We start from the raw sequence: 54853 nt of genomic DNA on the forward strand, positions 1-54853 counted from the left end.
CCACAGGAAAATCTTGCCCAGGAGCAGCGCCAGGAGGCCGGTCTTGGGGAGGCGCTGCTCTTCGGTCACCCCATCCCAGGTGAGGCCCAGGGTGGGGACCAGGACATAGGAGTGGCTGCTGGGATCTACTTCCTTTACATCAATGCCGTAGGTCAGCTCCAAGGACAAGGAGGCACGGCTGAGGATGTCAGGGAAGTGGTCCTGGTGATCCTGGGCGACCAGCTCCAGCATCTCTGCCTTCGTGGTCGGCTCCTTGGTGCGGTACTTGTGGAGCAGGAAGGTCACCAGTTGGATCTCCTTCCTGCGCAGCGCATCTTGGAGAGAGGCCCTGGCATACCCTGCGGCCTCGTCCCCATGGCTGCTGGAGCTATGGGCGTGGGGCTCACTTCCCAGGGTGGCTGGCCCATCCTGAGGCGAGGGCTGGGCCCCCTCCAGGCCTTGGTCTTCGCTCGCCTCCTGCTGGGCCTCCTCCAACGGGCACTGCACGCTCCACGCACCCAGAGGCATGCTGACGCTGCTCAGGGGAATGGCAACCTGCAGGGGTGACGGGGGGAAGTGGGCACCGGGGACCCTGGGGCTCTGCTTTGGGGGTGGGCTCCTGCCTCCCAGGGGTCTCCCCTGCTGGGCGGGCAGTCTGTCCATGCACAACCCAAAGGATGAAATGATGGGGCCCTGGTAGTGTGCCAGCCGAGCCCAAGGATCAGTGACTGGAGGCTGAGGGGACCCGTCCCGTATGGAAGAGCCCTGGGGACACATACAGGTCGGGCACCCACCTTGTCTCCTGGCTCAGCCTGGTCCTCCATGGCTCTGTGACCTCAGGACAGGTGCCTCAGGACTTCAGTTGCCGATTCCTGGAGTCCCTGCCAGAGGACACGAGCAGGCATCTCAGGGTGAGGTCCGCCAGCCCAGCCCAGGGCGCCCCGTGTTGACAGGAGGGGTGGGCCTGCCTCTGTGAGGTCTCTGCCTGGCCAGGGAGGGTTGCCCCCTCCAGGCTCGCTCAGGGTGCGCACCTCCCAGGGACGCTGGCGTGAGCAAAGCTCTTGGAACTGGGCACCCACACCCAGAAAGCATCAGAAGGAAGTGTGGGGACCACGCGTACCCAGGCCCGGCCCAGGCTGGCGATGCTCCTGGCATGGAGAAGCCTGTCGGGGCCTGGGGTGCTGTCTCAGCTGGCCTGGGTCCAGGCGTCACTTACAGGCCCTCCGCTCCCTGAGAGCATCGACCCAGACATGAGGTGGGACTCAGCCTGACAGGCACTGCCGGGGATTCCCAGGCCACACAGCAGGGCCGGCCCTATCTAGGTTCTGGGAATCGGGGTACACTCCCTGCTCCCTCAGGGTCCTCACCGTGATATTGGCAGGACCCCGGACTCCTGCCTCTGTGGCCCCGCTGACCCTCTTTAGACCTCCTGACCCGGGGCACTCAGACCAAGGTCCTCACCTCCCTGAGAACTCAGAGACATGTGTCATGAGGCCCCACATGCACACTCCGTGAACCCCAGCAGGATCCCAAAGGCTGCCATTAGGGAAGGCTCCTGTCCTGGTTGGGGAGCTCTCGGCCTCTCGTAGGTCATCCCTTCACCCCTGCCGGGGCCTGCGCTTCCTTCCAGCCCCCACCGGGAATACTGGGCATCTCCTGCTTAGACTCAGACCTCACGACCCGGGGGACTCTCCCCCTTCCCGCCCATGCGACGAAGGAGCATGTGACTTAGGCCTTCCGCTCACTATTCATTCCAGGGCTGAGGAAAGAGGACAGCTGGACTCTCCGGAGTCCTTTCCTTTCTGAGTTGGGGATGGGGGTATGGCCGGTCCTCAGGAATGTCCTCACACTGACACGCGGCACAGCCTGGGACTCCTCCCTCTGCTGACATGACGGATCCCAGACCACCAGGGTACTCACCGTCCCCGCCCATGCGGCGGAAGGGGGAGCCTGCCTCAGACAGCCAGCCCTGCCCGGTCTCTGCACAGTCCCTCCTCCTTTCCGGGGAGCCAACCTTCATGCCCTCCCTCCTGCCAAGGCTACTCTTCCTGAGTCCCGGCAGATGCCGGGACTCCTCTCTGGCGGGACCTGGCTCAGCTCCCTCTGCCCCCTCACGTCGCCCCTCAGAACAGGGCCCACCTCCCTCAGAGGCAGAGACAGAGGTGCCAGCGCACCCCTTTAGGCCACCCCTGTCCCGGGTCTTCAGGGATCATGCCGGCAGGGCCGATTTCACGGTCCAACCCCTCTGGCTGGAGTGGGAGTCCCCTCAGCGTCTTCAAGGGTTTCCTATTTACCCCTGGCAGGGCCTGCAAAGATCCCTTCTGCTAACGTGAGGACGCATCCTGCAGGCCAAGGCCACCTTCCTGCTGACACCCGTCAGGAGCAAGTGTGGACGCCATCACTCCTCCTGACACCTGGCCTGGCCTCCCAGGATGGACCTCAGGGGCAGATACGCTTGGGGTCCCCCGTTTCCTAGACAAGGTCTGTTCAGTCCTCCCCACGTTGCTGGGCACCCCTCTGTCCACCTGAAGCCACACTCCTCACACCACGGCCCTCACCTCTGTAAAGTCCCCGCGGCAGGGGACAGGGAACACCTCATGTGCCTATAGTGCTCTGGGGCCTTCCAACACCCCGCCCAGGGGCCCTGCCGTCCTACCTGTTTGGGGTCTATGGTCCTTAGGTGTGCCTCAGGGTCCTCACCTTGCCTCTCATTTGGATCCGGTCCTCCCCTCTGCCGACCCCAGGACCTGCTCCTTATGCAAGTCCCCAGTCCCGTGATACCCGGATGAGGAAGTCAGGGCCACCTGCATAGGTTCTGAGCACCCTGGAGCTTCCCAGGCAGGCTCTTTTCGGGGGCCCAGGATCCCTCAGTCCTGCCGCGGCCTCCTCATCATGACTTCCCAGCAGGGCCTGGGCCCTCCTGTCCGATGACCCGAGGGCCTGCTCCTTAAAGCCAGTCCCAGTCCCTCTGAGGCCCGGAGGAGGAAGTCAGGGCACACCGCGTGTAATCACTCCACCCAGGGGCCTCCCATGGCTGACAGGCAGGGGCGGCTCCTCTGGGGCCCCTTCCCCTCCTCCCTCAGGGTCCTCACCACAACACGGGCACGGCCTGTGATCCTGTGAATGTTGATGGGGGCCCGTCCCCTCAGACCAAGGCCCTCCCTGCCCTGAGACACTCCTGGGTGACGTCTGCGGCCGTCCCAACAGGTCACTAGGCCCAGGAGTTCCCAGGGCGATAGAAGGCAGGGCCTGAGGTGGGCTCCAGGGGCGCCCTCGGCCCTCCCTCCTGGCCTCCCGTTGACCCCTGGTGCGTCTGTGCCCCCGCCCTCAGCCCACCTGGGTTCCCTCCTCAGACCAAGGCCTTCACGCTCACGATTCAAAATGGCGGGAGGGGACATGGGTGTGGCATGCCGTGGCAGTGCCCAGCCTGAGGACCCTCCCGGGGCCTCCTTAGGGCAACACCACGGGCCCCCTGAGTTCTTGGGCGGGGGCCCTCAGGCCTCCCGTGCGGTTCTACCTGGAGTCCTTGTACGTGACCTGAATCCGTCCCGTGACACCGATGCCGTCCCGTCCCTCAGGCCTCCCAGTCGGAAGACTAATGACATCACATCCGGAAGCTGGGTCGGAGCGCCCCCTGGAGGCTGCCGGGAGGAACGCACAAGGATTCCGGGGGAGGGGGTTCCTCGCGCCTCCCTCTGGGCATCCCTTAAACCCCGCCTTCTCCCACCTGCTGCGGCTCACAAGGCCCAGGGCTCTGCCTCCGCAGGTCCTTAGTGGATGTGGTGTGGTGGGGGGATACAGAGATGTGGGGCAGTGGGGGGAGAAAGGGGGGATGTGGCAGGTCGGATATTGGGTGTATGGGGGGACGTGTGGGGGTGGGTGTCGGGATTTGGGGGAGTGGGGGTTTAGGGGAGCTGGGGGGCAGGGTGAAGTATATCAGGGCAAGCTGCATAGGTTCTTAGCACCCTGGAGTTCCCAAACTGCATTTGGATGAAGGTTTGTGAGAACAGGGTGTTGGGAAGTCAGTGGATGGGGGAGTTGGGGGCCAGTGCGGGGGCACAGTGGTGAGAGGTGTGGGTAAGTGGCGGTCCAGAGATATAGTAGTGAGGTGGTGTGGGGGTGGGGTGGTGACAGTTGGGGGAGTGGGAGAGGGGTGCAGGAAGATAGGGGTTGCGAAGTTGGGGGGCAGCAGGTGCGGTGGTGTGCAGCAGGGGGAGGGTTTTAGGGAATGGGGATTTTGGTGGATGCGGGGAGGTGGGGGTGGACGGAGGGGGAGAAGAGGCAGTGGAGAGGGGTAGTAGTGAGGTGGAGTGATGGGGTGTGGGGAGGTGCAGCAGTGGAGGGAAAGGTGGGGGTATATATGGGGTGGGATGTTGGTCCGTGGGGAGAGTTGTGGGGGGGTGTCGGCAAGTGCGTGGGTTGGAGAGAGCTGCGGGTAGGGGTGAGGTTGGATGGAAGGGGCCGTGGGAGGTGTAGTAGTGGGGGTGGAGTGAGGAGAGGTGGGGCAGGGGGGAGGATGTGGGAATGGAGGCGGTGTGAATTTGAGGGTGCAGGAGGTGGGGTGGTGGGGGACAGGGGGAGAGCTGTGTGGGGTGGGAAGTTAAGTGGAAGGGGGTATTTGGGGTCTGGTGGCAGGGCGTGCTGGTGGGAGGTGGGGCGGAAGGGACGGTGCAGAGGGTTAGTAGTGAGGTGGAGTGAGTTGCCTCGGTGCCCAGCATGACGACTGCATCCAGAGGACCATCCTGGACTGTCAGGGCTGCCGGCACGTCGGAGCAGCTTCCATGAACACCGGCGTCCAGTGGCTCCAGGAATCGGCAGCTGAAGTCCTGAGGCACCTGTTCTGAGGTCGCAGAGCCACGGAGGACCAGGCTGAGCCAGGAGACAAGGTGTGACGCCCGACCTAGATGTGTCCCCAGGGCTGTCGCATACGGGACGGGTCCCCTCAGCCTCCATTCCCAGACCCTCGGGCTCGGCTGGCACACCACCAGGGCCCCATCATTTCATCCTTTGGGTTCTGCATGGACAGACTGCCCGCCCAGCAGGGGAGACCCTTGGGAGGCAGGAGCCAACCCCCAAATCAGAGCCCCAGGGACCCCGATGCCCACTTCCCCCACCACCCCTGCAGGCTGTCATTCCCGAGCAGTGTCAGTATGCCTCTGTGCGCCAGGGGAGTGCAATGCCCCGTTGGAGGAGGCCCAGGAGGAGGCGAGCGAAGCCCAGGGCCTGGAGGGGGCCCAGCCCTCACCTCAGGATGGGCCAGCCACCCTGGGAAGTGAGCCCCACACCCATAGCTCCAGCAGCGATGGGGACAAGGCCGCAGGGGATGCCAGGGCTCTCTCCAAGATGCGCTGCACAGGAAGAGTCTGCAGCTGGTGGCCTTCCTGCTCCTCAAGTACCGAGCCAAGGAGCTGACCACGAAGGCAGAGATGCTGGAGCTGGTCGCCCAGGATCAACAGGACCCCTTCCCTGTGACCTTCAGCCAAGCCTCCAAGGATTTGCAGCTGGTCTTTGGCATGGATGTGAAGGAAGTGGACCCCAGTGGCCACTCCTATGTCCTGGTCCCCACCCTGGGCCTCACCTGGGATGGGGTGAACGAAGAGCAGCGCCTGCCCAAGACCGGCCTCCTGGCGCTGCTCCTGGGCATGATCCTCCTGTGGGGAGGCTGGGTCCCTGAGGAGGAAGTGTGGCAGTTGCTAAGTGCTGGGAAGGTGTACCCCGGGAGGGAGCACTTCATCTATGGGGACCCCAGGGAGCTCATAACTGGGGTCTGGGTGCAGGAGCAGTACTTGGAGTATCAGCAGGTGCCCGACAGCGATCCCGCTCGCTGTGAGCTGCTCTGGGGCCCCAGGGCCCACGCAGAGGCCGGTGAGGTGCAGGTCCAGCAGTTTTAGCTCAGGCTCCTTAGCAGGGCTGCAGGCTCTTCCCAATCCCCATCCGAGGAGGCTAGAAGCAATGAGGAACAGGGTCCCCAAGTAGAGGGGCGGCCACGCCCAGGCCAAGCCCCCATCAGGCAGGCGCTTCTGCTGGGCATGCAGTCAGGCCCCTTCTCCCTCTGGCCTAGGAGAGAGAGCAGCCAGCGCTCTAAGGTGTGCTGGTTCTGTGCCATGTGGGCTAGAGCCTCTGGGCTCCTGTTCTTCCCGACCCCATGGAAGTGGGTCTTTGTTTCCTCTGGCACGTCTTCCTGTTGCTCCTTTTCATAGAAAGCGGGATTAGCTTCAGCGCCTATTTCTGAATGACATCCACCCCCCATGTGTGCGTTCTTGAGCCATTTCACCAGTCAGTGCTACGTTGCTGTTTTGTAGACCCATGGGGACACCTTCCATCTGCGTTTGTGATCCGCAGCCAGGTCACATGGCACCGGCCTCGCCATTCCCTCAGAAATGTGATGCAAACTAGCAGTAAAATGGATGGTGCCCAGAAATGGAGAAATAAAAGTATAGTTGGTTAATTCTTGCTCCTGATTCCTTCTGGTGTGTCATTTTACAGAACTAAAATACATACACATACCTGAACGTGCTTCCTGTATTCAAGAAACGAGGAGAAATGTAAGGCCGGTAGCTAAGACCCCTGCACCCTGGCTCAGGATTCCCAGGCCCTCCCTGGGCCTCTGCTCACTTGCAGGCCCTGTGTTAGCAGTGCGGTAAGGACGTCCCGGAACCCTGGCTGAGGAAGACCCCATGGCACCCTCTGTCTCCCACCCTACAAAACCAACCGCAGGGCCACGCATGGGGCCCGGGGGAGAGGGCCCAGCAAGGGGGCTGTTCCTGTGGGCACCGAGGGCACCAGGACGGAGGGATCGAAAGAGGGGGTGGTAGGCAAGGCCAGCCGGCCAGGCAGGCCCCGAGGCTGGCCCCAGGCCGTGGGGCCCGCCGCCCGGGGCTGGGCGCTTTCTCGATGGCTGCAGGGCTGTGCAGAAGCTGTGGCAGGCCAAGACCGACATCGCTTTCCCCTCAGGGGGTTGTCCTCGGAGCCCAGTCGGCAGTGCTCTGCGGGAGTCACCTGGCTGGGGGTTGGGGACCATGCGGTGGTAGTACACACGGAGGGTCATCTCTGGGACCTCTGCAGCACTGAAGTGCAAACCAGTGTCCTCTCTCAAAGGGCCCTGCGTTCGGCAGGTACCTAATAAGGACCATCTGACTGGCGCCCACAGGCCCCAGGGTGGAATTCTGGGACTGAGGAGGCTTGGTCGAAGGAGGCTGAGACTACATACCACCTTGCTTCAACTAGACGGAAGACAGTGCCGTGGACAGACACACTTCCTCTTGGGAGGACGAGAGGAGCCTGATGTCCTGAATTCTCAACCCCATCGGACATACGGTAACTCTGGAAACAAATAGCATCAGCCAATGGCCCTGCAGAAGACTTAGGCCATCAGTGGGCCTAAACCACCTCAAACCAATTCCTGCTCTCTGCGGAACACGGGGCTGTGGTTTCCCAGGGCGTCCCCCTCTCTCTCGTTTCCCTCCCGCCAAGTGGTCAAATCCCTTTGTGTTTGTTATCAGCTGAGCTCATGAACTAGCAGAGGCCCCAGCAGAGGAAGCACGCATTGCAGTCCTGACAGACCTCGCTGGGGAACACAGAAACTGCCTGGGGAACACATCCTTGGTATGCAACGGAAAGCAGCTGGCCTTTTAGCCAGAGACTCTAGGAGCCCCTTCTGAGAAGCCAGGAAAGGCCTCTGTTCAAGTTCTGAGCCTCCCCGGGCATGTCCCTACAGCATAAAGCCACTTCTTGGATGACTGCTTTGTGGACGTTTTAGAAGCACAAACATCAGGACAGAACCAGCATGCAGGCCTGGGGGCTCCCTCAAGGTCTACGGGCCTTAGTCTCCAAGGCCCCTGCAGAGGGTCTCTTCAAACCCTCAACTCTGCACTCCCCTCTTAGAAACAGAGGGCAGATGACCCTACTTTGTGGCAGAGCTGGAACAAGGACCAGGGATCCTTGCAGGCGGGGCCTCCCCACCGGACCGCCCTGGCTCCCTGGACAGGGTTCGTGTGAACAAAGCCGTCCATGCCGTCAGTGAGAGAATGCATGATCCCCAAAATGTAACCGCTGTTGTGTCCACTCAATCCATGGTGAAGATGACTTGGATTTGGGTTTCGTCCCATCCTGTGGCCAGACTCTCGTCGACGTGTAAATGCACGACGGGTGCCTTCATATTGGCTTCCTGGAGTCACGTCTAGCTAAACGCGTGGGCACGTTCCTTAGGAGTGCTTCTGCGTGCAGGGCGCCCTCTGGAAAGGAACCCAACAGCAAACAAGGTGGTGTGACGCACCTAGCATCCGGGTAATTGCAGGAGAGGGACACACGAGGGGTGGGGGTGGGCTTGGGGCACGGAGACCAGGCCTGGTGTGGAGTGGATGAGGAACATGTGTACCGTTTCTGCAGAACAATATATGCCAAAGCCCAGAATCCAGTGATCAAAAGGGAAGGTGCCAGAGCAGACCGAATCAGGAGCGGGAGGTCAGAAACCCGAGGGAGCAGAAGCCAGACTACCCCGCCACAGGGAGGAAACTAGGCTCCGGGATGGAGGCAGGCCGCCAAGGAGGGGGGCTGGAGCCGAGTGTCTGGGGCAGCTGATTGGAAAGGGCCAACCCTGGTGGTCCCCAAGCAAGCACGTCTTGGGCAGTAACAAGAGTTTCTACGGGGAGGAAATGGCAACTAAAGACAAGTACGTTGTGATCTGCAGAGGGACGAGATCTGGAGGCAAGCAGAGCTCAAGGGGATTGTGCCAAGCGCAGAAGAGGCTAGGGGCCACCCGAGCACACGTCGGCACTGGGGCCCACCGTGGGTCTGAGGGGCTGGGGCCAGTACCGAGGTCGAGGAGCGGCAGGAGCTCTCCCGCCCTGCTCGGCACAGCCGGACTCTGCGGACAACGTGACTGCACGGGCAAGACTACAGGACTCTCTGTTTGGACCCTACAGGACTCTCTGTTTGGGCCCAACTCTGGTGTGAGCAGCACCGACCAAGCAGCAGGAGCAGATGAGCCGATGGAAGAGACCAAGCGGGGTGGCTTGGCAGGGGAGGGCAACGCGGAGAGAACGGGCGAGACTAGGAGGACCCACCCGTTGGGACCGCCACCCCCGGGAGGCACAGGCCCTCAGGGACCTAGGACTAAACAGGGCCTGGCTCTTGAGCAAAGCAGAGAAGCCAGCAATAGGCCTCCCCTGCCTCTAGGGGTGGGAGTGGGCACGGGATCATGGATTCCCAGCCCAGCTGGGGCCCGGCCTGTGAATAAAACTGGGTGCCTGGCAGCACATGGGAGCCCCCTCTGGGAATGCCAACCACACCGCCCCAGGCTTCTCCCAAAGACTGAAGTGGGGCGCCCCACACCCATCCCCTCCCCCACTCAGGGCCAGGGCTCCTCTACAGGCCGGCCGGGAGCCACCTTTGTGACATCACGTGGCAGCCAGAGGATGATGACCTAAGCAGCGGGTTTCCCCCCTACCAAGACCTCTTCCAGAGGGAGATCCTTCACCCGACTGGCTCGGACAGAATTTTTGAAACGGACAGCCTGAAGACTTTCATCCGCCAAATGAACCTGTATGGATTCAGCAAAATACGCCCCGACGACCCTTGCACGTGCTCTCCAGGGAACAAGAGGATGATGGTAAAGTAGAAAGTCCTTCCGTTTCCCGTGTTGTGTCACTCCCACCCCTCCCGAGTAGATCCGGGGGACCGTCACGCTGGGAGCGTTTAGCTCCCGAGGGTGACTTTTTTCCTCGTGAGATGTTAGTTACCGAGAGATGAGACGGTATGGATGGATCCTTAGGTTACACTACAGCCCCTTAGAGACGACCTGCAGGTGTGACCACAGGCTGAGGCCAGTTAACCCCAACTGGTGACAGTAACACCTTAACCGCTGCATTGCCGATCTTTAGTGCACTCAGCCGTAAAGCCTAATCCAACTTGCCAGCAGTTTAAAAAAGATGTCCTCCTCAGCCCTGGCAGAACAGCCCTGCGGCCCCAGGACAGAGGCGAGCTGGGAATCCGCAGGGCCCCTGGCCATGGGGAGGGTCTGGGAGGAAGCACCCCTTCCCTTGGGGTGGGTGTCTTCACAGCCAGCCAGACTTCAGGCACATGTAGTACTTAGGGGGGTGTAGTAGTGAGGTGGTGTGGGTGTCGTAAGCGGGAGGGGGTAGCCCAAGGTGGCTGGAAATCCTGGCCCGAGATGAGCCTTGGCTTCCACTGTCCTCTTAGACGCGGAGCACCATGTGCACACCATGTCCTCAGCCGAGGACTGGGCTGGGGCGCACTGAGGCAAGCTCACGCAGACCCTGTCCCTTGAGCCTGGGCTGCTGCTCAGGAGACACAACAGCCTCGCTCCTGACCTCGGGGACATCTCCTTACTTTAGTCCCATATCCAGACACACGAGGGTCTCTCTCCCCACGGCTGCCCCTAAGATGTGCCAGGGTGCTCCTGAACAGCAGCTGAGCATCTCCAGCCCACGATCCAGGAGCCTGGCAGAGAGGCCCGCCTAAAAGCAGGGCCACCCCTTCTGCCAAGGGCTGTTCAACCCCCGCGGTCTGGCTCAGAAGAGACGGGCTGTGCCCCAGCCAGCACCGGGGGCAAAGCCCATCGTCTTCATGGGTGACGCACCCTACCAACTTTGCTAAGAAACCACCCAAAAGAAAAGACAAAAAGGTTCCCCACAACACAAAAACCATCATCACCGAACACTTTTTCGTCAGAGCTGTACTTAGGGCCCCTTCCTTGGACATCAAGTAGCTGGGGGGACAGGTCCAGCACGCATGCTTCATGAGCCAGCAGACACTGTCACAATGCGGCGAGAGTCACAAGCAAGGACGGACAGGTGCTCGATCCACTTCTAAGCCTGATGTCCTCTTGTTCGTGAACGAGGCTGTCCACGGCTGGCCTCTCTCGGGCCATCATTCGGCGCCCACTTGTCCCCCGGGTGCTGGTCGAGCCTTCCACGAATTTTGACCAGAGAGGGGAGCGCACGAAGCAGGTCGCTTAAAACACACTTCTTTGTACGCTCCAGGAATCAGCCGGACCAAAATTGGTGGCAGCACAAAGCCATTCACTGGCAGCTTTCCCTCTGCCCTAAAGGTCAGAGTCCCTGAGCCTCTGTCGCCAGCCCAGGGGGTGTCCCACAAGGACAGTCCCGCTCCCCCATCCCCTGCAGCCGAGTGGGGACCTGCTTAGGGCAGCAGCACACTCTGGGCAGCGCTGTCCATGGCGCTGCCGATACACCTCGCAGCCGACTCGAGCATGCGCGGTGCGGGGCCGGCTGACGGGTCCTGATCGGCCTGCTCTCTTGGCAACCTTCCTCTGAGGCGCCCATGCTCGTCAGGCCTCCCGCCTGAGGGGATCAGGTGCTCTGGGATGTCTACCTGGAAGACGTCCTTCCCGCCTCTCCTGGGGATGGGCTCCAGTAGCCACCTGGGGTTGGCCAGGGTGGTCAGGTACTTGTGCTTCAGGTCCGCCAGCACGGCTTGGCTTTCTAGGTGTGCAGCCTCGTCAGGAGCTAGTAGTTCTGGGCACCGCACAGTGTCCCCAATGTCCACGAGCCCTGTGCACAAAGGGAGAGGCACCTGGATGATTTTCCTCGGTAAGCCCAGGGCTACCTGGGGGAGAACGTGCTCACTCAACTCACGCTACCCCCGCCAGGAGACTGACGCAGTATCGCCAAGCGGGCACAGAGGAGCCAACAGGCTGCCTCCCAGTCAGCGCTTCCCACGAGCCAAACGCTGCTCGGGAACTCTGGGCGAGGCTGCAGGAGGCAGAGAAGCCGAGAGCAGAGGGCCTCGTCCTGCACGACCCCACCCAAGTCACGGGCAGGCCCCAGCGACACTGCTGAGGGAGGGTGGCAGGTACCGAGGGGCCCCTGCGGGGGACAGGCACTCAGGTCCCTGAGCACTTCCCCAGGTGACATGGAATCTCGGGGGGGCAGGGGACATGGTGCGGCAGGCTGTGGAGCTGGGGAAGTCATGTGGAGCCAGGCAGGGGGCAGCCTGGGCCCAGAGGCACCCGGACCCCCTTTGTGCCATGCTGCTGCACGTGCACACACACAGAGATGGAGGCAAACGCCACGTGCACACTCGGACCTGGCCCTGCTTCTCAGAGCTGCACTGAGTCCCAGAGCGGAGAAAGGGCTAACCCGAGCTCCCCAGCTCATGGAAGCCCAGCTGCACCACCCGCAGCCCGGGGCCAGGTGCATCGCCACTTGCCAGCTACCACTCCACGGCCGTACTTCTCCCCTTCCCGAAGCAAGGCCTCGAGCTGAGCGGGGGTCACCCCCAGCCTGTCCACCAGCAGCTTCCTCCAGGTGGCATCTTCCCAGTCCCGGACAGCAATGTGGATGGCGATGGTACAGCTGCGGTAGCCGCTCAGCAGCGGATGCCAGCGCGTCTCCACCGTCTTGACCCCGTTTAATACGAAACCTGCATAAGGCTGCCGGAAGGACAGGCAGCCGAACGTCATCTTCCCAGAGCTCCTCGGACCTTCCACGGCCTGCGGAAGCACAGAACTGTGGATGTCAACGAGCATCATCCAGCAGCCCTCCAAGCTCACGTCCCATGGGCCTGACCTCTCCCCAACGTCCCCTGGGTGCCGAAACCCCAGTGACCAGGATGCTGGGCGAGTGGAGATGGTTGCCTCCTCTCTTCCAGTGCCACGCAGTCAGATGACAGGAAGGGAGGGGGTGCGTCACTGGGGGGGACTCATCCAGCAGATGGAGTCTCTGGGGAGCTCGTGAAGGTGGGTGGGGACAGTGACAGAAAGGCACGGGCCCCAGAAGGCATGTGTTCTCTTCGAGGACCAAGTTCACTGAGCTCCAGGGCAGCTCAGAGGATGGAAGGAGCGCCCCTTGTTTTCACAGCTCAGCGCAATGGCTCTAGCCCTCTCCCAGCACAGAGAGCCACAGTCCTGAGGTTCACATGTTCTCCCGTCACCATCGGTACCCCAAACTCCTTGGCTCCCTGGGCCTGCCACCGCCGAGGTCCTGCAGACCCGAATCTCCCCAGCCACTACCCCCAAGGCTGACGAGCACACATCCTCAGGGTGTGACCTCAGCTCAGGCCTGGGGTCACCCTGTGATCTCAGATGGCCTCTGTCACCTCACCTGTCTCCTCCCCAGCCCTCTGGGTGCCACCCTCCTTCAACTGCCTCCCACAGCACTGTTCTAGCAGATGTCCCACCCCACGCGAGCCTACAAGGAGAAGTTGAAAGAGAGCAGGGCCAGGTGACACCAGTGCACATGCACCCTCTCCGGGCCAGGTGCTGGAATGGGCACGACCCACAGGTCACAGAGTTTGATCCTCACATAACCCGGTAGGGGCAGTGCTGCTGTCACCCACTCCAGTGCTGAGAAGCAGCTGCCGAGGAAAAGAGAGACGGCCCACGATTCCAGGGCACTTGAGTGCACGCCCTGTCCTCCCCTCCTGTCCTGGTGCCTGGAGCAGGGGTGGTGGGGTTCCGCCTCCTGACTGGAGGACAGAGCTGTGCAGTGGGAGGAGCGGGGCCCCAGGCCTGAGCCTCAGCTGGGTGGTGGCACCTCTCGGAGCCTCTGTCTCCACGTGACTGTGAGGACGGGAGGCAACGTGCTGAGGGCACCTAACAGGACAGTCACAAATGGTGACCTCCCATCGTCGTCATGGCGCCCCACCCACGAGCACCCGCACCCTGCCTCCTCCGTCCTCCCTATCTTTCTATAGGCCAACCTGACCTCAACCACATCCTCTTGTTTAGGAAAACTCGCACACTCCTCAGGGCCAGCTCCAGGTGCACCAAAGCTGCCTCGTGTTCACCTCTTTGCCATCCCAATGTCTTGCCTGTCCCTGCACCCAGGTCCTCTGCTTTCCCTCCGCTTCTCACGCCAAGCAGCCCTGTGAGCTGCCGTGTGATGTGCTCTGGACCCCACCCCTCTCACTTGCTCAAGGACCTTGCTCTGGCCATTGTCTGCCCCCGCTCTGGCAGCCTCACTCCCCCTACCCTACCAGTAGATTCTGATTCCATCTTTAGAGGGCCACGCCCGCACCCCCTTCACCACGGGGACAGAGACATCCACCCCCTGAGCCTGTGCCTCCAGAGGCCTCCAGCGTCTGCCTCATTGTCTAAACCTCCATGCAGCAGTCCTCAGCAGAACTGTCTATGCTTGCAGCCTCTCCCTCCCCTCCACGCACTGTCAACCCTCAACTCCGCTAGTACACCCGTCACCACAGGCACCAGTGACCCGCCCCACACCTGCTGCCTCCTCCTCTCACTCACCGCTCTGCAGCCCCAACACGGCTGACTGCCCCTCCCGCCCTTCCTCCCAGGCTTCCATGTCGCACGCTTGCCTGCTCTGCCTACCTCCACATGGGCCACAGCTGCTCGGCCTCAACTTCCATGGCCAGCACAGACTCAGGTCCCCAAATCCACTTCCCCTCCACCTCCATAAATGGCTTTGCCACCAACCTGATTGTTCTTGTCCCCGACCTGGCGGCCGCCCGTGCTCCCTTTCCTGCACCCACCACTCACGTCACATGGCTGCTATCTCCACAGCCTATCCTGAACCTGACCCCTTTCCCTCGTCCGCACAGTCCCACTGCCCTCTTCTGCAGTATCCCCGATGACCCCTGCCTGGCAGTGCCCCCACTGTGGCCAGAGTGGTTCTGCTCCAGGGGCGATGTGATCACGTCGCTCCCTTGCTGAAAGCTTCCAGGGGCTCCGTCCCCAACCAGCACGGACGCACGTCTCACCAGGGCCCACCGGGCCCCACGAAATCTGCTCCCCCCCCACAACAGCAGCCTGCTCTCCTCTCTCCCTTATTCACCACCCCTCAGCCACCAAGGCCTTCCGTCCACCCCCAGAACATCTAGAGTTTGTTCCTATCTCAGGGGCCCTGTAGGTTGTGCTGCGTTGCACTGTACTCATGTTCTGCCCCCACATACACCCCAGCCCCGCCATCCATGTATTGAAGTCTCATTCCCCAGTATGTCCGAACATGACCATATATGGAAAGGAAAGGAATTTCCAGAGGTAATCAAGTTAAAATGAGACCATGAGGGAGGACCTAAAGGTGCCCTCCTGTCTCTGGAGGCACAGAGTACCTGTTCTGTGGACTTGGGATGACGCGCTTTCCCACTTGTCTTGGCTTCTTCACCTGCACAAAGACAAGAGGGATCGTGAGAACAGGTGGTTAGGTACAAGTCAGCAATGTTGGCTAATGACCAGAACAGTCTGGTACTCAGCGGGGATTGCAGACCACCAGGACCCAGGAGAGTCCATCTGATGGGAAACACCTCACTTGGCGCACGGTTTGATCCTGCTGATCATGGCAGTGGGTATCCCCCCACCCTCACTGGGCCAGGGTCCACAGGGCTGCCAACCAGCAGGCACAGAAAATCATTTCTTGTAATTTCAAGTGGAGGGAGTCCTTACAGCCCAGCAGACCCGGAGTCCAATAGGAGAAAACTGTCAAGTCCCCCTGCACTGTCCCACGGGCAGGATTCGGGGACCCTACGAACAATCCCGTTCCCCTCAACATCCTGGGTGTGCCCAGCCGGGAGGGGTGCCACGGGCAACCAGCTGAACACCGCACAGCCAGGGGCCTCTGTGAGGCCACAGACCAAGGGCCATGCGGGTGGCGCTGAGCACAGGAACGGCGGCGCACCGGTGCGCGTGGACCTGCACACTGGCGCTTCTAGGCCCAGACGAACGTCGCTGCTCCACGCCCGTGGAAGGATGGTGGGTGCGTGACGGTGGCGGAGTCGGGGCCGGGGCCGAGAAGGGTGGCCTCCGCCACTCTGCTGGTGCTCCCAGGCACAGGGTCCGGGAAACCCCAGCCCAGAGGTAACCTTGCGCGCCGAGGGCAGAGCTGCTGGCATGCGCCTGACGGGTTCCGACTTCCTTCGGACTGGCGGAGCGGGTCCCGCCGAGCGAGTCAAGGGCCCGCTCGGCTGACCAGGCGGCGGCCACATGGCAGGACAGTCCTCCGCCTCCCCGTGGTCTCGTGAGGACACCCGCGGCAGGACCACCGCCTCCCACGCCCAGGCTACGAGACGACGCGCTCCGCGGAGAGAGGACAGAGCGCCCGGCCCGCGTCGTGGCTGCCTCAGCGCCGTCGACACTCACTCCGCCGCCCGGGCACCGAGCACAGGGCGCAGCCGACAGCTGTCCTTCACCCGGATGAGCTGGCAGAGATGCTGACGCCCCTCTTGTGCGCAGACTCGTACCCTCGTACGCACGTACGCACGAATGAGCAGGTGCGCAACCCTCCCTTACGCAGCCACGCAGGCTCGCAGCCGGGCAATTAATAGCCACGCGCCCACGTACACGCGCCCGTACGCTCGCAGGCCCCATTGCTAACCGGCGTTGTTGGGCTCACTAGGCCCTGAGGCGCGCGTGATGACCCAGCTGGGTCCGGGGCCCGCGATCGGCGGGCGAGAGCGGAGCGGGAAGGAGGAAAAGGAACGGGGGCGGGCAGGGCAGGAAGGGGAGTGGAGAGGCCATCGTGTGGGTGGAGCTGGGCTCCGGGAAGCTGGACGGGGGTGGAGCCGCGGGAGGAGCTGGGCCGAGTAGGGGGAGGAGCGAAGCTCCGAAACGAGTCGGGCAGAGCCGCAGCAAAGTAGGTGAGCGAGGAGTGGAGCGTGGGTGGCACAAAGCTGAGGACAAGGATGTAGGGGAGGAGCAGGGTGTGAGTGGGGAAGGTGAGGGAGAGTCGGGGCTGGAACAGGAGCGGGGTGCAGGTTGGGTAGGATTAGGGTGGAGCTTGTGAATAGCTGGGGAGGAGCTGGGGGAGGCGGTGCCAGGGGAAATCGCGGAAAGATAAGATAAGGAAGAGTGTGGTATAGCAGGACAGGAGCAGCTTGAAACGGGGAGAAAGTAGGGTAGCGAGAGCTCAGGGAGGAGTGGGGCGGAGCTGCGAGAAAGAGCTGTGGTAGAGGGAGGAGCCGAGTCGAGCCAGGGAAACGCAGGTGAGGTGGAGCTGACTGTGGGGTGGGCTGGGCTGGAGTACGCGTGTCGCCGCTGAGGAGGAGCTGGTTCGGGGTTGGCCCATGGGAGGAACGGGGTGGGGCTTGGGGCGGAGCTTTGGGGGACGGTCTGGGCAGGGGTGGAACCAATGGGCGTGCTGGGTCGGGCTAGGGAGGGGCTGGTCTGGGTAGGACGTTCGCCTAGAGCCTAGTGGTGCTTGGGAGCGTGAGCTGGGGGAAAGCCGCCTGGAGCTGTGGAAAAGCGTTGGTCGGATGAGCTGGCGGAGTGCTTTGGGGCTCGACAGGATTTGAGTGGGTGTGGAGCCAAGGGAGGAGCAGGGTGAGGCTTGGAGTGGCTGGGCGGCGGTGGAGGCACTGGAGGAGCCGGGCGGGGCTTGGGAAGCGGGCTGGGGCGAGCTTAGGGGACAGCGGGTCGGGTCGGAGGGGGAGGGCCAGGGAGGAGCTGCGCGGCGGGAGGCGGGGGCTGGAGCCCTGGAGCCTGGGACCTGCGCAGCGGGTTGGCTAGACCCGCCCAAGGACTGAGGCCCGCAAGTGCCCTTTTTCCTCCTAGGATGTAGGCGTCCCGCTCGCTCCGCACCGGTAGGCAGCGAAGTGGCAGCCCCGTGGTCCTCAGAGACCTAAACCGACCCTCGGGATGGAGCCCGGAGGACACGCATGCGGGGAGAGGGCGGGATCTCTAGGCTGAGTCCTGCACCTCCGGGCTGGGCGCCCAGGCCTCTCCTTCCTCCAAACCACCCTGGGACGGCCGGCGGGGTCCCGAGGGATGGTCTTTAGATGACCATTTTTGCAGGGGGGAAGGCAAACCTCCACTCCTGTTTCCTGCTGCCCCTGAGACCTGACACGTCCCACACGAAGCCAGCTCCCCATCAGAGCGGTTTCCTGGCCTCTGCCTCTGTTAGGGGCTCAACCCCCTCACTGCGGCCACGCTTAGCTCTTTGGGCTCCCTTCCCTCCGCATTTCCTTGATGACCACGTCCTGTGTCCCTGCCTCCCAAATGCCTGATGAGAAGAAATGCTGCCCTTCCTCGTCCCCACTGCTGCTTGCTGAGTTCAGGCCTCAGGGTCTGGGCTGGTGCTGTTACCTGAGCCTCTCCCCTGGCTCTGATACCTCTTGTCTTTCCTCTTTCACCGCAGTCACCTACCCAAAGTACTCAGTTCACCACAGGTACATCTGACGTCCTGTGAGTGAGATACCACCATAGGTATCTTTTACGAAGCACAGGAATCTCTTCTGTCCCACTTATTTCCTCACCCTTTGCCCCAAGTGAAATCAGCAGTTGTTACAGAAAACCGGAAAATCTGGACTGATTTGCAGATGGAAGAGCCAATTGGCACTCCGAGGTCTTGGATGGTGGAGGTTTATTTTACACCGGTGGGCTCAGAGGAGAGTGATATCCAAAGGTCTGAGCCCCGAGTACAGAAGGGTCATGTCTTTTATACATTTACTACAAAGCTAAGGGGGAAGTCAGCACCCAGAAACTGTTGCAGTAGGAGCTATTAGGTCACTATAGGTATATTCAGGATGCTAGTTATATTTTAATTTATTTCTGTAAAGGTTACCCAGGTACTGTATTGTAAACTAATGGTCTTCCATGAGTATGATTAACAAGCTGCTCCATACCAATCCTAGTGGGGGGATGCATTGTTACAGTGTTTTCATCCCAAGCACCTAAGCACCTTTGTGATTCCTTTACATTCTTGAAGTCTTGACAGAAACTTTGTCTCCTTGGCTTCCTACCAAACCCAGAGAGGGGGAGGGACTAGAGAACTTTCTGAATATTTCCTCATCACAATGAGAAGTATAAGGACCACAGAATCCTTAAGGAAAACAGGTTTGTGGACAATATTCTATTTGGGTATTTCCTCAAAGCTGGAGCCTTTCTCACATGAGACAAGCAGATTTCTAATCCCTGACCAGCACTGTGATCACAGCCTCCCCTGTGGCATAACCATGATCTTAAAACACAACTGCCCTGGGGTTGCCCTGGCTCCTAATGGTTGGCATTCAAGTGTCTGAACCTCCTCTGGCTTGAGTTTGCCCATGTGTCAAACATAGATAATAAAAACAGTCCTGGCCTCATGGGGTTACTAGGAGCACTGTATAGACCTGGGCTCAGCCATTACTAAGCTTCCTGAGGCTGTATTCAGTCCATGGCTTTGCCCAAGGTTGTCTTCTCCTGCTTTCTTCGTTGTAGGCACCCTTCTATTCTCACAGCCTGGACTCTTCCCCAGTCTACAGTGGTCTCAAGGCAGATGCTGTCCCTCCTCACTTCCTGTGTCCTCATGAAGCCTCCCATGTGAACATGGCTTCAGGGCCCACTCCTTCCTGACAACCTTTTGAAATCTTGTCTATAGTATTCTTTTTGTATAAGCTTCTCTTGGGCAGTTTCTGTTTTCTGTGTGTATGTGTGTTCCCTGTTACCCCAGCTAGACTGGAATCCTGAGGATAAGGACCCTGCCCAGTTCACCTTCTCATATTGTCCCCAGAGCCTGCTTCAGCCGGGGGAGACACTGGTTACTGCTGATGGTTATAAACTGTTCAGTTTGAGTCATCCAGCATTCATCAGCTGACTTCCATGACAGTGACTCTATCATGTTGGATTTGGCAGATGGGTGAGATGGGCCCTGCCCTGCTGTCAGTGTGTGCTAGTTGGAAAAGAAAGGCAAGTATGTCAGCAACTCTCATTTGAGGCAGGACTAGACACAGTCCACAGAAAGAACTATCTGTGCAGTGCTATGAGACTTTAGAAGAGACCAGCTAGGATGCATCTCACTGGAGATCAGAGGGAGACTTGCTCTGAACTGTGCAAAGAAGAATAGGCAGGGTTTTTTTATGTATCATTAATATAAAATCACATGAGCAACATTGTGGTTACTAGATTCCCCCCATTATCAAGTCCCCACCATGTACCCCATTACAGTCACTGTCCATCAGCATAGTAAGATACTATAGAGTCACTACTTGTCTTCTCTGTGCTATACTGCCTTCCCTGTGCACCCCCCCTATGTTATGTCTGCTAATTGTAATGCCCCTTATTCCCCTTATCCCTCCCTTCCGACCCACCCTCCCCAGTCCCTTTCCCTTTGGTAACTGTTAGTCCATTCTTGAGTTCTGTGAGTCTTCTGCTGTTTTGTTCCTTCAGTTTTTGCTTTGTTCTACTCCACAGATGAGTGAAATCATTTGGTACTTGTCTTTCTCTGCCTGGCTTATTTCACTGAGCATAATACCCTCTAGCTCCATCCATGTTGCTGCAAATGGTAGGATTTGTTTTCTTCTTACGGCTGAATAGTATTCCATTGTGTGTTTGTACCACATCTTCATCCATTCATCTACTGACGGACATTGAGGTTGCTTCCATTTCTTGGCTATTGTAAATAGTGCTGCAATAAACATAGGGGTGCATATGTCTTTTTGAAACTGGGCTCCTGCATTCTTAGGGTAAATTCCTAGAAGTGGAATTCCTGGGTCAAATGGTATGTCTATTTTGAGCATTCTGAGGAAACTCCATACTGCTTTCCACAATGGTTGACCTAATTTACATTCCCACCAGCAGTGTAGGAGGGTTCCCATTTCTCGGCATCCTCGCCAGCATTTGTTGTTCCTAGTCTTTTCTGTGTTGGCCATCCTAACGGATGTGAGGTGATATCTTATTGTGGTTTTAACTTGCATATCCTTGATGATTAGCGATGTGGAGCATCTTTTCATATGCCTGTTGGCCATCTAAATATCTTCTTTGGAGAGGTGTCTGTTCATTCTTCCACCCTTTTTTTAATAGAGCTACTGCTTTTTGGGTGTTGAGGCATGTGAGTTCTTTATATATTTTGGATGTTAACCCCTTGTTGGATATGTCATTTACAAATATGCTCTCCCATACAGTAGGATGCCTTTTTGTTCTGCTGATGGTGTCCTTTGCTGTACAGAAGCTTTTCAGGATGATGTCCCATTTATTCATTTTTTATTTTGTTTCCCTGGCCCGAGGAGATGCATTCAGGAAAAATTGCTCATGTTTATATTCAGGAGATTTTTGCCTATGTTGCCTTCTAAGAGTTTTATGGTTTCATGACTTACATTCAGGTCTTTGATCCATTTTGAGTTTACTTTTGTATATGGGGTTAGACAATAATCCAGTTTCATTCTCTTGCATGTAGCTGTCCGGTTTTGCCAACACCAGCTGTTGAAGAGGCTGTCATTTCCCCATTGTATATCCATGGCTCCTTCATCATATATTAATTGACCATATATGCTTGGATTTATATCTGGAGAATAGGCAGGGTTTTGCACATGGTGATAATAGGAGTCCACTCTTGAGAGGTCACTTTAGGCTGGGAGGACAGGAGATCAAAGGTGACAAGGAAGAATAACCTAGGCAAAGGATGTGGATCAAGGTGCTTCCCACCACTTATCTCTTTTGGTCCTTGAATCAACCTGGTGATGTAGGTGCTGTTAGATACACTTCACAGTTGAGGAAACCAAGAACACAGAGGCTGAGGGAGACTAGACTAACCTCACTTGGCCAGGGGGAGAGTTGAGACTCAAACTTCGGATTGGCCAAGCCAGAGTCTGTTCGGCTGCCAAACATGTTGGGAACACAGGGCATCCATTCCAAGCCTGCTGCCAAGGCTGTGGGCCTGCTGCCCTGAGTTATGTTCTGAGGTGGGCTGGCCCTGGGCCCAGTGTGTGTTCTTGCATCCTATCTGCCAAGCCAGACACTATCCTCAGGGACCACTTCGGCTCCTTCCAGCTTCAGTGAAGTGTGATTCAAGGACTTGGAGTTGTGTTGCTCCTGTGAGCTGGTCCACATTTCCTTCAGATTGCAGGAGGGACTGTTACACTTGAACCAAAAGAGTGTGCATTCCCACAATATACTTTATGATGGCAACCAAAGGGTCAACTCCATTTACTCAGCCGTGGTGGGTGCTCTCTCAGGTAAAGGAGAGGCTGCATCAGAGTGAGATTAAGGGCCTGCTGTGCTGCACAGCTCTCCAAAGGCACCATCCTTAAATTTTCATCCCTAATACCGTAGTTGAGGACTGCCAAGTCCAGCATATACATTTTACCCCCACACTTGAGAGTCCTGCTGGTAGATTCTCCAGAATGACCCAGGGTGCAAGAATCCCAGTCAAGTCTGTCACTTGCTTCTGGGGATCTGTGTGGTCCAGGGCCATGTGACCTCTGTGCTGCCAATCCCTTCCATATACATCCTCCTACTAGGACAGAACAAGGCTTAGGTAGGGGTCAGTGGGGAGGGGGGAGTGCAAGTGTCATCTGTAGCCACAGCAGGTCTGCTCTGGGTTTCTTCCCCCTTTTAGACATTTCAGTGCTTACTTGTGTCCACTTATCCCTTCGTAGCGAAACTACTCAGAGTACATCCTATTTGTAAATGACTGCTATTCATATCAAATTCATTCTGAAGTAGTACAGTTTCCCTCTACAATACCAACAAGACCACAGCTTTAAGCTGCCTGTACACTAGCGAGTGAGAAGAGGTGACAGTCGGTGTGTAAGGCGTGTTCCTGCTGTATGCAAGGTACTTCCACATGGCTCCAGGGCTCATCTCTGCCACGGGAAAGCAAAGGGAACATTCCTACAAGGATTTGCAGTTCACAGCATGCTCACCCACAGGTCCCTGTGCTGTGGTCTGGTGTAGGAAGAATGCCTTTCAAAGTCCTTTTCCTCATCCTGGTACCACACTGGACTCTCCCAGGTTCCTGGAAGACGTGATCATTCTCTTTACGTAGGTGAGGCAGCTGAGAGAGCAGAAGTGATTTACCTCAGCCCACACAGTGATTAACTGAAGCAGGACTTGACCGGTCCTTCTGACTCCCAACTATGGTTTCCGCTCCCTGTATCCAGAGTAGAGGGTGGAACGTGCTCCCTAGAAGGCCGTTTCAAACTGGGGACACATTTGATGTTGTCACTGTACTGGTTGAGAATTAATTCAGTCTTGGCCAATTCAGGAGGTTGTCTTTCTTAGCTGTCTCTGGTTCCTGGAGTGCTCAGATCGATTCTGTGCCTGCCCAGTACAGTTCTCTTTGCCTGTGCTTGAAGAAGCCCGGCTCCTCTGCACTAGCCCCTCCTGTCCATTCAGTGTCTACCAAAGCTCATGCTGCCTTCTCACCTCAACCTTTCCTGTTGGGAATATTCTCAGTATGCAGTGTGTGCTGCTATAAACACAGCCGTAGGAGAAAGACAGCTCTGTCATTTGGGTACTTTTGTTGTATCGCAGCTCAGGCTGTCCTTGAATTCCTAGGTTACATGCTGGTCACTCATTTCCAGGTACTCGGGGAAGCTAGAATCCATCCTCATTTCCTTACCTTCTGGTTATGCATTCTCTCTTTTACCTCATTATCTGGGTCCCAAGCCTTTTGTCAGCGGTTTCTCTTCTGTAACTCTCCATTCTACTGTCTCTATCGCCCTTGTTCATACGTTGGATGGCATTGCAGTGGCCACGAGCATATTGGGAATCTGTCTAAGGAGATGTTAAATTGGGATACATTTTGGTTGGATTTGGAGAGACATATTTAAGGGGCTCATGACCAGTGGTGCCTGTTTGAGTCACTGTTAGCTGCCCTCTATTGAAATAGCATCCAGGAATACTCCTTACTGTGCCAGTGCATCCAGGGCCAGGACAATTGGTGTGAGGCTAGAGAGTACGTCGTGATGTCTGTAGCGCTTGGTGCTTGAAATTTGTTGGCAGTGGAGGGGAATCAAGGTTCACAATGTACAGTGCCAGAAGCAAGTTTCCAGAAAAGTCTTCTGGTCATGAATCAGATATGTACAATCAACAATCATGAGCTCTTTCCTGTTGGGAATATTCTCAGTATGCAGTGTGTGCTGCTATAAACACAGGGTTAACATTTGGATGGGGTTGTGGGAAATGGCATTTTTCAGAAATCCTGTGATTGTGGTGTACTGACCTGTATCAAAACTGCAAACATTGAGTAGTGTGCAAAAAAGAGTTAATGGAAAAGACCTGAGACTACCGCCCTTTAGAAAGGCCTGCTTGTAAGGTTGGCCCGTCAGGGACATCTGGGAAGTTGACTCTCAAGAGTGTTGCCAGTCAACACAAAGCTGAAAAGGGTACTGACTGTGCATATGCTGTTTATATATAAACGTAAACTATGTGGTTTATACTGAACACCTGCTGCCATTCTGGGAGTCTGAGATTTTGGTGCGTTGCTAGGCAGGGGGTGGCTTATGTGACCAATGCTGAATAAAAAACCACGGACACTGGGTCTGGGATTCTCTGGACAGAAACATCATACCCATGTCATTGCATTTTCATTGCTGAGGGAGGAAGAGTGGTCTGTGTGGCCCTTCATGGGAGGGAGAGAGCAGAGGAGTCTGCACGTGGATTCCTCCAGGCTCTGCCCATTTCTTTTCCTGTTGTGATCTGCCGGTGTGTATTTACTGCATTGCTATAATAAATCTCAGCTGTAAGTACAGCTATATATATATTGAGTTCTGTGAGTCTGCAAGTATAACAGACAAAAAAAGTAGGATTAAGATATTACAGAGGTGTACCAAGCAGTTAATAAAAAATGCTTTTATTTGTTGTCACTTTTTTTTCTGAATTTTGAGTTGTGTTTAACATTTGTCAACTTTTTTAAAAGTCTTCTGGTCATGAGTCAGATATGTACAATCAGCAATCATGAGTTCTTTCCTGTTGGGAATATTCTCAGCATGCAGAATATTTTACATACTCACTTACACATTTTACACATTCACATTTGTTACCAATTTTTGATTGGTAATTATGTATTCTTATCCTTTAAGAGGGTCTCGAGTGTTAAGCATCAAGTCCCACAAAACCTGGGTCTGCCTCTGTCATGGCTCCAAGACTTGACCTTTTGTTGATTTTGTTATTGTCACCCCATATTTTACCAGGGGAACTTAAAATCCAAAGAGGGAAGTCAAGCATACTTGGCAAAACCAAGACAGAATCTAGGTCTTTCAATTCCCCATTTAATGCTCTTTTCTCTCCATTGCATAAAGTGTTCTTATGATTTGTAAACAGTGGTCATCGTGCATTAGACATAGACTGGATGGCCCTCAGGAGACTGCATTTGGAGTCCCTTCTTTCAGTGGATGGTAATCTTGAATGAGTTCTTTCTCTTATGGGACACATTTTCCCCTTTTGCAAAACAAAGGGGCTGGACTGTATACTCTTTAGAGCCCTTTCTCTGATGTTCCCTGAGTTTGTCGTTCTAGAAATGCTGGAATCACACAGTCATTGAAACCATCCATCTTCTTGTCCTTGGGTCTTCCCCATCTCTAAAATGGAAATGAAATACCTCCCTGCTGGTTGTTGTGAAGCCCCTGGCACCATTCATGATATAGCATATGATCAAAAGTTGCTTCCATCCTTCTGTCCAATCAGGAGCAAAGAATTTCATGCATAATTCTCACTTCTCCCCTTTGGAATCAGAAGCTTTAATCGGCAAACCTAAATTTTTAAAAGGAAAGAAATGAAATATAGATATATACTGTGCTTTTAAAACATTTTAAATGGAAACATAATTTGCAAACAGAAAAAAATGCATTTTAAGTGAATAAACTAATGGGTATTCAACAAAGGTAACACACCAGTAACCAGCACTTACATTATGAAATAGAACTTTGCGAGAATTCCTTTGTGTTCCCTCCAAATCACTATTATTGTCCTAAGGTAACCATTCTTTTGGCTTGTAACATCTATGATTACATAAAGGGAATCCCATATTATGTACTTTTTTTTTTCCTGGATAATTATTTTTTATTGAAGGGTAGTTGACACACAGTATTACATTAGTTTCAGGTGTACAACACAGTGATTCAACATTCATATACATGATAATTCTAGGTACCAGCTATCACCATACCAAGTTGTTACAATATTTTGACTATATTCCTTATGCTTTACATTACATCCCAGTTACTTGTTTATTTTACAATTGGAAGTGTGTTTATATATATATATATTTTTTTGAGGGCATCTCTCATATTTATTGATCAAATGGTTGTTAACAACAATAAAATTCTGTATAGGGGGGTCAATGCTCAATTCACAATCATTAATCCACCCCAAGCCTAATTTTCGTCAGTCTCCCATCTTCTGATGCATAATGAGCAAGTTCTTAAATGGAATACAAATTCTTACATAGTGAATAAGTTACATGGTGAACATTACAAGGGCAGTCATCACAGAAGCTTTCGGTTTTGTTCATGCATTATGAACTATAAACAGTTCAAATATGAATATTCATTTGATTTTTATACTTGATTTATATGTGGATACCACATTTCTCTCTTTATTATTATTTTTAATAAAATGCTGAAGTGGTAGGTAGATAGGAGAAAAAGGTAGAAAACATAGTTTAGTGTTGTAAGAGAGCAAATGTAGATGATCAGGTGTGTGCCTGTAGCCTATGTGTTAATCCAACGTAGATAAGGGCAATAGAACATCCACGTATGCAGAGGATTTCTCTCAGAACAGGAGGGGGTAGGTTCTAAGCCTCACCTCTGTTGATCCCCATTTTCTCACCTGATGGTCCCCCTGTGATTGTGCCTGTCTTAGGTTGTTCCTCCCTTGAGGAATCTTACCCGTCTCTGGCTAACCAGTCATCTTCCGGGGCCATACAGGGAAATGTTAAGTTGGTAAGTGAGAGAGAAGCCTTACTGTTTGAAAAGGTTAGCTTTTTACTTCTTTGCATATTTATGCCCTGTGGCTTCTATGCCCAGCATTTGTCTTGAAGTGTCTTTACCACTTGGAAGAATTATGATACTCGGTAAATTCGACATGTGGCATGAATTCTATTTAAGGGTTGTAATTAGGTAGGAAGAAGAAAAGCTATAGAAGTAGCAGGCAGAAGAAAACCTGGGAAGATTGATTATTTCTTTGACATATCTTCTTGTAGAGTAACTTCTGCATGGATAGGTTTTAAACTACTAATTAAATTGTGCGCACACATTAACATAATAGGAGTACAGTTACGTAACCAAAGCATACCTGTAATTACCAGCCATCTCCAGTGAAACCAAGAAAACCAGTTAGGCACCTTAGGCATTTGTGAAAACTTATGTATGATATGGTGGATATTGTCCAACTGAACTTGAACAGTCTGAGAGAATTCAGATAAATTAAAACAACCCATTACTGGGAACTATTCACATCCCATATGTTCTTTTAACAGTAAATAGTCTGTGGTTGTAAGATTTTGGAGTGCTACAATTTGCACTTCTCCTAATTCTTGGTTGAGTTCCAACAGTATAGATCCAGTCAAATTTATTGTTTTACTGTATGCACAGGCCAGCATAGATATCTCCTTCTTCATTCCCATGGCAAGTCCAGGAATTGGTGGGATGAGTGCATCTACACCTGTGGCAGTGCGTGGATATTTGTTGGGGTTTCTTTTGCTGATCATCTTCTGGCATGAGTCTTCCCAAGAGTGCTGATGTTGGGAGTTCTTTTTCATATCGTATCTTAGTTCATTTTCAGGGTAGCCAAATTAGGCTTTGATCCTCTGTATAAACACAAACAGACCCTTTGCCTACACTTTTATATGCCCTTTATATCATTGTGTAGAACTCATTGGAGGTCACCACACAGGAACTGCTTTTTTTTTTTATCATTAATCTACCCTTACATGATGAATACTTTGTTTACTAGGCTCTCCCCTATACCAGGTCCCCCCTATATACTCCTTTACAGTCACTGTCCATCAGCATAGCAAAATATTGTAGAATCACTACTTGTCTTCTGTGTTGTACAGCCCTCCCCTTTCTCCCACCCCCCTATGGATGCTAATCTTAATACCCCTCTTTTTCTCCCCCCCCTTATCCCTCCCTTCCCACCCATCCTCCCCAGTCCCTTTCCCTTTGGTACCTGTTAGTCCATTCTTGAGTTCTGTGATTCTGCTGCTGTTTTGTTCCTTCAGTTTTTCCTTTGTTCTTATATTCCACAGATAAGTGAAATCATTTGGTATTTCTCTTTCTCCGCTTGGCTTGTTTCACTGAGCATAATACCCTCCAGCTCCATCCATGTTGCTGCAAATGATTGGATTTGCCCTTTTCTTATGGCTGAGTAGTATTCCATTGTGTATATGTACCACATCTTCTTTATCCATTCATCTATCGATGGACATTTAGGTTGCTTCCAATTCTTGGCTATTGTAAATAGTGCTGCGATAAACATACGGGTGCATTGGTCTTTCTCATAATTGATTGCTGCATTCTTAGGGTAAATTCCTAGGAGTGGAATTCCTGGGTCAAATGGTATATCTGTTTTGAGCATGTTGATGTACCTCCATACTGCTTTCCACAATGGTTGAACTAATTTACATTCCCACCAGCAGTGTAGGAGGGTTCCCCTTTCTCCACAGCCTCGCCAACATTTGTTGTTGTTTGTCTTTTGGATGGCAGCCATCCTTACTGGTGTGAGGTGATACCTCATTGTAGTTTTAATTTGCATTTCTCTGATAATTAGCGATGTGGAGCATCTTTTCATGTGTCTGTTGGCCATCTGTATTTCTTTTTTGGAGAACCGTCTGTTCACTTCCTCTGCCCATTTTTTAATTGGGTTATTTGTTTTTTGTTTGTTGAGGTGTGTGAGCTTTTTATATATTCTGGACGTTAAGCCTTTATCGGATGTGCCATTTTCAAATATATTCTCCCATACTGTAGGGTTCCTTTTTTTTCTATTGATGGTGTCTTTTGCTGTACAGAAGCTTTTCAGCTTAATATAGTCCCACTTGTTCATTTTTGCTGTTGTTTTCCTTGCCCAGGGAGATATGTTCAAGAAGAGGTCACTCATGTTTATGTCTAAGAGGTTTTTGCCTATGTTTTCTTCCAAGATTTTAATGGTTTCATGGCTTACATTCAGGTCTTTGATCCATTTTGAGTGTACTTTTGTATATGGGGTTAGACAATGGTCCAGTTTCATTCTCCTACATGTAGCTGTCCAGTTTTGCCAGCACCACCTGTTGAAGAGACTGTCATTTCGCCATTGTATGTCCATGGCTCCTTTATCAAATATTAATTGACCATATATGTCTGGGTTAATGTCTGGATTGTCTAGTCTGTTCCATTGGTCTGTGGCTCTGTTCTTGTGCCAGTACCAAATTGTCTTGATTACTATGGCTTTATAGTAGAGCTTGAAGTTGGGGAGTGAGATCCCCCCTACTTTATTCTTCTTTCTCAGGATTGCTTTGGCTATTCGGGGTTTTTGGTGTTTCCATATGAATTTTTGAATTATTTGTTCCAGTTCATTGAAGAATGTTGCTGGTAGTTTCATAGGGATTGCATCAAATCTGTATATTGCTTTGGGCAGGATGGCCATTTTGACGATATTAATTCTTCCTAGCCACGAGCATGGGATGAGATTCCATCTGTTAGTGTCCCCTTTAATTTCTCTTAAGAGTGACTTGTAGTTTTCAGAGTATAAGTCTTTCACTTCTTTGGTTAGGTTTATTCCTAAGTATTTTATTTTTTTTCATGCAATTGTGAATGGAGTTGTTTTCCTGATTTCTCTTTCTGTTGGTTCATTGTTAGTGTATAGGAAAGCTACAGATTTCTGTGTGTTGATTTTGTATCCTGCAACTTTGCTGTATTCCGATATCAGTTCTAGTAGTTTTGGGGTGGAGTCTTTAGGGTCTTTTATGTACAGTATCATGTCATCTGCAAATAGTGACAGTTTAACTTCTTCTTTACCAATCTGGATTCCTTGTATTTCTTTGTTTTGTCTAGTTGCCGTGCCTAGGACCTCCAGTACTCTGTTAAATAACAGTGGGGAGAGTGGGCATCCCTGTCTTGTGCCGAATCTCAGAGGAAAAGCTTTCAGCTTCTCGCTGTTCAGTATGATGTTGGCTGCGGGTTTGTCATATATGGCCTTTATTATGTTGAGGTACTTGCCCTCTATTCCCATTTTGCTGAGAGTTTTTATCATGAATGGATGTTGAACTTTGTCAAATGCTTTTTCAGCATCTATGGAGATGATCATGTGGTTTTTATCTTTCTTTTTGTTGATGTGGTGGATGATGTTGATGGACTTTTGAATGTTGTGCCATCCTTTCATCCCTGGGATGAATCCCACTTGGTCATGGTGTACGTTCCTTTTGATGTATTTTTGAATTCGGTTTGTTAAAATTTTGTTGAGTATTTTTGCATCTATGTTCATCAGGGATATTGGTCTGTAGTTTTCTTTTTTGGTGGTGTCTTTGCCTGGTTTTGGTATTAGGGTGATGTTAGCTTCATAGAATGAGTTTGGGAGTATCCCCTCCTCTTCTATTTTTTGGAAAACTTTAAGGACAATGGCTATTATGTCTTCCCTGTATGTCTGATAAAATTCCGAGGTAAATCCATCTGTCCCGGGGGTTTTGTTCTTTGGTAGTTTTTTGATTACCACTTCAGTTTCGTTGCTGGTAATTGGTCTGTTTAGATTTTCTGTTTCTTTTTGGGTCAGTCTTGGAAGGTTGTATTTTTCTAGGAAGTTGTCCATTTCTCCTAGGTTTCCCAGCTTGTTAGCATACAGGTTTTTATAGTATTCTCTAATAATTCTTTGTATTTCTGTGGGGTCCGTCGTGATTTTTCCTTTCTCGTTTCTGATACTGTTGATTCGTGTTGACCTCTTTTCCTCTTAATAAGTCTGGCTAGAGGCTTATCTATTTTGTTTATTTTCTCGAGGAACCAGCTCTTGGTTTCATTGATTTTTGCTATTGTTTTATTCTTCTCAATTTTATTTATTTCTTCTCTGATCTTTATTATGTCCCTCCTTCTGCTGACCTTAGGCCTCATTTGTTCTTCTTTTTCCAATTTCAATAATTGTAACATTAGCCCGTTCATTTGGGCTTGTTCTTCCTTTTTTAAATATGCTTGGATTGCTATATACTTTCCTCTTAAGACTGCTTTTGCTGTATCCCACAGTAGTTGGGGCTTAGTGTTTTTGTTGTCGTTTGTTTCCATATATTGCTGGATCTCCATTTTGATTTGGTCATTGATCCATTGATTATTTAGGAGCGTGTTGTTAAGCCTCCATGTGTTTGTGAGCCTCTTTGCTTTCTTTGTACAGTTTATTTCTAGTTTTATGCCTTTGTGGTCTGAAAAGTTGGTTGGTAGGATTTCAATCTTTTGGAATTTACTGAGGCTCTTTTTGTGGCCTAGTATGTGGTCTATTCTGGAGAATGTTCCATGTGCACTTGAGAAGAATGTGTATCCTGTTGCTTTTGGATGTAGAGTTCTGTAGATGTCTATTAGGTCCATCTGTTCTAGTGTGTTGTTCAGTGCCTCTGTGTCCTTACTTATTTTCTGTCTGGTGGATCTGTCCTTTGGAGTGAGTGGTGTGTTGAAGTCTCCTAGAATGAATGCATTGCATTCTATTTCCTCCTTTAGTTCTGTTAATATTTGTTTCAGGTATGTTGGTGCTCCTGTATTGGGTGCGTATATATTTATAATGGTTATATCCTCTTGATGGACTGAGCCCTTTATCATTATGTAATGTTCTTCTTTGTCTTTTGTTACTTTCTTTATTTTGAAGTCTGTTTTGTCTGATACCATAATTGCAACACTTGCTTTCTTCTCTCTGTTGTTTGCTTGAAATATCTTTTTCCATCCCTTGACTTTAAGTCTGTGCATGTCTTTGGGTTTGAGGTGAGTCTCTTGGAAGCAGCATATGGATGGATCTTGCTTTTTTATCCATTCTATTACTCTGTGTCTTCTGATTGGTGCATTCAGTCTATTTACATTTAGGGTGATTATTGAAAGGTATGAATTTATTGCCATTGCTGGCTTTAAGTTTGTGGTTACCAAAGGTTTAGGGTTAGCTTTTTTACTATCTTGCTGTCTAACTTAACTCACTTGTTGAGCTATTATAAAAGCGGTCTGATGATTCTTTATTTCTCTTCCTTCTTATTCCTCCTCCTCCCTTCTTCATATGTTGGGTGTTTTGTTATGTGCTCTTTTTAGGAGTGCTCCCATCTAGAGCAGTCCCTGTAGGATGCCCTGTAGAGGTGGTTTGTGGGAGACAAATTCCCTCAACTTTTGCTTGTCTGGGAATTGTTTAATCCCTCCTTCATATTTAAATGATATTCGTGCTGGATACAGTAGTCTTGGTTCGAGGCCCTTCTGTTTCATTGCATTAAGTATATCATGCCATTCTCTTCTGGCCTGTAGGGTTTCTGTCGAGAAATCTGATGATAGCCTGATGGGTTTTCCTTTGTAGGTAACCTTTTTTTTCTCTCTGGCTGCCTTTAATACTTTGTCCTTGTCTTTGATCTTTGCCATTTTAATTATTATGTGTCTTGGTGTTGCCCTCCTTGGATCCCTTGTCATGGGAGTTCTGTGTACCTCTGTGGTCTGAGAGGCCATTTCTTCCCCTAGTTTGGGGAAGTTTTCAGCAATTATTTCTTCAAAGACATTTTCTATCCCTTTTTCTCTCTCTAATTCTTCTGGTATACCTATAATTCGTATATTATTCCATTTCGATTGGTCACTCAGCTCTCTTAGAATTCTTTCTTTCCTGGAGATCCTTTTATCTCTCTCTGCATCAGCTTCTCTGCGTTCCTGTTCTCTGTTTTCTAGTCCATTAATGGTCTCTTGCATCTCGTCCATTCTGTTTTGAAGTCCTTCCAGAGCTTGTTTTATTTCTGTATTCTCCTTCCTTAGTTCTTGCATATTTCTCTGCAAGTCCATCAGCATGGTTATGACTTTTGTTTTGAATTCTTTTTCAGGAAGGCTGGCTAAATCTATTTCCCCAGGTTCCTTCTCAGGGGAAGATGTAGCAGATGCCGAAGCTGTCTGGGTTAGTCTTGTCTGGATCATAATTTTTTGCCTTTTCATGTTGACAGGTGCTATTGACTGTCAGCTGGGAGGGCCAAAATTTTCACTTGCTACTGGCCTTTCTTTACTGGGACAACTGCGACCCCTCGTAGCTTGTGTTGGGTAATTGCGTGTAGACTGGGTCTTTGTGTCTTGCCTGGCCGGAAGGGAGGAATTTCCCTTTCTGTGGGCGGAGTTTGTCTCAGGCTGCTTCTCTGCTTTTGCAGCACCTGGAGGGGTAATGGACGGGGGGGCTGTTTGGCTGTTTACCTCTGTGAGGGGTCTCAGAGCTGTTGCCCAGGGGGTTAGTGCGCCCGGTTTTCCCCGTAATTTCCAGTTGCTGAACTATGACCTGTGTTGTTTCCGTCAAGCTGTTAAGTCCCTGTCCCTTTAAGACTTTCAAAAAGACCCCGCTTTTGTTTGTCACAGGGGCATCAGCTTCGGCACCCGCTCAGAGGTCTTGCTGCCCTGTTTCCCCAGTATCCAGGGCCCCCCACCCACGCACTGTGTCTGTGCTCTGGTGGGGGTGGCTGGGGCTGGGTGTTCAGCAGTCCTGGGCTCCGTCTCCCTCCCGCTCTGCCTATTCTTCTCCCACTGGGAGCTGGGGGGAGGGGCGCTCGGGTCCCCCAGGGCTGGGGCTTGTATCTTACCCCTTTCTCCAGTTGCTGGGTTCTCACTGGTGTAGCTGCAGTCTGGCCACTGTCCTACGTCTTCTGGTCTTTTAGGACTAGTTGTGTTTGTTGTATTTTCAAAAGTATATATGTTTTTGGGAGGAGATTCCCACTGTCCTACTCATGTCACCATGTTGGCTCCACATCCTATTATGTACTTTTTTATTGTCTGGGTTCTTAATATTGTTTGTGAGATTCCTCCATGTTGTTGTGTGAGCAGTATTTCTTTTATTCTCATTGCCATGCACAATTCCATTCTATGACTATACCATGATTGATTTATCCATTCCACTGTTTGTGGACATTGGTATGGTTTCCAGGTGTTTGTTATTACAAATAAAGCTGCTATGAACATCCTTGTATTTACTTTCTTCGGCAAATATGTATTTTTGTTGCGTATATGTTTACAGGTGAAACTGATGACTTAGAGGGTGTGCGTATGTATAATTTTAGCAGATAGTGCCAAATAGCTTTCCAAAGTGATTGTAGCAATTTACACTACCACCAGCAAAATGTGAGTTCCAGTTACTCTCCATCCTGGATAGCACATGCTGACATTTAGGTGTGTGTAGGGGGATCTTATTTTGGTTGGCTGGTTGGTTGGTTGGTTTACATAGAGCAAACTTAGGCAGTGTACAATTTCAGACTTTGCACTGAAGCACAGAGCTATGTATCCAACACCACAATCAAGATACAGAAGAGTTCCATCACCCTCCAGATTGCCTTGTGCCACCTGTTGGTATTCCAGTCTGCCATTCCCAAACCATGGCAGCCACTGGTCTGATACCCATCATTATTTTTCTCCATTCCTGTAATGTTTGCCTTTTTCAAATTGTCAAGTAAATGAAATCATGCATGTAGTCTTTTGGGTCTGGCTTCTCTCACTTAGCAAAATGCCTTTGAGATTCATCCATGTGGTTGTGTGTAGCAGTAGCTCACTCCTTTTCATTCCTGGTTAGTAGTCCATTGTCTGGATGTACTGCACTTTATCCATTGACCAGTTGAAGGACACTTGGTTTGTTTCCAGTTCTTTTCTGTTATGAATAAAAGGTTTTCTAAATATTTGTATACAGTTTTGCCACACTTTTGCAGTGGTTGTACCGTTTTTTTGCATTCCCGCTGGTAGTGTATGAGACTTTGAGTTGCTCCACATCTTTACCAGCACCCCATATTGCTAGGTTTTTAAAACTTTAGCCATTCTGAGTTATGTAGTGGTATCAGGGTTTTAATTTGCATTTCTCTGATGATAGTAATGTTGAGCATCTTTCCATATGCTTATTTGCCATCCATATAACTTCTTTGGTGAATTTTCTGTTCTAATCTTTTGCCCATGTAAAAAATTGGGGTGTTTTCTTATTGTTAATTTAAAAATCTTTTTATTTTGAAATAATTATAGATTGAGAAGAAGTTGCAAAGAAATGTTCAGGGAGGTCCAGTGCCCCCTTTGCCCCGCTTCCCCCAATGCTAACACCTTGCATAACTTAGAGTACAATGGTAAGGCCAGGAAATTGATATTGATACACTCCACAGAGCTTATTCAGATTTCACCAGTTACGTATGCACCAGTTGTGTGTGTGTGTGTGTGTGTGTTCTATGCAATTTTATCATGTGTAGCTTCATGTAACTTCTACCACAACCAAGGTAGAGAACTGTACCATCACCACATCATCCTCATACCTCATAGTACCACTTTATAGCCTCACTCACTTTTTACCCCCTATGCCTTACCCTTACCACTACTTTGTTCTCCATCTCTGTAACTGTGTTATTCCAAGAATGTTGTATACATGGAATCATACTGTAGGATGTAACCTTTTGATACTGGCTTTGTTTTTTCAGTCAGCATAATTCCCTGGGAGGTTCATTCAAGTTGTTGCATGTATCAACAGTTCATTTCTTTTTATTGCTGGAGAGTATTCCATAGTATGGTTGTGCCAAAATGTAACCATTCACATATTTTGGGAATTTCCAGTTTTTGGCTATCACGAACAAAGCTGCTATGAACATTCTCGTACAGGTTTCTGCACTAACATAACTTTTCATTTCTCTGTGATAAATGCCCAAGAATGCAATTGCTGGGTCACCTGGTGAATCCATTTTTAGTTTTTAAAGAAACTGCCAAACTAATTTCCAGAGTTGCTGTACCATTTTATATTCTGATTATCAACGAATAGTGATCCATTTCTTCGGCATCCTCACCAGCGTTGATGTTGTCACAGTTTTTTATTTTAACCACTTTCATAGGCTTGTAGTAATATCATTGTAGTTTTAATTTGCATTTCCTTGAGGCTAATGATGTTGAATATCTTTTCCTGTGCTTATTTACCTCTGTACAGCCTCTTCAGTTAAATGTCTTTTCATGTCTTTTGCCCATGTTCTAATGGGATTTTTTTTAATGTTGAGTTTTTTTTTTGTTTTTTTTTTTAAATAATTATTTTTTATTGAAGGGTAGTTGACGCACAGTATTACATTACATTAGTTTGAAGTGTACAACACAGTGGTAGAACATTTATATACATAATTCTAGGTTCCAGCTATCACCCTACCAAGCTGTTACAATATCTTGACTATATTCCTTATGCTATACATTACATCCCGGTTACTTATTTATTTTACCATTGGAAGTCTGTCCTTTTTTTTTTTTTTTTTATGAGGGCATCTCTCATATTTATTGATCAAATGGTTGTTAACGACAATAAAATTCTGTATAGGGGAGTCAATGCTCAATGCACAATCATTAATCCACCCCAAGCCTAATTTTCGTCAGTCTCCAATCTTCTGAGGCATAACAAACAAGTTCTTACATGTAGAACAAATTCTTACATAATGAATAAGTTACATAGTGAACAGTACAAGGGCAGTCATCACAGAAACTTTCAGTTTTGCTCATGCATTATGAACTCTAAACAGTCAGTTCAAATATGAATACTCATTTGGTTTTTATACTTGATTTATATGTGGATACCACATTTCTCTCTTTATTATTATTATTTTTAATAAAATGCTGAAGTGGTAGGTAGATACAAGATAAAGGTAGAAAACATAGTTTAGTGTTGTAAGAGAGCAAATGTAGATGATCAGGTGTGTGCCTGTAGACTATGTGTTAATCCAAGCCAGACCAGGGCAATAAAACATCCACGTATGCAGAAGATTTCTCTCAGAACAGGGGGGGTGAGGTTCTAAGCCTCACCTCTGTTGATCCCCAATTTCTCACCTGATGGCCCCCCTGCGACTGTGCCTGTCTTAGGTTGTTCCTCCCTTGAGGAATCTTACCCGTCTCTGGCTAACCAGTCATCTTCCGGGGCCATACAGGGAAATGTGAAGTTGGTAAGTGAGAGGGAAGCCTTATTGTTTGAAAAGGGTTGCTTTTTACTTCTTTGCATATTTATGCCCTGTGGCTTCTATGTCCAGCATTTGTCTTGAGGTATCTTTACCACTTGGAAGAATTATGATACTCGGTAAATTTGATATGAGGCACGAATTCTATTTAAGGGTTGTAATTAGGAAGGAATAATGTTGAGTTTTGAGGGTTCTTTATATATTCTTGTTGAGATACAAGTCCTTTGTGGGTTATATAATTTGCAGACTTTTCTCCCAGTCTGGAATTTGTCTTTTCACCTCCTCTACAGTCTTTCACAGATGAAAAGTTTTTGTATTTGATGAGGTACAATTGATCAATTTTTGCTTTTATGAGCCATTGTTTAAATCAATTGGCCATCTTTGTGTGGATCTATTTCTCTGTTTTCTATTCTGTCCCATTGATCTGTGCGCCTATACCTCCTCCAATAGCACACTTGGTTATTGTTATTGTTGAACTTGGAGAGTTCTTTATATGTTTTGGTTACACGTTCTTCTTCAGATATGTGATTTACAAATAATTTTTCCCTGTCTGTGATTAGTCTTTTCATTATCTTAACAGTATTTTTTACAGAAATCTGTCTTTTATTGATTTCCAGAATAGTATGAGAACATGCTTTTAATAAGATTGTTATTCATTAAAATTAATTGAAGTTTTGTTTTAATGGCCCACAATATGATCAGTCTTTATGAATGTTCCATGTGCAGTTGAGGAGGATGTGCTAGGTGGAATTTTTTTATGTACATCAATTAGGTCAGGTTGGTTGATAGTGCTGTTCAGGTAATTTATAGTCTTACTAATTTTCTGCCTACGTGTTCTGTCAATTATTCAGAGTGGAATGTTAAGGTGTCCAGTTATAATTGTGTATTTGTCTTTTTCTCCTTCCAGTACCATCAGTTTTTGTTTAATGTATTTTTAAACTCTGTCAAGTGCACACACATTTATAATTTTTGTATCTTATTGGAAAGTTGATCTATTATGTAATGTTCCTCTTTATTTCTGATAATACTCTTTGTTCTGAAGTTTTGTATGATGCTACTCTAGCTACTCCAGCACAATATTTTGCTATTTTTGCTTTTAGACAGCTATGTTTTTGATCAATGAAATATAAGAAAAATGTACTTATTGTGCTTTCATTTACTTCTTTTTAGCATCCTTGATTTGTTTGTGAAGATCCGTGTTTCAGTGTAATATATTCCTTCAGCCTGAAAACTTCTTTAAGATTTCTTGTATAGTAGGACTACTGGCTCTGATTTCCATCATTACTTTTGTTTTTCTGAGAAAGTATTTCTCTGTCACTTTAAAAATTAGCCTTATGGAGATATAATTTACACATTGTAAAATTCACCCTTTTAAGAGTACACTCCAGTGATATTTAGTGAATTTACAGAATTGTGCAGTGATCACCAAATCCACTTTCAGAATGTTGCCATTACCCTTGAAGATCCCTCATAGCATAAGCCAGTCACCTCACACTTCCAACCCAGGTAACCATGCATCTGCTTGCGTGGTTTTTCCTGTTCTCCCCACCTCTAGTTTTATCGAGATACAGTTGACATACATTACCATATCAGTTTAAGGTACAGAAATCTGCTTTCTGTGCCTATAGATTTGCCTTCTCTAGAATTTCATATAAATTGATTGATGAAATATTGAGCCCTTTGCATCTGGCTTCTTTCACTTAGCATCATGTTTTGAAGTTCATCCAAGTTGTAAAATGTATCAATATTTTGTTCCTTTGTATTGCTGAATAGTATTCCATTGTGTGGGTGTACCATTTTTTATCTGTCTAGTAATTGATCAATATCTGAAGTGTTTTCACTTTTTGGCTGTTGTGAATAATGCTGTTATGAACATCTGTTTACAAGTCTTTATGTGGACATATGTTTTCATTTTACTTCTTACCTAAAAGTGTAATTGGTGGTTCACATGGTAAGCCTATGTTTACACTTAAAAATTTTTTTTCATTCAGTAAATTAAACTATTTTTAAAAGAGGTTGAATAAAGTACTGAAGATACAATATTTCCACAATACTATGCTCTATTTTGTTCAAGGTGATGATTTAAAAAAAATGTGAAACTACTCCCGTGTTATCACATTATTACACCTTTTACATCAGAACTAAAGTGCTTTGTGTTTTACATTTTAAGGAACTAACTGCCAAATGCTTTTCCAAAGTGGTTGTACAAGTTAACATTGTCAACAACAATGGCATCTCAATTTTTTGATGAATTTTTTTTCTTGGTGTGGAGTTCTGACTTGCATGATTTCCGATGAAAAAATCTGATGTTATTCTTTGCTTTTGTTTTTCTCTCTGTCTCTATGTAGTGTTTCTTTTTTCTCTGGCTGATTTCAAGGTTTTCTCTTAGCTTTTGTTATCAACAGTTTGAATATGATATGCAAAGGGGTGGTTTATTGGGGGCTCTGAACTTCTTGTATCTGCGGTTTGGTGCCCATCATTTAAATTTAGGGCATTGTTGCCTATTATGACTTCATAAAAATATAACAACTAAATAAAATAAAGTGATTTCCCATTCTCTTGCCTCCCTTCTGGAATTAAAATTATACTCAGACTGTTTTATATTATCTTAGATATTCTTTTCTGCTTTTAATGTCTAGTTTTTCTCTTTGTATTTCAATGTGGCTGATTTCTGTTGACTGATCTTCAAACTCTCTGATTCTTTCCTTGGCTGTGTTGAAAGTGCTGGTGAGCCCATGGAAGGTATTGATTATCTCTGGACTGTGTTTCTCATTTCTGGCATTTCCATTTGATTCTTTCTTTGAGTCTGTATTTTTCTGCTACAAGTACCTGCCCATTTGCATGGTACCCAGCTTTTCCATTAGAGCTTTTAAACATGTTAATCCTAATTATTTAAAAATTCCTTGTCTGATACCTCCAATGTCTATTTCATAGCAGATGCTGGTTCTGATGATTCCTTGTTTCTTGGGAGTATAACGTTTCTTTCCTTGTTATGTGTCTGTTTGAAGTTGAACTTCTTATATAGGACAGTAGAGACTGAGGTAAGTAATTTTTATTTGGATGAGAGTGAGTTTTCCAGAGCAATGGATTTTCAACATTAAGCTTTATATCTTCCCTGTACACTACTTTAGATGGTTTCTTTGCATGCTAATCATCCTCTTCTGGCCCTTTCTTAAGACTATTCTGTTATTACCGGTTACTTGAACTTACTTGCTTAGTGGTGTGGGGAATTGGGAGGGGGGCATTTTCTTCGTATGCCTCAGTCTCAGGGATCAAGTCCCTTGGTCTCAGGACTGTGTCCTTCCCAAGTCTTTCACCCCTCCCCTTGGGTAGTTGTGGGCGCCACGCACATTTCTGCCCTTCTCCCAGAAGCAGAAAGTAGTGCCTTGACCTTTCCTTGTCCCAACTGAACTGCCTTTCCACCAGTGCCCTAGAGGTGGTGGAGTTTGTTGTCAATTCCTCCACAGGGAAAAGCATCTTTTTCCTTCTCTGGGAGACAAGGGAAATGCATGGGTTAAAGATTCTTATCCCTTGCACATGGGTCATGTTCTTCTCTCCAAGGTCTGCATTTCAGTGATCCATTCTTAGGGCTCTTTCTGATCTTTTCTGGAAGTGAAAGCACCCAGGAGAAAGAGCCTGCGAGAGGGTAAGGACTCCCTCAGTTTCTGAGGCCCTCAGAGGCTTCACTCTGTCCTTCACTGACTCATCAATACTGCTAGCTGAACTCCTCTTACTGGTTTTTGTGAGCTTACTCCAGGTAAGTGAGAGCTCGCATAGCCTCTCCTCCTACAGGGATTGTGTCTCCCAGATTTTGGGCAAGTTTTCTGCTCTGCAACCTCAACTCCCCAACATGTTAGAAAACACTCATGAATCATGCATTTAAAGTTAGTCTGGCTTGTTTTTCTCTTAACTATGGGAATGTTTCTTCCAGTTTACTGCATCCCAGAGTGGAAGCTATCTCCTGGCTGATGACTTTTAGATTTCTTTGATCCCTAATTGCTCAGCCCTTCAGACCCCCTGTAGTTACTCATATATGGGAGTATGCAGAACTCTTCCTCTTGTGGCTGTTGTTCTCAAAATAATCTTCTGAGCTACATTTGTAACTACATGTTGACTATTTTGGGGTGCTCCTAGTTGCAGGTATTTCAGATACCCCTATTGGTTCCTTCTGCTTCCTCCTAACAGATGCTGATACTATACTGTCTTGTAGCTAATAGTGGACTATCTCCACCTGCTCATGTTTTGCACTTCACCCAGTTTTGCTGTAGATGTCGTTTATGGGTTTTTGTTTTACTATTCTGGTACTCTGTTTTAAATGGGTGATTCAGACACGTTCAAGAACTATCATGCCATCATTGCCACATTCTCCCAAAAGTCTTATCTTCTTCTTCTTTTGTTTTTAAGGTATCATCAATATACACTCTTATGAAGTTTTCACAAGAAAAGCAATGTGGTTATTACATTCACCCTTATTATCAAGTCCCCACCCATACCCCATTGCAGTCACTGTACATCAGTGTAGTAAGATGCCACACATCCACTATTTGCCTTCTCTGTGCTATACTGTCTTCCCTGTGACACCACACACACCATGTGCACCATCATGATAACCCTCAATCCCTTCTCCTTCCCTCCCCACCTGCCCTCCCCCACACCTCCCCTTTGGTAACCGCTAGTCCCTTCTTGGGTTCTGTGAGTCTCCTGCTGTTTTGTTCCTTCAGTTTTTTCTTTGTTCTTTTACTCCACATATGAGTGAAATCATTTGATACTTGTCTTTCTCCGCCTGGCTTATTTCACTGAGCATAATACCCTCTAGCTCCATCCATGTTGTTGCAAATGGTAGGATTTGTTTTCTTCTTATGGATGAATAGTATTCCATTGTGTATATGTGCCACATTTTCTTTACCCATTTATCTACTGATGGACACTTAGGTTGCTTCCATTTCTTGGCTATTGTAAATAGTGCTGCAATAAATATAGGGGTGCATCTGTTTTTTTGAATCTGAGAAGTTGTTTTCCTTGGGTAAATTCCTAGGAGTGGAATTCCTGGGTCAAATGATATTTCTATTTTGAGTTTCTTAGGAACCTCCGTACTTCCTTCCACGTGGTTGAACTATCTTGCATTCCCACCAGCAGTGTAGGAGGGTTCCCCTTTCTCTGCATCCTCACCATCATTTGTTGTTCCTAGCCTTTTCTGTGTTGTCCATCCTTTAACTTCTTTTTTTGAGAAATATTTTTGCTAGGTATAAAATTCTAGTTTGACAGTCATTTTGTTAGATGTTTGGTTAATGCAGTTCCAGAATTCAGTAAATATCTTGAGGAAAAAACCAGCAGAGTTTTGAGCTCTTTTCTTCCTTCTCACCAGAGTCCTGGTTCTTTAAATCTATTAATAGCCCCCCTACCAAGAGACCAGTCAAAGCTTTGCTGGTTTCTCTTCTCTTAGTAGAGACCCTCAGTCCAGGCCCTTACTCACAGCCCCACCCATTTTTCTCATGCCTAGAATTAGCAAACATCCAAAGGAAAAAGGTCGCTCTAGAGCATCAATGCCTCTGGTTTCCTATTTACCCCTGGCAGGGCCTGCAAAGATCCCTTCTGCTAACGTGAGGACGCATCCTGCAGGCCAAGGCCACCATCCTGCTGACACCCGTCAGGAGCAAGTGGGGATGCCATCACTCCTCCTGACACCTGGCCTGGCCTCCCAGGATGGACCTCAGGGACCGATATGCTTGGGGTCCCCCGTTTCCTAGACAGGGTCCGTTCAGTCCTCACCCACGTTCCTGGGCACCCCTCTGTCCACCTGAAGCCACACTCCTCACACCACGGCCCTCACCTCTGGAAGAGTCCCCGCAGCAGGGGACAGGGAACACCTCATGTGCTTATTGTGCTCTGGGGCCTTCCAACACCACACCCAGGGGCCCTGCCGCCCTACCTGTTTGGGGTCTACGGTCCTTAGGTGTGCCTCAGGGTCCTCACCTTGCCTCTCATTTGGATCCGGTCCTCCCCTTGATGTCCAAGGAAGGGGCCCTAAGTACAGCTCTGACGAAAAAGTGTTCGGTGATGGTGGTTTTTGTGTTGTGGGGAACCTTTTTGTCTTTTCTTTTGGGTGGTTTCTTAGCAAAGTTGGTAGGGTGCGTCACCCATGAAGACGATGGGCTTTGCCCCCGGTGCTGGCTGGGGCACAGCCCGTCTCTTCTGAGCCAGACCGCGGGGGTTGGACAGCCCTTGGCAGAGGGGCTGGCCCTGCTTTTACGCGGGCTGGATCGTGGGCTGGAGATGCTCAGCTGCTTTTCAGGAGCGCCCTGGCACATCTTAGGGGCAGCCATGGGGAGAGAGACCCTCGTGTGTCTGGATAGGGGACTAAAGTAAGGAGATGCCCCCGAGGTCAGGAGGGAGGCTGTTGTGTCTCCTGAGCAGCAGCCCAGGCTCAAGGGACAGGGTCTGCGTGAGCTTGCCTCAGTGCGCCCCAGCCCAGTCCTCGGCTGAGGACATGGTGTGCACATGGTGCTCCACGTCTAAGAGGACAGCGGATGCCAAGGCTCGTCTTGGGCCAGGATTTCCAGCCACCTTGGGCTACCCCCTCCCGCTTACGACACCCACACCACCTCACTACTACACCTCCCTAAGTACTACACGTGCCTGAAGTCTGGCTGGCTGTGAAGACACCCACCCCAAGGGAAGGGGTGCTTCCTCCCAGACCCTCCCCATGGCCAGGGGCCCTGCGGATTCCCAGCTCGCCTCTGTCCTGGGGCCGCAGGGCTGTTCTGCCAGGGCTGAGGAGGACATCTTTTTTAAACTGCTGGCAAGTTGGATTAGGCTTTACGGCTGAGTGCACTAAAGATCGGCAATGCAGCGGTTAAGGTGTTACTATCGCTACTTGGGGTTAACTGGCCTCAGCCTGTGGTCACACCTGCAGGTCGTCTCTAAGGGGCTGTAGTGTAACCTAAGGATCCATCCATACCGTCTCATCTCTCGGTAACTAACATCTCACGAGGAAAAAAGTCACCCTCGGGAGCTAAACGCTCCCAGCGTGACGGTCCCCCGGATCTACTCGGGAGGGGTGGGAGTGACACAACACGGGAAACGGAAGGACTTTCTACTTTACCATCATCCTCTTGTTCCCTGGAGAGCACGTGCAAGGGTCGTCGGGGCGTATTTTGCTGAATCCATACAGGTTCATTTGGCGGATGAAAGTCTTCAGGCTGTCCGTTTCAAAAATTCTGTCCGAGCCAGTCGGGTGAAGGATCTCCCTCTGGAAGAGGTCTTGGTAGGGGGGAAACCCGCTGCTTAGGTCATCATCCTCTGGCTGCCACGTGATGTCACAAAGGTGGCTCCCGGCCGGCCTGTAGAGGAGCCCTGGCCCTGAGTGGGGGAGGGGATGGGTGTGGGGCACCCCGCTTCAGTCTTTGGGAGAAGCCTGGGGCGGTGTGGTTGGCATTCCCAGAGGGGGCTCCCATGTGCTGCCAGGCACCCAGTTTTATTCACAGGCCGGGCCCCAGCTGGGCTGGGAATCCATGATCCCGTGCCCACTCCCACCCCTAGAGGTGGGGGAGTACTGTTGCTGCCTTCTCTGCTTTGCTCAAGGGCCAGGCCCTGTTTAGTCCTAGGTCCCTGAGGGCCTGTGCCTCCCGGGGGTGGCGGTCCCAACGGGTGGGTCCTCCTAGTCTCGCCCGTTCTCTCCGCGTTGCCCTCCCCTGCCAAGCCACCCCACTTGGTCTCTTCCATCGGCTCATCTGCTCCTGCTGCTTGGTCGGTGCTGCTCACACCAGAGTTGGGCCCAAACAGAGAGTCCTGTAGGGTCCAAACAGAGAGTCCTGTAGTCTTGCCCGTGCAGTCACGTTGTCCGCAGAGTCCGGCTGTGCCGAGCAGGGCGGGAGAGCTCCTGCCGCTCCTCGACCTCGGTACTGGCCCCAGCCCCTCAGACCCACGGTGGGCCCCAGTGCCGACGTGTGCTCGGGTGGCCCCTAGCCTCTTCTGCGCTTGGCACAATCCCCTTGAGCTCTGCTTGCCTCCAGATCTCGTCCCTCTGCAGATCACAACGTACTTGTCTTTAGTTGCCATTTCCTCCCCGTAGAAACTCTTGTTACTGCCCAAGACGTGCTTGCTTGGGGACCACCAGGGTTGGCCCTTTCCAATCAGCTGCCCCAGACACTCGGCTCCAGCCCCCCTCCTTGGCGGCCTGCCTCCATCCCGGAGCCTAGTTTCCTCCCTGTGGCGGGGTAGTCTGGCTTCTGCTCCCTCGGGTTTCTGACCTCCCGCTCCTGATTCGGTCTGCTCTGGCACCTTCCCTTTTGATCACTGGATTCTGGGCTTTGGCATATATTGTTCTGCAGAAACGGTACACATGTTCCTCATCCACTCCACACCAGGCCTGGTCTCCGTGCCCCAAGCCCACCCCCACCCCTCGTGTGTCCCTCTCCTGCAATTACCCGGATGCTAGGTGCGTCACACCACCTTGTTTGCTGTTGGGTTCCTTTCCAGAGGGCGCCCTGCACGCAGAAGCACTCCTAAGGAACGTGCCCACGCGTTTAGCTAGACGTGACTCCAGGAAGCCAATATGAAGGCACCCGTCGTGCATTTACACGTCGACGAGAGTCTGGCCACAGGATGGGACGAAACCCAAATCCAAGTCATCTTCACCATGGATTGAGTGGACACAACAGCGGTTACATTTTGGGGATCATGCATTCTCTCACTGACAGCATGGACGGCTTTGTTCACACGAACCCTGTCCAGGGAGCCAGGGCGGTCCGGTGGGGAGGCCCCGCCTGCAAGGATCCCTGGTCCTTGTTCCAGCTCTGCCACAAAGTAGGGTCATCTGCCCTCTGTTTCTAAGAGGGGAGTGCAGAGTTGAGGGTTTGAAGAGACCCTCTGCAGGGGCCTTGGAGACTAAGGCCCGTAGACCTTGAGGGAGCCCCCAGGCCTGCATGCTGGTTCTGTCCTGATGTTTGTGCTTCTAAAACGTCCACAAAGCAGTCATCCAAGAAGTGGCTTTATGCTGTAGGGACATGCCCGGGGAGGCTCAGAACTTGAACAGAGGCCTTTCCCGGCTTCTCAGAAGGGGCTCCTAGAGTCTCTGGCTAAAAGGCCAGCTGCTTTCCGTTGCATACCAAGGATGTGTTCCCCAGGCAGTTTCTGTGTTCCCCAGCGAGGTCTGTCAGGACTGCAATGCGTGCTTCCTCTGCTGGGGCCTCTGCTAGTTCATGAGCTCAGCTGATAACAAACACAAAGGGATTTGACCACTTGGCGGGAGGGAAACGAGAGAGAGGGGGACGCCCTGGGAAACCACAGCCCCGTGTTCCGCAGAGAGCAGGAATTGGTTTGAGGTGGTTTAGGCCCACTGATGGCCTAAGTCTTCTGCAGGGCCATTGGCTGATGCTATTTGTTTCCAGAGTTACCGTATGTCCGATGGGGTTGAGAATTCAGGACATCAGGCTCCTCTCGTCCTCCCAAGAGGAAGTGTGTCTGTCCACGGCACTGTCTTCCGTCTAGTTGAAGCAAGGTGGTATGTAGTCTCAGCCTCCTTCAACCAAGCCTCCTCAGTCCCAGAATTCCACCCTGGGGCCTGTGGGCGCCAGTCAGATGGTCCTTATTAGGTACCTGCCGAACGCAGGGCCCTTTGAGAGAGGACACTGGTTTGCACTTCAGTGCTGCAGAGGTCCCAGAGATGACCCTCCGTGTGTACTACCACCGCATGGTCCCCAACCCCCAGCCAGGTGACTCCCGCAGAGCACTGCCGACTGGGCTCCGAGGACAACCCCCTGAGGGGAAAGCGATGTCGGTCTTGGCCTGCCACAGCTTCTGCACAGCCCTGCAGCCATCGAGAAAGCGCCCAGCCCCGGGCGGCGGGCCCCACGGCCTGGGGCCAGCCTCGGGGCCTGCCTGGCCGGCTGGCCTTGCCTACCACCCCCTCTTTCGATCCCTCCGTCCTGGTGCCCTCGGTGCCCACAGGAACAGCCCCCTTGCTGGGCCCTCTCCCCCGGGCCCCATGCGTGGCCCTGCGGTTGGTTTTGTAGGGTGGGAGACAGAGGGTGCCATGGGGTCTTCCTCAGCCAGGGTTCCGGGACGTCCTTACCGCACTGCTAACACAGGGCCTGCAAGTGAGCAGAGGCCCAGGGAGGGCCTGGGAATCCTGAGCCAGGGTGCAGGGGTCTTAGCTACCGGCCTTACATTTCTCCTCGTTTCTTGAATACAGGAAGCACGTTCAGGTATGTGTATGTATTTTAGTTCTGTAAAATGACACACCAGAAGGAATCAGGAGCAAGAATTAACCAACTATACTTTTATTTCTCCATTTCTGGGCACCATCCATTTTACTGCTAGTTTGCATCACATTTCTGAGGGAATGGCGAGGCCGGTGCCATGTGACCTGGCTGCGGATCACAAACGCAGATGGAAGGTGTCCCCATGGGTCTACAAAACAGCAACGTAGCACTGACTGGTGAAATGGCTCAAGAACGCACACATGGGGGGTGGATGTCATTCAGAAATAGGCGCTGAAGCTAATCCCGCTTTCTATGAAAAGGAGCAACAGGAAGACGTGCCAGAGGAAACAAAGACCCACTTCCATGGGGTCGGGAAGAACAGGAGCCCAGAGGCTCTAGCCCACATGGCACAGAACCAGCACACCTTAGAGCGCTGGCTGCTCTCTCTCCTAGGCCAGAGGGAGAAGGGGCCTGACTGCATGCCCAGCAGAAGCGCCTGCCTGATGGGGGCTTGGCCTGGGCGTGGCCGCCCCTCTACTTGGGGACCCTGTTCCTCATTGCTTCTAGCCTCCTCGGATGGGGATTGGGAAGAGCCTGCAGCCCTGCTAAGGAGCCTGAGCTAAAACTGCTGGACCTGCACCTCACCGGCCTCTGCGTGGGCCCTGGGGCCCCAGAGCAGCTCACAGCGAGCGGGATCGCTGTCGGGCACCTGCTGATACTCCAAGTACTGCTCCTGCACCCAGACCCCAGTTATGAGCTCCCTGGGGTCCCCATAGATGAAGTGCTCCCTCCCAGGGTACACCTTCCCAGCACTTAGCAACTGCCACACTTCCTCCTCAGGGACCCAGCCTCCCCACAGGAGGATCATGCCCAGGAGCAGCGCCAGGAGGCCGGTCTTGGGCAGGCGCTGCTCTTCGTTCACCCCATCCCAGGTGAGGCCCAGGGTGGGGACCAGGACATAGGAGTGGCCACTGGGGTCCACTTCCTTCACATCCATGCCAAAGACCAGCTGCAAATCCTTGGAGGCTTGGCTGAAGGTCACAGGGAAGGGGTCCTGTTGATCCTGGGCGACCAGCTCCAGCATCTCTGCCTTCGTGGTCAGCTCCTTGGCTCGGTACTTGAGGAGCAGGAAGGCCACCAGCTGCAGACTCTTCCTGTGCAGCGCATCTTGGAGAGAGCCCTGGCATCCCCTGCGGCCTTGTCCCCATCGCTGCTGGAGCTATGGGTGTGGGGCTCACTTCCCAGGGTGGCTGGCCCATCCTGAGGTGAGGGCTGGGCCCCCTCCAGGCCCTGGGCTTCGCTCGCCTCCTCCTGGGCCTCCTCCAACGGGGCATTGCACTCCCCTGGCGCACAGAGGCATACTGACACTGCTCGGGAATGACAGCCTGCAGGGGTGGTGGGGGAAGTGGGCATCGGGGTCCCTGGGGCTCTGATTTGGGGGTTGGCTCCTGCCTCCCAAGGGTCTCCCCTGCTGGGCGGGCAGTCTGTCCATGCAGAACCCAAAGGATGAAATGATGGGGCCCTGGTGGTGTGCCAGCCGAGCCCGAGGGTCTGGGAATGGAGGCTGAGGGGACCCGTCCCGTATGCGACAGCCCTGGGGACACATCTAGGTCGGGCGTCACACCTTGTCTCCTGGCTCAGCCTGGTCCTCCGTGGCTCTGCGACCTCAGAACAGGTGCCTCAGGACTTCAGCTGCCGATTCCTGGAGCCACTGGACGCCGGTGTTCATGGAAGCTGCTCCGACGTGCCGGCAGCCCTGACAGTCCAGGATGGTCCTCTGGATGCAGTCGTCATGCTGGGCACCGAGGCAACTCACTCCACCTCACTACTAACCCTCTGCACCGTCCCTTCCGCCCCACCTCCCACCAGCACGCCCTGCCACCAGACCCCAAATACCCCCTTCCACTTAACTTCCCACCCCACACAGCTCTCCCCCTGTCCCCCACCACCCCACCTCCTGCACCCTCAAATTCACACCGCCTCCATTCCCACATCCTCCCCCCTGCCCCACCTCTCCTCACTCCACCCCCACTACTACACCTCCCACGGCCCCTTCCATCCAACCTCACCCCTACCCGCAGCTCTCTCCAACCCACGCACTTGCCGACACCCCCCCACAACTCTCCCCACGGACCAACATCCCACCCCATATATACCCCCACCTTTCCCTCCACTGCTGCACCTCCCCACACCCCATCACTCCACCTCACTACTACCCCTCTCCACTGCCTCTTCTCCCCCTCCGTCCACCCCCACCTCCCCGCATCCACCAAAATCCCCATTCCCTAAAACCCTCCCCCTGCTGCACACCACCGCACCTGCTGCCCCCCAACTTAGCAATCCCTATCTTCCTGCACCCCTCTCCCACTCCCCCAACTGTCACCACCCCACCCCCACACCACCTCACTACTACATCTCTGGACCGCCACTTACCCACACCTCTCACCACTGTGCCCCCGCACTGGCCCCCAACTCCCCCATCCACTGACTTCCCAACACCCTGTTCTCACAAACCTTCATCCAAATGCAGTTTGGGAACTCCAGGGTGCTAAGAACCTATGCAGCTTGCCCTGATATACTTCACCCTGCCCCCCAGCTCCCCTAAACCCCCACTCCCCCAAATCCCGACACCCACCCCCACACGTCCCCCCATACACCCAATATCCGACCTGCCACATCCCCCCTTTCTCCCCCCACTGCCCCACATCTCTGTATCCCCCCACCACACCACATCCACTAAGGACCTGCGGAGGCAGAGCCCTGGGCCTCGTGAGCCGCAGCAGGTGGGAGAAGGCGGGGTTTAAGGGATGCCCAGAGGGAGGCGCGAGGAACCCCCTCCCCCGGAATCCTTGCGCGTTCCTCCCGGCAGCCTCCAGGGGGCGCTCCGACCCAGCTTCCGGATGTGATGTCATTAGTCTTCCGACTGGGAGGCCTGAGGGACGGGACGGCATCGGTGTCACGGGACGGATTCAGGTCACGTACAAGGACTCCAGGTAGAACCGCACGGGAGGCCTGAGGGCCCCCGCCCAAGAACTCAGGGGGCCCGTGGTGTTGCCCTAAGGAGGCCCCGGGAGGGTCCTCAGGCTGGGCACTGCCACGGCATGCCACACCCATGTCCCCTCCCGCCATTTTGAATCGTGAGCGTGAAGGCCTTGGTCTGAGGAGGGAACCCAGGTGGGCTGAGGGCGGGGGCACAGACGCACCAGGGGTCAACGGGAGGCCAGGAGGGAGGGCCGAGGGCGCCCCTGGAGCCCACCTCAGGCCCTGCCTTCTATCGCCCTGGGAACTCCTGGGCCTAGTGACCTGTTGGGACGGCCGCAGACGTCACCCAGGAGTGTCTCAGGGCAGGGAGGGCCTTGGTCTGAGGGGACGGGCCCCCATCAACATTCACAGGATCACAGGCCGTGCCCGTGTTGTGGTGAGGACCCTGAGGGAGGAGGGGAAGGGGCCCCAGAGGAGCCGCCCCTGCCTGTCAGCCATGGGAGGCCCCTGGGTGGAGTGATTACACGCGGTGTGCCCTGACTTCCTCCTCCGGGCCTCAGAGGGACTGGGACTGGCTTTAAGGAGCAGGCCCTCGGGTCATCGGACAGGAGGGCCCAGGCCCTGCTGGGAAGTCATGATGAGGAGGCCGCGGCAGGACTGAGGGATCCTGGGCCCCCGAAAAGAGCCTGCCTGGGAAGCTCCAGGGTGCTCAGAACCTATGCAGGTGGCCCTGACTTCCTCATCCGGGTATCACGGGACTGGGGACTTGCATAAGGAGCAGGTCCTGGGGTCGGCAGAGGGGAGGACCGGATCCAAATGAGAGGCAAGGTGAGGACCCTGAGGCACACCTAAGGACCATAGACCCCAAACAGGTAGGACGGCAGGGCCCCTGGGCGGGGTGTTGGAAGGCCCCAGAGCACTATAGGCACATGAGGTGTTCCCTGTCCCCTGCCGCGGGGACTTTACAGAGGTGAGGGCCGTGGTGTGAGGAGTGTGGCTTCAGGTGGACAGAGGGGTGCCCAGCAACGTGGGGAGGACTGAACAGACCTTGTCTAGGAAACGGGGGACCCCAAGCGTATCTGCCCCTGAGGTCCATCCTGGGAGGCCAGGCCAGGTGTCAGGAGGAGTGATGGCGTCCCCACTTGCTCCTGACGGGTGTCAGCAGGAAGGTGGCCTTGGCCTGCAGGATGCGTCCTCACGTTAGCAGAAGGGATCTTTGCAGGCCCTGCCAGGGGTAAATAGGAAACCCTTGAAGACGCTGAGGGGACTCCCACTCCAGCCAGAGGGGTTGGACCGTGAAATCGGCCCTGCCGGCATGATCCCTGAAGACCCGGGACAGGGGTGGCCTAAAGGGGTGCGCTGGCACCTCTGTCTCTGCCTCTGAGGGAGGTGGGCCCTGTTCTGAGGGGCGACGTGAGGGGGCAGAGGGAGCTGAGCCAGGTCCCGCCAGAGAGGAGTCCCGGCATCTGCCGGGACTCAGGAAGAGTAGCCTCGGCAGGATGGAGGGCATGAAGGTTGGCTCCCCGGAAAGGAGGAGGGACTGTGCAGAGACCGGGCAGGGCTGGCTGTCTGAGGCAGGCTCCCCCTTCCGCCGCATGGGCGGGGACGGTGAGTACCCTGGTGGTCTGGGATCCGTCATGTCAGCAGAGGGAGGAGTCCCAGGCTGTGCCGCGTGTCAGTGTGAGGACATTCCTGAGGACCGGCCATACCCCCATCCCCAACTCAGAAAGGAAAGGACTCCGGAGAGTCCAGCTGTCCTCTTTCCTCAGCCCTGGAATGAATAGTGAGCGGAAGGCCTAAGTCACACGCTCCTTCGTCGCATGGGCAGGAAGGGGGAGAGTCCCCCGGGTCGTGAGGTCTGAGTCTAAGCAGATGCCCACTATGCCCGGTGGGGGCTGGGAGGAAGCGCAGGCCCCGGCACGGGTGAAGGGATGACCTACGGGAGGCCGACAGCACCCCACCAGGACAGGGGCCGGCCCTAATGGCAGCCTTTGGGATCCTGCTGGGGTTCACGGAGTGTGCATGTGGGGCCTCATGACACATGTCTCTGAGTTCTCAGGGAGGTGAGGACCTTGGTCTGAGTGCCCCGGGTCAGGAGGTCTAAAGAGGGTCAGCGGGGCCACAGAGGCAGGAGTCCGGGGTCCTGCCAATATCACGGTCAGCACCCTGAGGGAGCAGGGAGTGTACCCCGATTCCCAGAACCTAGATAGGGCCGGCCCTGCTGTGTGGCCTGGGAATCCCCGGCAGTGCCTGTCAGGCTGAGTCCCACCTCATGTCTGGGTCGATGCTCTCAGGGAGCGGAGGGCCTGTAAGTGACGCCTGGACCCAGGCCAGCTGAGACAGCACCCCAGGCCCCGACAGGCTTCTCCATGCCAGGAGCATCGCCAGCCTGGGCCGGGCCTGGGTACGCGTGGTCCCCACACTTCCTTCTGATGCTTTCTGGGTGTGGGTGCCCAGTTCCAAGAGCTTTGCTCACGCCAGCGTCCCTGGGAGGTGCGCACCCTGAGCGAGCCTGGAGGGGGCAACCCTCCCTGGCCAGGCAGAGACCTCACAGAGGCAGGCCCACCCCTCCTGTCAACACGGGGCGCCCTGGGCTGGGCTGGCGGACCTCACCCTGAGATGCCTGCTCGTGTCCTCTGGCAGGGACTCCAGGAATCGGCAACTGAAGTCCTGAGGCACCTGTCCTGAGGTCACAGAGCCATGGAGGACCAGGCTGAGCCAGGAGACAAGGTGGGTGCCCGACCTGTATGTGTCCCCAGGGCTCTTCCATACGGGACGCGTCCCCTCAGCCTCCAGTCACTGATCCTTGGGCTCGGCTGGCACACTACCAGGGCCCCATCATTTCATCCTTTGGGTTGTGCATGGACAGACTGCCCGCCCAGCAGGGGAGACCCCTGGGAGGCAGGAGCCCACCCCCAAAGCAGAGCCCCAGGGTCCCCGGTGCCCACTTCCCCCCATCACCCCTGCAGGTTGCCATTCCCCTGAGCAGCGTCAGCATGCCTCTGGGTGCGTGGAGCGTGCAGTGCCCGTTGGAGGAGGCCCAGCAGGAGGCGAGCGAAGACCAAGGCCTGGAGGGGGCCCAGCCCTCGCCTCAGGATGGGCCAGCCACCCTGGGAAGTGAGCCCCACGCCCATAGCTCCAGCAGCCATGGGGACGAGGCCGCAGGGGATGCCAGGGCCTCTCTCCAAGATGCGCTGCGCAGGAAGGAGATCCAACTGGTGACCTTCCTGCTCCACAAGTACCGCACCAAGGAGCCGACCACGAAGGCAGAGATGCTGGAGCTGGTCGCCCAGGATCACCAGGACCACTTCCCTGACATCCTCAGCCGTGCCTCCTTGTCCTTGGAGCTGACCTACGGCATTGATGTAAAGGAAGTAGATCCCAGCAGCCACTCCTATGTCCTGGTCCCCACCCTGGGCCTCACCTGGGATGGGGTGACCGAAGAGCAGCGCCTCCCCAAGACCGGCCTCCTGGCGCTGCTCCTGGGCAAGATTTTCCTGTGGGGGGGCCGGATCCCAGAGAAGTATATGTGGGAAATACTTAGTGCCAGGGGGGTGTACTCCGGGAGGGAGCACTGCATCTTCGGGGAGCCCAGGGAGCTCATCACCAGGGTCTGGGTGCAGGAGCAGTACCTGGAGTACCGGCAGGCTCCCGACAGCAATCCTGCTCGCTTCCATCTGCTCTGGGGCCCCAGGGCCCACGCAGAGGCCAGCAGGGTGCAGGTCCAGCAGTTTTTGCTCAGGCTCCTTAGCACACCTATAGGCCCTTTCCTGTGCCCATCTGAGGAGGCTAGGACCAATGAGGAACAGGGTCCCTGAGCAGAGGGGGGCCAGGCCCGGGCCAAGCCCCCGTCAGGCAGGCGCTTCTGCTGGGCATGCAGTCAGGCCCCTTCTCCCTCTGGCCTAGGAGAGAGAGCAGCCAGCACTCTAAGGAGCGCAGGTTCTGTGCCACGTGGGCTGGAGCCTCTGGGCTCCTGTTCTCCCCGACCCCATGGAAGTGGGTCTCTGTTACCTCTGGTGTGATTCCCCCTGTTGTTCCTTTTCATAGAAAGGGCGGTTAGCTTCATCGTCTGTTTCTGTATGACATGTATCCCATGTATGTTTGGACAGTTTACCAGTTCAGTGCGTTGCTGTTTTGTAGACACATGGGGACACCTTCCATCTGAGTTTGTGACCAGAGCTAGGTCACATGGCATTGGCCTCGCCACTCCCTCCCAAAAGTGATGGAAATTAGCAGTAAAATGGACGGTGTCCCGAAATGGAGAAATAAAAGTAGAGTTGGTTAATTCTTGCTCCTGATTCCTTCTCATCTGTCACTTGACAGAACTAAAATACATGCAGGCACCCGAATGTGCTTGCTGTGTTCAAGAACCTGGGAGGCATGTAAGGCTGGCAGTTAAGACCCCTGCTCCCTGGCAAATGATTCCCAGGCACTCCCTGGTCCTGTGCTCACTTGCAGGCCCTGTGTTAGCAGTGGGGTAAGGACGCCCCCCAGTCCCTGTAGAGTGATTGTCTTACTAGAGGATTGGTTTATTATAAACGGGTATAACTCAGGGACAACGGATGGCAGAGACGCATAGGGCACACTGTGGCCGAGGGTGTACAGCTTCTGTGCGCTCAGAGCATGCCACTCTCCCCAAATCGCCACATGTTCACTGACCTGGACGCTTTCTCAACTCCATCTTTGGGGGTTTTAAGGCTTCATTTCGTAGGCATGATTGATTAAATCATTGGCCTCTGTTGGTTGCACTCAACCTACAGCCCCTCCCTTCCCACAGAGATGGGGGTAGTGGTTTGGGACTGGAAGTTCCAACCCTCTCAATTACATGTTTGATTCCACTGGTAACCAGCCCCCATCCTTAGCTGCGGTACAAAGTCACCTGGTTAAGCAACAAAAGACACCTTTATTGTTCTCTTTACTTAGAAAATTCCAAGGGATTTAGGAGCTCTGTGC

At 52.3% G+C, this 54853-nt stretch overlaps 2 protein-coding genes and 1 long non-coding RNA gene across 17 annotated transcripts; 1 reads left to right on the plus strand and 2 right to left on the minus strand.

The window, feature by feature from the left end:
- Positions 1–394: 394 nt before the first annotated feature.
- On the minus strand, positions 395–4138 carry LOC130681904 (uncharacterized). Of its 4 annotated transcripts, none has more exons than XR_008995181.1 (4): positions 1725–4138; positions 1100–1209; positions 774–860; positions 395–534 (listed from the first exon to the last, which is right to left on the minus strand). It is a non-coding gene; the product is annotated as an uncharacterized LOC130681904 (long non-coding RNA). The 4 variants fall into 4 exon arrangements; XR_008995182.1 differs by lacking the exon at positions 1100–1209 and adding an exon at positions 1347–1444; XR_008995180.1 differs by having other exon boundaries at positions 774–1209; positions 2636–4138.
- Positions 4139–10657: 6519 nt separating this feature from the next.
- Positions 10658–16492, minus strand: LOC130681896 (protein EOLA1-like). 5 transcript variants are annotated; one of them, XM_057495670.1, is made up of 4 exons: positions 16293–16492; positions 15034–15086; positions 12172–12454; positions 10658–11513 (listed from the first exon to the last, which is right to left on the minus strand). In XM_057495670.1, the coding sequence occupies exons 3-4, from the start codon at positions 12422–12424 to the stop codon at positions 11143–11145; spliced, it is 624 nt and encodes a 207-aa protein (XP_057351653.1). In that variant the 5' UTR covers positions 12425–12454; positions 15034–15086; positions 16293–16492; the 3' UTR covers positions 10658–11142. The 5 variants fall into 5 exon arrangements, with proteins under 5 accessions (XP_057351653.1, XP_057351650.1, XP_057351651.1 ...); XM_057495667.1 differs by lacking the exon at positions 16293–16492 and adding an exon at positions 15553–16286; XM_057495668.1 differs by lacking the exon at positions 16293–16492 and adding an exon at positions 15597–16096.
- Positions 16493–17467: 975 nt separating this feature from the next.
- Positions 17468–54190, plus strand: LOC130681901 (melanoma-associated antigen 11-like). Of its 8 annotated transcripts, none has more exons than XM_057495693.1 (4): positions 48557–49911; positions 51960–52057; positions 52544–52630; positions 52870–54190. In XM_057495693.1, the coding sequence occupies exons 3-4, from the start codon at positions 52601–52603 to the stop codon at positions 53716–53718; spliced, it is 879 nt and encodes a 292-aa protein (XP_057351676.1). In that variant the 5' UTR covers positions 48557–49911; positions 51960–52057; positions 52544–52600; the 3' UTR covers positions 53719–54190. The 8 variants fall into 8 exon arrangements, with proteins under 8 accessions (XP_057351682.1, XP_057351676.1, XP_057351677.1 ...); XM_057495698.1 differs by lacking the exon at positions 48557–49911 and adding an exon at positions 51588–51683; XM_057495699.1 differs by lacking the exons at positions 48557–49911; positions 51960–52057 and adding an exon at positions 17468–17496.
- Positions 54191–54853: the final 663 nt, after the last annotated feature.

Source organism: Manis pentadactyla, chromosome X (assembly GCF_030020395.1).
Source record: "Manis pentadactyla isolate mManPen7 chromosome X, mManPen7.hap1, whole genome shotgun sequence".
In the NCBI taxonomy this organism is placed as follows: Eukaryota; Metazoa; Chordata; class Mammalia; order Pholidota; family Manidae; genus Manis; species Manis pentadactyla.

Coding starts and splice junctions, on each gene's coding strand:
- LOC130681896 (XM_057495667.1), bottom strand. CDS start 16,285: ATGGGGCCTGCGAGCGTACGGGCGCGTGTACGTGGGCGCGTGGCTATT. Junction 12,455..15,033: donor ATCCCAAGTCCACAGAACAG/GTACTCTGTGCC, acceptor GTGCTTCCGCAG/GCCGTGGAAGGTCCGAGGAG. Junction 11,514..12,171: donor CGGCCGTGGAGTGGTAGCTG/GCAAGTGGCGAT, acceptor CTTTGTGCACAG/GGCTCGTGGACATTGGGGAC.
- LOC130681901 (XM_057495699.1), top strand. CDS start 52,601: ATGGAGGACCAGGCTGAGCCAGGAGACAAG. Junction 52,631..52,869: donor AGGCTGAGCCAGGAGACAAG/GTGGGTGCCCGA, acceptor TCACCCCTGCAG/GTTGCCATTCCCCTGAGCAG.